The sequence below is a fragment of the Dermacentor andersoni genome, chromosome 7, assembly GCF_023375885.2.
Source record: "Dermacentor andersoni chromosome 7, qqDerAnde1_hic_scaffold, whole genome shotgun sequence".
Lineage (NCBI taxonomy): Eukaryota > Metazoa > Arthropoda > Arachnida > Ixodida > Ixodidae > Dermacentor > Dermacentor andersoni.
Window position 1 is genome coordinate 65,995,980 of NC_092820.1, and position 72,089 is coordinate 66,068,068.

The 72,089-nt window shown below is 47.4% G+C and overlaps 1 long non-coding RNA gene across 1 annotated transcript; it reads left to right on the forward strand.

Moving 5' to 3' along the window:
- Positions 1-9,444: 9,444 nt before the first annotated feature.
- On the forward strand, positions 9,445-30,895 carry LOC129385492 (uncharacterized). The gene is made up of 4 exons (XR_008613000.1): positions 9,445-9,593; positions 15,503-15,585; positions 25,957-26,034; positions 30,692-30,895. It is a non-coding gene; the product is annotated as an uncharacterized lncRNA (long non-coding RNA).
- Positions 30,896-72,089: the final 41,194 nt, after the last annotated feature.

The window sequence follows — 72,089 nt, forward strand, 5'->3', positions numbered from 1 at the left end:
CCACCGAAACTATCAGCCAGATGGTCGCAAATGGCTGGTAGTCACCCTTCGCCATTTGCGTTCCCACGTACGCACGTGTTTCCACGCCGACCCAAAAAAAGTTCATGCTGGCGTCTTCAAAACCTTGAGCAAACTGCGCCAGCGCTACTACTGGCGCAGTATTTATTCTTATGTCCGCAAATAGATTTGGTCATTTGCAGCCTCTCTGCGACGCAAGACATCTCCTCATACGACAGGCCCTCTGCAACCTTTACTGTGTCCTGCACGTCCTTTTGATCGGTTTGGCATTAACCTTTATGGGCATCTTCCATGGACTTCTAACGGAAATCATTGTATAATTATCTGAGCAGACCACCTCAAAAGTTACGCCGAAACTGCTGCACTTGCTTCGGCTGCTGCTTGCCACGTTGCCGCATTCACCCTACGGCATTTCATCTTACGGCACCGCGCACCGCGAGAACTGCTCAGCGACCGAGGCCGTGTCTTCTTGTCCGAAGTTGTTAATGAGCTATTCGCCGCGCGCCGCACTATTCACCGCACCACTACGGCCTATAACCCACAGACTATTGGTCTAGCGGAACGATTCAACCGCACTCTTGGTGACATGCTCACCATGTATGTTGCGTCTGATCATTGCAGTCAGGACGATGTCCTCCCTTTTGTGACGTACGCATACAATACCGCCGCTCAGGCTACCACAGGCTTCTCACCATTTTTCCTTCTTTATGGACGTGAACCACCCACTACCCTCGACACCGCACTACGATATCATCCGGATGCCTCTGAATTCACCCCTCTTTCCGAAGTTGCTTGCCATGCTGAAGAGTGCGGCCAACTGGCTCGCTCATTCACGTCGGATACCCAAGGAATCCACAAAGATCGCCACGACAACAATCAGTCCACAACGTCCTTCGCCGTGGACTCTAACGTCTTGCTTCGGCTGCTCTTCCTAGCTGCAGGCCTTAGCCCAAAGCTTGCTCCGAAATATCAGGGTCCGTACCACATCAATGCGTGTACATCGCCTGTGAATTATGTAATCCAGCCGGAGACGCCATCTTTGGACAAACGGCGCCGTGGCCGCGAGATGGTTGACGTCAGCCGCCTGAAGCCGTACCATGACCCCCTTGTTGTATCATCACTTTAGGTCGCCGGAATGGCTCCTATCCGCCGCGGGGGCAACTGTAGTGGGTAATATGCATTTGGCAGCGTCCGGACTGCCACCGCTGCGGCGCGAGACCCCAACTCGGGCTGCTGATGCGAAGCGCTAGGACTCGTGATCAAGAGCTACCTGCGATCCCACGAACGAGCTGCAATAAACCCCATTTCATATATATATTGGGTTATTGCGGCGATGCATGGCTGGTGTCTGCAAGTATTATTCTCAACCTAGTAGCGTCCCCTTGTTGGGCTCGGTGGTGAGTGGCTACCATTGCCGCCCAAATTTCTGTTGTTTATAAGGCAAACGCTTCCCCCCTTCAATATCGCTCTCATAAACGACGGCGCACTGAAGCAATATTCCAGTTCCTATTGAATCCCAATCATGGCGCCTTCCCAAAGTTTCATATCCTTCACAGTGAAGCAGCAAAACCATCAGGAAGCTATCGCCTTCATTAGTATCAAAATGCCTATCAAACACGACTGGTTCAGTCTACAAAGCATCAAAGATGGAAAGCACAGACCTCCTCCTCGAAGTGACAAGGAAAGACCAAGTCGAAAAAATCACGGAACACATAAGTATTGGTGACATCGGTGACACAATCTCTCCACATCGCTCGCTCAACACAAGCAGAGGAGTAACATCAGAAGAGGATTTCTTTGACCTCAGTGACGAAGAGCTCCTTGAGGGTGTCCAGGAGCAAGACGTAATAAAGCTCCACAGAATAAATACTCCGATGAAATCACCAACGGATCGCCACAAAACACGTAATACTCACATTTGGTTCTAGTACTGTGCCCAGTTCACTCGATGCAAGTTACCTGAAAATCAAGGTACGACCATACATACATACCGTACCGGAGGCGGTGCTTCAAGTGCCAGAGATTCGCACATGCATCACAATCATACAGATGAAAGGAAACATGCGCGAAGTGTAGTGCCAACGGCCATCAAATTGAGAACTGAGTAATTCCCTGGGACACCGTGGCGAATGATGGTGTGGCACAGGAGAATCCAGGCGACGTCACGTGCTGAAGCGCTGGACAAAGGGGAAGTTTCCGCATAGCGCGTAAGATGGCAGATGGCCACAATTACCCAGCCATTGCCGGCTGATGTGGTTGGCAGAAGTGCGTAAATTTTCATACCGACTCGATCCAAACTACGTGCTGGGCAAAGAAAATGCTGCAATGGAGCGGTTGAACGGCAAGGGGGATCTTTCAGGCGTCGGAAAACGAGACAGGAGCGGACGTAATGACAATTAAAGCGATAAATCCCCCGCTAGCAGTAACGAAGGTGTAGACGCGCCTATGTCTTCAGTACACCTGCATGCGCGAACTTGGGGCTGTCATGGAACGCTGCGCAAATATCTCAACGCAGATGCCGAGGGATGACAAGCAACCATTTCGGCCGTCCGGGAGGTAGTTACGACGGCATAAGAGACCGTCACGAACGGAGAAGTGATGTGCTTGGCGACGTAATGCTCGATTTGTGGTGGGTCTCTATGGGGTGGACAAGAAAATCAGCATGAACACAATCCATGGGTCTTTATTCAGCTCCAGAAGAATGTCCGTGGCAGCAAGGTAAGAATCGGACGATAAGGCTTTCGGGGAGCTAACCTCGTCTGTCAGTGGCGAACGAGACAAAGCATCCGCATCCGAGTCTTTTCGGCCAGAACGGTGCAGCACGCGAATGTCTTACTTCTGCAGTCTAAGGGCCCATTGAGCAAGACGACCGGATTGTTAAGGACGATAGCCAGCACAGCGAATGGTGACCCGTTATCACGTCATATGGGCGGCCATAGAGATTCGGATGGAATTTGGCTGTGACCAAACATATAGCCACGCATTCATTTTCGGTTACAGAATATCTCTCTTCAGCTTTAATGAGTGCACGAATGGCGAAGGCGACGACGTACTCATCGAAGCCAGCCTTTCTCGGAGCGAGAACGGCACTAAGGCCGACACCACTGGCATCCGTGTGTATTTCAGTTGGAGCGCTGGGGTTGAAATGGCGCAGGATTGGTGGTCACGTCAAGAGACGACACAGCTTTGTGAATGCGGCATCGCAATCCGTACACCAGGTCGAAAGGTTGTGGCCATCACGAATAAGCTGCGTTAAACGTGCTAATATGGTGGCGAAATTGCCGATGAAACGGCGGAAACTACGGATATTTTCCTAAACATAGATACGGGCCCATAGACAGATTCCGTTTTCGTAGAATTCACTAAGGCTTTCGCGCGCGTTGCTCATTGCCGTCCCATAGCTAAAATTTCATGCTTAAACATCGACTCCCTAACAGTATCTTGAATAAGAAATTTCTTGTCATTCCGTAAGCAATTCACCATCGTCAATAACTTCATTTCTAGTATAAGTGATGTAACATATGGTGTACTACAAGAAAGCGTACCCGGACCATTACTTTCTCTGATCTATATTAACGATCTGCCACCTGAAATACCGTCATCCATTCGCTTGATCGCACACAATTGTGGGATCTATCGTCAAATATGCTCACCTTCAGATCACGTCGCTCTCCAACGAGATATTGACCGTATTACTAACTGGTGCTCTTCTAGGCAAATGACCCTAAACGCTGATAAAAGCAAACTAATAACGTTCACCCGCAAAAAGACATTTTCCGCTTTCGCTTACTCACTGGATAAGAACCACGTCACACGCACCAACTCATACAAGCACCTCGGCATTCTCCTTATACCTAACCTGTCGTGGTCTGCGCACATCGAAAAACTAACTGCTAAAGCCTCACGCACGCTCGGTTATCTTAAACGTAACCTGCGCGATGCTCCTGCCCTCACCAGACAAATCGCCTATCAGACATTCGTAAGGCCACAACTGCAATTCGCAGCTTCTATCTGGTCACCTCATCAAGCTTACCTAATCGCGACTTTCAAGTCAGTCCAAAACCGCGCTGCCCGCTTCATCGTCAGGGATTATCACTGCGACTCTACCGTGACTAGCATCGAGTCATCCTTACCCCTCTCATCTTTTGAATCACGGAGAACCATAGCATTGCTTTGTCTGTTTCACAATATAGTCCACAGCACGCGCCCGTCCACCCTGTTGCTCACTCGTCCATCTCGTGCATCTCAGCGCCTGTATAATTATCAGAGTTTTCAGCGTATCTTTGGCCGAACCAATGCTTTTCATTCTTCCGCGTTACCACGTGCCATTCAGCATTGGATTAACCTGCCCAACGACATAATTGGCATTCTTGACCCTGCATCCTTCAAAGCATGCTTATGCATAATATTTCCATAATTCATCACAACTAAACCATACAGCGCACCTAAGTAAATACTTTTAGCGAAGTTGTAGTGTTCTTATGGTTTTGTTTGAATGTTTGCTTTGTATTGCGCTAACATTGTTAGAGACTTGTTCTTTCATTTTCAACTGCTACCATTTGTATAATTTCTTGGTACACCATTTTGCTACTTCACACAGTCGTTTTGTTTCATTTATCGCGTTATTTATATTGTTAGATATTTGTTCTTTCATGTTTACTCGCTAACAATGTATAATTTCTTAGTACTCCTTTCTTGTTGCTAATTCCCTGTATCCGCCCCTCACGCAATACTCCTTTGGGAGCCTGTGAGGTAACTAAATAAATAAATTATTATGATGCTAACCCAATATAGCTGCGCAGATCTTTCAAGGTCCTTGGTCGCGGAAACTGGGCAATAGATTGTAGTTGCGCTGGATCAGGGAATACACCTTCTATCGACACTACATGGCCGAGGGGGACGAGCTGCCGAGCAGTGAAGCTACACTTCTTAAAGTTAAGGTGGAGGCCAGCATCGGCGATGCACTTGAGGACGCGTTCAAGTCGAAGAAAGTGGGAAGGAAAGTCCGGTGAAAAGATAACGATGTCGTCCAGATAACACAGGCATATCTGCCATTTGAGGCCGCGCAAGATGTTGTTCATCATTCTTTCAAATGTGGCAGGCGCGTTACGAAGGCCAAATGGCATTACGGTGAATTCAAGTAAACTGTAAGGTGTGATGAAGGCCGTTTTTAGACGGTCCGACTCAGCCACTGGCACTTTCCAGTACTCCTCAGTTCTCACTGGTCCTGGAAGCCAGTAACGGAGAGCCACATTACGTTATTGACCGGCAATGGCTCCCCAGTTTCGTGGGTGGACACTATCAAGGTCCTAGGAATGTTTATCGAGTCAGATGGTGCCAATGGAGCCGCCCTCAAACGCATTTGTTCCAAGACCGAAAGCGCCCTTGGTCCGATCTGAAGAATTGCCAAGAGGTAACGCGGAATCTGGGGGGACAATCTGATACAGATTATCCACGCATTCGTGCTATGCCACCTAACTAATTCGGCGCCATGCACAACTGACTCGTGTAGGAGCGCAACAGGCTCAGTGCCCTACTCAGAAGAGTCTTCAAGCTTGCCCTCGGCTTTCGCATCGTAACGCGCAGAGAAGACCTCCTCAGTTTGGGAATCCACAACGCACTCGAAAAAATTTTTGAAGCCCAAGAGCTTTCTCAATTTGTCAGACTCTCTGGTACCCAAATGGGCCCAGTCATACTTGGCATACTGGAACATTACCCCATGCTCGCCGGTCTCGAGAGTGTAAAGCTGGCCAATGACGTAAGATCCAAGAGTCTCATACACTGGATGCCACGCAATATGCATTCGACCTACAATGAAGGACGAAGATGAACCAGGGGCAAAGCTCTCCTCGCGAGCGCCGGTTGGTCAAGGATCAAACATGTTTCGTAGACTCTTTTTTGGAAGCGCAAAAATGCTTTTCCTGTGTGGTTCTCGACTGTGATTAAAAAGTGCTCAGCTGCGGTACCATCCGCACTTCTAGTTCCAGCGTTGCAGAGCAGGCTGTAATTTCTCCTGCATTGACGAGCGGTGTCCACAACACGAGTTATTCAGACTCCAAGGCCGCTATCAGGGCCTTTCAGATGGTAATGGTGGCTCCCCAGGATGTACGTATCATTCAAAATGCTAAAGACCTGAAACATTACTCATTGGCCTGCTTCCCTGCGCACCTTGGAACTATTCAGGGTGCCTCGCGCGACCCCAACGAGCAGGCGCACTCGCCTGCAAGAGGTTTGACTGACCGTGCGGCGGGTAACGAGTTCACTCCCGGCCGACCCGAACCTCTCTGCTCGTACAATGAGATCTGCAAGCATAATTATCTCTCAAGAAGACTCCTGCATTTGCCGCACTCTTCGCTGTGCAGGGTCTATGCAGTCACTGTCTGACGTTTACAAACAAGCACATACCGCAGCCCCGCAGCACTGCACACAATATACCTCGAACAGTTCCCAAGCCCGGACTGCCTCCTGTGTGCTAGTTATGTGGACTTTGATCATGTCCTGTGAGGCTGCTTACGTGAAGGACATGGCCAAGGGACGGGACCTATTAAATGGTACCCTGGACCACAACTGTGCCCTCATCATGGACCCCGCTAATCCCACCCGCATCGGCAACTCTGTAGCACGCGACACCATACCAGACCTTACATTCACCAAAAATGACCACAGGGCAAAGCAACATGGCACAATGCCGGGGCAGCGACTACTACATGCTCGCAATTACGATACCCAACCTATTCCGGGCCAATATCATTATACGCAAGTGGACGGACTGGGACGGTTTCCGTAAGGGACGCCCCACCACAGCAGAAGACATTACAGCCATCAAAACATGGACGGATGAGCTCCGTGATGCGGTGCACGCGGCCACCAAGAACATCGAAACGGACGAGGACGTCGTCGCTATGGACAGCCGCCTGGCCCATCTGAGGAAGGCCAAACGTTCGATACAGGGGCGCTGGAAGCGTGAACGGCTGAATCGCAAATTCTGAAAGAAGATGGCGACTTAAACAGGGCGATTTAACATCACTGCAAGGTCCCGTGCCCTCAGCAGTGGAACGAAATGTGCGACCGAGCTGAAAGGGAACAGTATCGCGATCGCACCTAGAATCTATTCGGGCACCTCCTAAACGAAAGTAAGATCAAGGTACACCAGCGCTACCCCCTGGAACGCCTCACGCTCACCATCACACAACAAGAGCCAAACGAGGCTGTTATCAAGAGCCTGGAAGCCAAGTATCTGCACGACATGCCAACGGAAGCCTACCTGCTGTACGAGGCGCTGCCGAACACGTTGCTCGACCGAGACATTGCCATGTCAGAGGAACCGGCAGCGATGCACGAGCTCAACACCCGCTCAGCAGCCGGCCCCGATCTCCTTACCAACAAGATGCTACGCAACCTCGACGATGCATCGATCGAGGCCCTAACCAATTACTTCAACGAATGCTTGCATTCGCGTAAGCTCTCCCGATAGTGGAAAATGGCAAGAACTATCCTGATCTCGAAACGGGGTAAACCGCCATCTCACTCACGTCTTGCGTGGGGAAGGTGCTGGAGCACGTGGTAGTCAACCGGTGGCAGGAATACCTGAAGAAGGAAGGCCTCTACCCGGACACGATTATTGGCTTCCGACAGAGACTCAGCACACAAGACGCCATGCTACAACTGAAACAAGAAACCACCGACAACAAGACAGCAAAGTAATTCTGGAGCTTGATGTACAAAGCGCATTCGACAAAGCCAAATACTCAGCCATATTGACAAGTATCAAGACTCAACACAGAGGTAACGAGGTCCAATTACATCCAAGACTTCTTGACCAACCGCATGGTGGGACTGTACGCCGGAGACCTCAAGCGCTCCGAGCGCAAGCTCGGCAGCACGGGTATTCCGCAGGGTTCGGTCATCTCGCCGTCGCTCTTCAACCTCGTCATGATCGGGTAGTGAGGGCAGTAGCGGGGACCAGTATCCGCCATGTGATCTGCACCAACGACATTACCCTGTGGGCGGCAGGCGGCACCAACCCCAGCGTCGAGCAACAGATGCCAACGGGGGTTACCACCATCGAGCAAGTACCTTGACGGCACCGGCCTAAAGTGCTCGCCCGCCAAATCCGAGCTGTTCGTCCTCACACCCCTACGACCGGGACGGAAGCGCGCTCCCCTTCTGGAGTGTGACCACATCAAGACTGTTACTGCATAGGGGCAACGCATCTGCGAAGTTCTCAAGATCAGGGTCCTCGGGCTGCTGCTAAACAGGAGCGGCCGCAACGACGAGGCAATCGACAAGCTTACCTTAAAGGCAATGGACGCCATCCGGCTCATGCACCGACTCTCGACACGACGGGCGGGCATGCGTGAAGGCAGCCTTGTGTGCCTTGTCCAGTCGTTCGTGATCAGTCACGTCGCCTACGTTGCAGCCTACCTCAACTAGCAGGTTACTGACAGGACCAAGATCAATACGCTGATCAGACGAGCTTACAAGATGGCGCTGGGCTAAATGGAGACCACAAGTACGGCTCCGCTACTGCAGCTCGGCGTCCATAACACCCTAGAAGAAACAGCCGAGGTCCAGCTCACCGCGCAAATGGAGCGCCTCTCTGTCAACAAGAGGGACCGCAGTATACAGACTTCCCTGGGTTGCCAGACCCAATGTCCCAGCAGGCAACCGTGCAAGGTCAATGAGGACGCGCGGGCCCACAGACACGTGGACACCATCCCGAAGAACATGAACCCTGAGTACAACCAATAATGGTGGCAGGCGCGAGCCAAGGCCCTGACCGAACAACATGCCCAAGACCAGCACGCTCGGTACCTGGACGCAGTCGAATACAAGCAGTGAATACAAGTTGTCGCGGTGCCACTCCTGCAGACACATCTTGCAGGAGTTCACCCAACTTTTGCAACACGTGTCTGGCTTTTCCACCTGATCCTTAGCTTGCGACTTGGCGTTTACAACATTGCACTGTCTGCTGACATCGCTGCCCACACAATACAATTTCGACCCTCTGACTGCCATAGACTGTGTTAACCACTATCGTTGTCCTTTGAGAGTAGCCTGTTTTTTCGGGCATAGATTCGCCAAGTAAAGAGTGTTTCGCCCCCCCCCCCCTTCATAGTTTCGCTACTGTATTCTTGACAGTCGCTAGCACGTGACAATATAATGCGATTATAGTCTGTTCTAGACTATGCTAACACCGCTTAATTCGAAACCCGTAGGCGTTATTTTTTGGTTCAGGTTCCTCTGTTAGGGAATGTTCAAATTTTATCTGTACGGGATCGGATTCAGTTCTGAAGAAAAATTAAATGCAGATATGGTTTTATCACAGTTCGGTTCTACACTTCGGTTGTGAGGAGCGCTGCTGAAACCGTTTGGATGGTTACGGCTGATAAGTAAACACGCGTTTTTGCTACCTTTCAGGCATTAGATACGCATGGTAAAAAACTATGGACTCGTTATCGTTCATTTAAACACAGTATTAAGGGACACGAGTACAAATGCATATATGCTGACGTACGAAGCATAGGGAAGGACGACTACGTATATATACGACATTACGAGATAGGCAGAACTTGGTAAGTACAGAAATGGCGCATGCTGCGCGAGCTGTTTCTTCTTTTGCTAGTGTTAGTGGCTCTCTAAGAACTGTTGATCTTGTGCAAAAACTTATTAAGTGTGATAATGTCAGGGGGATTAGCTAGGGCGTGTCTGAATGTAGAGATGTGCTCTGAGTTTCAATGGCGTTAGACAATTATGGGAATATGTGCGTAGAATAGTATGAATGCGTGCAGCTAAAGCATTAGGAGATAGCCGTAACTTGGATGCTGTTCCTAAATATAGAACTGGCGCATGATCCACGATTGCTTTCTTTTCTTGGGAGTGTGAGTGCTTTTGGGGACTGCTCAACTTCTTTGAAAAAAGCTAAACGAGTGCTGAATTACCGTGTGTACGCCTGTAGTTTATTGCAGCACTCAGTAGAGCCCGTCCAATGACATATTTTTTTCCGCACCCACTTTCTCAATTTCTGAAAGAATTATGAGTCCAGTGTTGAAGAGTACTCTCTCTAGGAGTACTGTATCTAATGCATCTAAGCGTGGAAATGTAGTGTAAGATTTATTTGTTTTTCGCGCTTTATTTCATTGATACTCTATAGCGGTGTGTCATTTGATGATCCTCCATTGAAGCTGGTTTTGTTGCAGTCTAGGATTTTTTTTACAATTGGCATGTTTTCATTGCATTTCACCCTGTATATGGTAATTGTTCTATAAAATATTACAGACATAGGGTGACGTAGCACAAAGTTATTCCAATCTGTTTCGTTTCAATTTCTGGCATTAACCTTCCCCCAACAGTCAAAAAAGTGTAGGGTCGCGTTCATTTGAGTTGTCCGTCAGACAGTGTCACGAACACTACGGAAAGTTTCTAACAGATATGATGTGCACACATTAATGATGTATGATTAGGCCAACAAAAAAGGTTATTTGCAATTCTACACCTTTATGCCATTATCGCTACATTATTGAAAAAATAAATCATGCGGACGGCACCCACTTCTCTTTTTTGTCACGCGAGCTCCCCGTTCCGCATGCATTACTATGCATGCGGACCGTAAACATGAATTATTATGCCTTAGAAATGACTTTTTTTCGTACCTGACCGAGACAAGCAGCTCTAAAATGAATGAAAGACAACTGTGTGGCGAATGCTCTTGCACTGGGTAGTGGAAGCTACGTGCGAGAACATATTTATTTTGATATAATGAACAAATCGTGCAGCACAAAATTGTTGTGGTGCCTTTTTGATAAGAACAAGGTATTTCATCTTCTGTCAACTTTGCTTGCTAAGGACTGGTTCTAGGTAGGACTCTTACACCCCGTTCCATGTCATACATCAATATTCGACCAAACCCCGCTGCTCAGCAGGAAGAAATGCGGCAATCGCAGGCAGCGGCACCAGTTCCTTCTCTCTTTTTTGAATTTTGATTAGAATATCTCGATTCCAACGAAACCCTCTCCAGTCCTTTGCGCTCTCCGCCGCTCGTCAGCCAATTAGTTGAAGAAAATTCGCTGAACCGATGACACGCTGACTGTCGGTGGTGAAGCTTTTATCATTGCATCTATATTGCCACCCAAGCTAGTGCCACCATCAAAATGAGCTATGAATGAGGTGTTCTCTACAGCGAGCTTCCTTTTTAACGCTTTTCTAAGAACTTGGCGTCATCTAGCGCCGCCGCCGCGAAGCCTGTGCGTGCCCTCGAAAATGCATGGCTCGCCAGCTCATGAGAACGCCGAGAAACGCGTCATGCGACAACAGGGTTCCTGTTTCGCGCTTCCTTCTGCACATGCTACGCCATCCAGTGGTACTGTCCAGAAGTCCGCGAAAAAATAAACTCAGGAGGCGGTGCCTGCGAGCACTGACTGGTTTCCTCATTTGCCGCTAACTACGTGGGACAACCTCTGTAACACTAGTTGGCGAGAGATTCGCTGAAGAGCGGCGCATGCCCAGTGTATTCATCGAAATGCTCGCTAGCGCGTTGGCTTGAAAGTCGTTCATTCAAATCGGCCTAAGCCCGGTTCATTCGTGGTGTGGCCTCCTAATCCGCCGGGCTATTCTCATTGAAGAAGCCTTGTGAGACATTGGTTCGATTTCGCTGAGCGCCACAGAAAGTTAGCGGATCTTTTTTGTCATTGTAAGGCGGAACATTTCCAACGGCACATACCTAGTAACCAATGATGACGTGGCGTCAAAGACGTTTATCTAAGCGTGGCGCACCTATACCGGCGCATACCCGGTGATGTAAGTTCGCTTCAAAGAGGTTAATTGAACACCATTCAGTCCGATTGGCACATACCAAGTACTCGTCGTCAGCGTCGAAAAATTTTTCGAACAGTGGTACCTACCAATCCCTCCTCTACAGTGACCCACAGTTCGTGAAAAAGCGTCGTTGAAGAGAGGCACCTTTGCTCACAATACCACGTACTCAGTGACGCAAGTTAGTCCGATGGCGGTTTTCTAAGCCACTTAACGCAGCACAGCGGCCCCACGCGCTGCCCATTCGGCCACGTACTACTCAGTCACCTAGGCAGGCGGGGAACACAGACAGAAACACAGATGCACACACTATTGAATATTTCCTTTTCTTCAAAGAGCTCGATGAGAACAAAAAACGAACTGCGCGCACGTGAGAGTGCGGACTCCGGGAGAAGGCTACGAGGGAAAAAACGAGAGACAGCGTTTGCCATGGACGGCATTCGAAATAATTACTGTAAATAATCTAAATACAGTTCCGTTTCGTCCGGCATCATGACTGTTTATTCTATAATCCGGCCGCCGAAATGGCTGGACACTACACGCCTGGAGGGCTAGACGGGAACCTTGAAGGGGAAGACAACACGGCGTAGGGACAGCCTAAACTTCCAGCGAAAGCCAGGTGGGAGGGACTGACTACACCATCCATCGTTACCCTTCGCGGTGATAAGACACCTAATCAGCGTTCATCTCAGAAGGTGCGCGATGTCATATTACTGAAGAACAAGGTGAACCGCCTCAAAGTCATCAAAAGGAAAGCAGGGCGAACAATGCGACACCATATGGATAAGCGTCTCATCATTGAACCGAAAGCCGTGATAGGAAGCACTGGCAGACAAAAGATTTCAACTTTGATTGAACGACTACACACAAATACGTCAGACTTAGACAAGCTTAGCGCCCAGATACAGGACGCTATATCTGAGGACGAATTCGCGGACAGAATTTGAAACTGTACTCACTTATCAAGAGGCTGCGCGAAAAATGGTGGTGAAGCTAAAGGGCGCGTGACTACCTCGTCAAAATCAGTGTTCTACGATTGCCCCATCCACAGCTGCACATTCAGCACTGACACTAGCTGATAGCGCCCCGTACAAATCAATCAAGCTTCTGACTCTCCAGTTGCAGACATCCGATGGACAGCTTTTTCACTGGCGTGCTTTTTGGGACCAATTCAAGACGCCTTAGCATGAAAATGAAAAGCTGAGGAAAGGAGAATTATTTTGAACGTTTGAAGACTTTCCTGGGCGGTGCAGAAGCGGCTTGAATTTCTGGCGAGCGCTTCCACGGCACCACCGAAATTCTAGAGTCCTTTGGGTGATACGCATCACATTGTGCAAGAGAATCTATGCAGTCTCTTGCGTGCTTGCAGCAGTTGCTTCCTCAAAAAGGTTTACGCTTTTCGAAGGCTATTGGATTATGCGCAGATCCATATCAGAGGTCTCAAAAGGACCAAACGTTAATCGTGACAGTTACGCAACTATGATGACGCACATTCTGTCGAAGGCATTCCCAGCAGACAGTCATTGGCTATTACCGAAAAGAAGTCAGTTCAACGTCCACCGTCTGCTATCGACAGTTCAGGCTCTGGACAACCGTAAGAGATCAACGGCAGCGACGGCTGATGAGCAGTTGCAAGAGCTCTTGACTCATCTTGTTGCGGAACTTGAAAGCTGAGAAACAAATGGAGTTCATTGTTTGAAACGAAAGCAATGCGCTAGGTTTGTTGAGGAGAAAAGAAACTTGCACTCCACCACATCAACAGCAGCTGTCCTGCAGTCTTTCTCGAAAGTTAGAGATAAGGACAGTCTCTTTTGAGGATCTTCAATGCACTCAACTCCACTTTGTGTCAACGCCAAGCCTGAAGTCCAACAATTGGCTACAGAGAAGACTGTTATTGAAAATTGTAGGGTGTAACATGCACACGAAGACACGTCTTCTCAATGTGCAATCCCAACTGGAAAACCTAAATAAACCTAAAACGGGACAAGGAAGTCCCGTAACCGCGAACATTCTTGACACGAGCTGTCCTTTCTATCTAGATGCTGAGGTTTTGTAGCGCCAAACCGAGGGTCGAGAAAATTGAGGGTGCATACTGCACTTTCGTGCACGTGCGTGCGCGCGTGCCGGACACGTGTACATAATGTATTTCTTCGGAATGTGTGGGCGCTGTGCCCATTCCATCTGTCGCACTGTATGCTGCGACTTTAATCGACGTTACGTAAACGCTACGCGCAACAAGTCACCCAAGTTGTCTATTAGATTGTGTCATTAGGTATGCCGTCGTGGTGGCGGTATCGTTGAGGTCATAGCACTGTCGTCATTCAAACTTTGTGATACGATGGTAGTCATGCCATCGACTTCACGGTATCCTCGTCGTACTGTCATCAGGCACTACTTCTGCCGTTGTATTGATGCCTACGTTGTCGCTCTATTAGCATTACTCCAGTTTCACCACCAGACTCTCGTCATGCCGTCCTCGTCATGCCATCGTCTTGATCACTTGCCATCATGCAAAGTTCATCCTACTACCGCTCTCATGCCATCGTCATTATTGCATTTTTGTCATAGGTATGCGTCACGCATTGGCTCCTCTGTTGCAAAAGGACCATTCACATTCAGTCGTGGTGGTTTGATCCGTGTCATTCCTACTTATTCAGTTGATTGTAGTTAAGCTGTCGTCTTCACGCCATTGTCATATCACTGTCGTCCAACTGTTGTCGTCATACGGCCTTCATCGTGCCATCTGCTTCGTTCTTTCTTCGTCACTCTATTGTAATCATGTTCCCGTCATTCAAACGAGATTGCCATGCCATCCGTTGCTATGCCATCCTCTTTGACTTTTCTTCACAATCGCTGTTCTCCATCTGTTTGATTACAATAATCGTATTTCCAGCCTCGTCATCTGGTTGTCGACGCACATTTATCTTCAGGCTGTCATCGTTAGAGATTGCCGTGACTCAATCCAGCATCGTCATTCTAGCGTTGTCATGCCGTAGTAGTTATAGTACATTCGTCATTTTATCGACTTAATTGCGTCTTCATCAATATATTTTAACTAACTTTCTTCAATTCGTGAGTATGCCGCCGTAATCATGCCATCGTCGCCATTGCGTCCTCCTCAAACCATCTCTCTTATGCCGTCGTTGTCATAACCTTGTCGTCCCGCTTTCATGGTCATGGCATCGCTCGATCTTCGTCACCTGCCTGCCGTCCTCCGGTTGTAGTTAAATCATCATAGGGATTTCTGAAGTGCCATATCATCGTCTTTGTGCTGTCGTCGTCATGCGATCTCTTTTGTTCCATTGACGTCTTTACTTGGTCGTTCTATTGTCACTGCGTTATTGTATACTGTCGTCACGCAGTCTACTCATGGGCGACCCTGGCAGACCAGTTCTACAGGAAAGTGTGATGATTGCGGAGACAGTGTATACCGCATATACACGAAGCACATAAAGTCTCTAAATGACCACTACAGATTTGAAATAACTTGCACTTGAAGGAATGTTGCTTAAAGCTAGATTGCATAAATTCGAATGGCATTACTCTTGGTAGTCATTGCGAGATAGGTTCTGGACAATTTTTCTACCGAAGGTTGCCACCTGCTCTCACAAAGATGTTCAGTTTTAGACAATTCACTTTGCGCACGTTACTGCATTATGATTGTATCTTTCAGGCACAGCTATAGGTATTATGCGAAAGCATTGGAAGGGCGAAGACAAGGGCCAGGGCCAGTAATGCGAGTCAGCATGCAGCGAGGTAAGCTACACTTTTATGCTGAAACATTTAATTATACAGGGGACAAATTTACACGAAGGATATTTGTATGCACAAATTTTCCAACTCATGAATTTCGAAGAACAATTATTGGCACCTCAGCATTAATTGAACAGAAAAAATGTGAGTGAAAAAGTCTCCAATTGTCAGCTTTGACATATAAGTGGTAGTGTGAACGCTTCTTTCGGTATGATCGAGGCAGGCAATGGTCGACAATTTCCAGGCCATTCAGAATATGTTTTAATTGTAATATATATGTAAACGATTTTTTGCTGGTAGCACCAATCTCGTTCACCTTTCTTCCTCAATTAAACGTAATGGATGGTGTTCCACCTAACATTAACCAGCTTGCTAAAAAAAAAAAACTGCTACATTATACGAGTAGAAGACCTGAACTTTTCGGTCATTAGTCCTCCTATGCCACGAAGATAATATTGTGTGCTAATTAGGTAGGTAAATAGAGAGTAATACCTATTCAAAGGAGATAAAAAACACACCTTATCTAAAGCACTAGCCAGCACCTTCAATCAACCTGGTCATATTGGCACGTGAGCTTGTGTATCTTTATCGCGCGACCACGTTTCACCCCCTAACAAATGTTGTCGCACAGCGCAGGACACGCCTGCACATATCGGAAATTTCTGGAATGTTGCAGAGGGTTCCATTCGCTGTCAGTAGCCGCATCTTGTGCAATTTGATTGCACGTATGTGTGACGCGAATAGCGTAGAACTTTGTGGAAGACGCGCGGGTCCCAGCGATTACTCTGGAACATGCAACGACTGATGTGTAGAAGGCGATGCGTTTGATTGGCTGATCAAATTTTGACGCTCACCGTCTGTGTTCGCCGCTGTCGCCATTCTTTCAATTTAGCCTGTCTTTGTGGGCATAGGTTCGCCCAATATATGTTAGTTTCGTCTTTCACACTATTGCTAATGTGTTCTGTATACTTCACTACCACGTGACAATGTAATCGAGAAAGCTAGGCTCTGTACACTAGAACCAAATTTATCTTCACCTCGCGGGAGGAAGAATACGGAATCATACATCATACACAAGTTTAAATGCCTACATCCGACGGAAATTATTATGGTACGTGGCAACTTAGAATAACTGAAAGCTGTAACTTAAGCCTGAAATTTTCATAATGAACAAAGGTATAAAACACATAATGCCACCAGCTAACCTTACTCCTTAACCTCACCTGTTACTCCATTTTCAAATTGTCCGTGCCTCTGCCCTACCACTCCACTTATTATGCTCTTCCACGTTATAACGCATATATACTGTTCGACCAATTTTACCTTATACAACGGTCCCATCCCGCTTTTACTCACGCCACCTTCCTATTTGTTATTGCGATTAAAGTCCGCAGATATTTTCGTCTTATTTCATTTCTTTTAAACACCTTCACCAACACATTCCAAAGCCCCAGACGCCAGAATTCTTTTTTCGGTTCCTCAGCCACACACTGCAGTGTTACTTCTGTATACCGCCGTGACGACGCGTACGATGAGCTACTGGGGCTAATGTCCCTTGAAAGACCGAGTGACTGCCTTCCAGCTACCCCATGCATAGCACACTAAACTACTTGTCGCCATCTTAGCTCCTTAAAAATTACCCGAGGCATTGCTGATACACTACTCAAGTCATTCTTTCAAGTGATGTCTTTTTGGGTCTCTTTTGCTACTCGCGCACTGACCGGTTTGCCGGCTCTTCTAAAGCCATAAATGCATGCCTCCAACGACACACCTGAAGGTTCTGATGCCTTAATACAAAAGGTACGCTACCTCAAAACATTTCTAGCAACACTCAATGTCACGGCCCTGTACACCAACGTTTTAATCCCTGATGGTTCATCTTCAATAAAAGAAACGCTGTCTAAGCGCAACGCACTACACCGTATGAAAGTCTACTTATTTCTCCTTTAATTAGTTCTAACACATGATGACTAGTTTGAATTTTAGGAGAATTACTATGTACAAATACATGGGACAAGTATAGGTACGCATTTTGCACCGACCTACGAGAACACATTTATGGGGATTCTAGAAACAGATTGCCTATCGCGCTGTGCAGACAAGCCCCACACATACCTACGGTACATAGACGACATATTCATAATATTATTTATGGGGACATGGTGAAGACAGTCTAGATAAATATGTAGCATTTATAAATTCTTTTCACGCAACAATGAAATTCACATCACATTCTTCAACGGATCGAATGAAATTTTTGGACATCAATATATATTGACAACAGGACGCTAAAGTCCACGCTGTATAGCAAAGCTTTTGACAAACTAGATTATCTAGATGTAGACCTGCCCCCATCCTAAGAATTACAAACAAGGCATCTTTAAAGGCCAAGCCACACCACTACGTCGCATTTGCGTTCAAAACCAAGGCGACATAGATAAACTCGATAACCTTACAAAAACCCTTTCAAACAGGAACCATCCAAACAATGCACTTCAAAAAGCCTACACCGATGCAACCAAACTTGATCTAGCCGAGGCCCTCAAGCCCCGCCCTAGGATCACAACACGAACAACGCCTCTTCTTACTAATAAATTCTCAAACACAGTCCCAAACATGAACAACATCCTAAGTAAATACTTCCCAACACTCACGAGGAACCGGAAACAAGCTTTTTTCCGATCCACCCAGGGTAGCCTACAGACGCAATGCTAATTTTACGCATTATCTGTGCTTGCCAAACTAAGGACAAAGACGAGTTAGCATCCGGTACTAGTGACCGCCCCAGGTGGTCTACATTCAATTATATTGAATCTACTACTAGAGTTTCTTTTATTTGCAACTTCGAATTACTCACACAAGGTAACTTCGAGTATTGCTTGCACATCAAGCAACGTAGTACTAGAATGTGCCACTTGTTGCAAACAATACGTACGTGAGGCTGGACAACAAATTCATACAAAACTCAGTGCTTATCGCGCAGTAGCAAAACACAAGTTACTAAACTAGTACCGAACCACTTCAATCAACATGCTCACATATTCGACAAAGCAAGGCTATATATACCACAAACAAGTTACCGTTCACCTCGCGAGAGGAAGTATACGGAATCATACCTCGTACACAATTTTAAATGCGTGCACCCGACGGCAACTAATTTGGCAAGTGGCAAGTTGGAATCGCGAAAAGCTGCAACTTAAACCTGAAATTCTCATGTCATCAACCAAGTCCCCAAACACATTTGCCACCAGCTGACCTTATTTCTTAATTTCACATGTTCCTTCATTTACAAATTTTCCCTGCCTTTCTCCTACCACTCCATTTATTATACTCTTCCGCGTTTTTACGGATATATTAACTGTACGATCCCTTTTCACATTAGACCTGCCCCCTCCCGCTCTTACTCATGTCCTCATCCTATTTTTATTCCAATTTAACCCTGCGTCCTCTTTTCGTCTTTTTTTTTTCAAAAAGTTTATTTTCGAAAGTACAATACAACAATTCGAAAGTACAAGACGCCAGGATACCTTTTTAAGCGCTAGCACCACGGGGCGTCGCCACTTCTGTATACTAATGTGACGACGCCTACGTTGAGCTACTGCGGCTGATGTCCCTTGAAAGACCAAGCCGCTGCCTTCCAGCTACCCCATGCTTTGCACCCCGGACTCCTTGTTGTCATCTTAACTAATTCAAAAAAAAAAAAACCCGGCGCATTGCTGCTACGCTAGTGAAGTAATTGTTTCAACTGATGCTTTTTGGGTCTTTTTAGTTACTCGCATCCTGACTGGTTGACCGGCTCTTCTAAAGAAATAAAAGCATGCCGCCTACGACACCCCTGAAGGTTCGCTTACCTCTCGCTCCCCCAACACCTTTCTTTTCTTTTTCTTTTCTTGTTTTTTTTTTATTTTTATTTCTCCCACATTCCCCCTTTCCCAATCTTGTCCCCTGCTCTTAGAAAGCACACTTACAGAAGTCAGCCGATAGCGCTCATTTTCTTTGCAGTCTCCCCCTTTACAGCCAGCTGCCACCGACAATAACCACACGTGACCTCACTCTACCAACGCGCTAAATCTAACATGGCGACGATGACGAGGCCGCCTTCGAGGAAGATAGGTAATCCTATCGAAATGTTGGGCGGCCTTTCTGAGGCACCTTGTTCCTGTTTATAACCTCTGTGCCAGAAGGAGCGGAAAAACAGTGTTGCTTGGTTTACTGGTACTAGTGTATTTACCTGGCTTATTTGTTTCACAAAAACCGCCGTTACCTGTTTAACGTTTTTTTCTGAGACATTGACCGCGATATTAAAGCAGGCTCTAGTGTTACATGGTATCCGAATACCGAGTTTTAAACACTTAGGGCAGTAAAATGCCCTACCATAAGCTTTCCGTTTGCTCTCTCTTAGGGTAATAATAATACTGCGCTATGAAAACACCCCAGCATACCTAATACGTTGGGCATTACATGCCCCACATGTCTAAGAACACAACTTTGCTCTGAGTATGATGTTCGAAATTTGCCTTCAGGTTATGAACGAAGTTTTCAAAATCTACAAGTATGTGTCATGAGAGAATGACCTGAAAGTGTGTGTACACTCTAAAGAAAGTTTGCACCTGTTGAAGCTTATCTTGTCCTACAATGATAATCATCCTCTGCCTTGCTTAGGTTTCATTTTTTGAAAAGTGTTCTTACTGCTTTCCTGTCGAGAGCGCTATGTCGCTCTGATAAGGCGAATGCCGTTTATGACCTGGAAGTACCGGGCTCACAACATTAAAGCAAGACAGATGCCGATTATTGTTGTAGGACAAGACACATCCCATAGGGTGTAAACTTTTTTTACGAGTGGAGTTGCAAATGACTATATGCAACTATGTGTCGCGAGATAATACCCTGGCGAAACGCACAAGACTGGTCAAAAACCGTTTTCTTTCGCATATTTTATAATTCTAGACCCTGTGTCATTTTTCGTGACATAAAAAATGCTTGAACACGGGATCACCATTATTGCGATAGCAATTATGTGGACTCTCCAGGCGCATTTCTGCTCTCGCCGTCGCCGTGAGTTTCCGTATCAAGTCAAAGGGCGACAAAACAGTCCCCGCGCGCCGTATGCTGTACGTGCGAGTGAAAGCATGCGAGGGTGAGCCGGTGAAACCGGTTAAATGTCATTTGTGCGTACGGGGATCTCGGCGAAAAGCGTGCCCTCTCTTGTAGCGCTCGAGGCAGGGGTTTCAGGAAAGGAGGAAGGGCGTTCTTTTCCGGCGGGTGCTAGTGTATCTCAATATCCTCCTCACTCGCCGCTCCATACAGACTGGAGACAACCACAGCATCCTCTGCGGTGTTGCGAATGGCGGACTCCGTAGTAGACGCCTTTGGCGGACGCTGTAAGGGCGCGTTGCCGCCGCTCGTGTATCTTTAAAGCATGGAGAAAGGAAAACAAGGAGAGGCCCTACTAGTGCTTGCAAATATACGTCAAACCGGCTATCCGGTTTAACCGGAGGGAAGTGAATCCCCTCTCGAAAACCAGCCATCCGGTTATCCAGATTTTAAGAAACGGATATTGAGGATATTCGATTTTAATAACCGGCTAGCCGGATATTCGAATCTGCTTGATTTCCCCGCTCAAGTTAATTCAAGCGCCAGCTATTTTAGTCCCAGCGCCAGTGAATTTAATTGAGCTGCCACACATTTATTCTCGGCGCCAAATATTTTAATCCAAAGATGCATTTGCGGAGGTGTTCCAGGGTGTTGAAAATAATGATGAAATGTCATAATTTTCCGCCGACAAAACATAAGTGAATAGCTTTATTGAAGAGCATTGTCACGGAACTGCAGAAATGCCTTTTCCGCGCAATATAACATGCAAGTTGTGCACTGATATGGACATTATAATACTGCCGTTCACAGTTCATGCAAAAGGTAGCTATTTGATGCTTTGCTGACATGCATTGTAACAAAGGGGCATCCAGGAACAAACTGTTGATTCGAAAGCCCGTCATGTGACCTCTCATCATTTTGTTTTCTACAAAACCCGTTGTCATGGATATCAAATGAACGAGCTTTGAAAAATCTTTGCGAGAATAACCACGTAACGCATCTGAGATCACATGGAAGAAGGTGTTAAGAGATCTCACGTAACATTCGCCAGCATATTCCTGATTCTCATCCATATTGACATGGATATGAAACAATCGGGCTTCGAAGGAGGTCTTTGATGGTACCCACGACGGGTAGGCTAGACCACGTGGGGAAGGTTGCCACGTGACCTTGCGTAACTTTTGGAAGCCCACATATGATTCACAAACAAAGTGTGATAGGCGTCAAAGGAACGGGAATCGCAGGAGCTGTGCGATGGAAGACACGTGACACGTAGGGAACGTCAAATCACGTGGGAGGCGCTGTCCCGTGATCTCACGTATAAATCGCTGGCCCACGCGTCATTCTCAATCCTACTGACGTGGATATAAAACGATTGGGCTTCCAAGAAGGTCTGCGATGGTACGCACCTCGCGTACGTAATACCATGTGAAAATGAGTCTCGTGACATCACGTAACCTTAGCCAGACCTTGGGTAAGCACCAACTATACCGACACGGATATCAAGCGAATGGCGATTGCCAAAGCTATGAAATGGTACGCACGTAGCGAAAGTCAAATCACATGGGAAATGGTGTCACGTGATGTCACGTATCTTTCGCTAGCCGATGCATGATTCCCAACCATACTTACATGTATATCAAACGATCGAGCTTCGAAAAAGGTCAGCGATGGTACGCACATCGGCTACTTCAGAGCACATGGAAAATAATCATGTGACATCAGGTAACTTTAACCAGACCATGGGTGATTACCAACCATGCCAACATGAATATGAAACGATTGGTAAAATCGAAACCTATGCGATGGTACACACGTAGTGAACGTCAAACCACGCTGGAAAGGGTGTCACGTGACCTTACGTATAGTTCGCCAGGCCCATTCGTCATTCCTAACTATAGTGATATGGATATCAAACGATAGGGCGTCGAACAAGGTCGGCGATGGTACGCACTTCGCGCACTTCGGATCACGTGCAAAAGATTCAAATGACATCACGTAACATTAGCCAGACCATGGGTAATCACCAACCATACCGACATGGCTATCAAACGAATGGGAAAATCAAAAGCTATGCGATGGTACACACGTGGTGAACGTCTAACCACGTGGGAAAGGGTGTCACGTGACCTTACGGATCTTTCGCCAGGTTCATTTGTCAGTCGCAAATATAGCGATAGAAATATCAAACGATCGGGTGTCGAACAAGATCTGCGATGGTTCGCACTTCGCGTTCTTCAGACCACGTGGAAAAGAGTCAAGTGACATCACGTAACTTTAGCCAAACCATGGGTAATCACCAACCGTGCCAACATGGATATCAAACGATTGGGCAAATGAAAAGCTATGCGATGGTACACACGTGGTGAACGTCAAACCACGTGGGAAAGAGTGTCACGTGACCTTACGTAGCTTTCGCTAGGCTCATGAGGTATTCTCAAATATAGCGATATGGATATCAAAACGATCAGATTTCGATAAACGTCTGCGATGGTACGGACGTAGCGTACTTCAGACCACGTCGTAAAGAGTCACGTAACTTCGTCATGTAACAGAATCACGTGACCAGATTGTTTAAACTCCTGCGATGATTATCACGCAGCCTTCGCTTCTCAGCTGCCATTACTCCTACACACTGAAACTAAACGACGGAAACACAAGGTAATTAAAACGATATGGCTTAAGTGACTTCTTTCTCATTCCGCTTCACCTTCGACTACTGTGGACGGTGCCGAAATGCTGGGGTTCTGCCATCGCAACGCAGCGCTCCTGCTTCTGTTCGCCCATTGTGACGCAGCTACCCTTGAAAGGGCACTTTGGGGACAATTTGAGTGTTCCCGTTCAGCCAACGCAATGCGCTACAAGTATACGGCGGTGCGCCAAAATCTCTGGCAGCTTTAAAGGTGATAACAAGCCATCCAAGGCATGTACTGAGCACGCACTGGCGTCACTGAGCTGCTTGCAAACTGCGGCACTGGTGAAATTACATCGCGGTCAAATTGCCTAACTTTTCATGGTTCATGGTCGCGCATGTTTTTTTTTTTTATTCCGAGGAAGAACTTAGTAAAGAAAATCAGACCTTGTCTGATCAATTTTGCTGGCTCAATAGTATGTCACCTGTACTGCATGTGCGGTATAGGGAAACATATAGAATACATCTGCATATATATGTACGCGGCACATTACGTATCGCTGCTGACACAAAAAAATTTGTTTGAAATGTCCATACAAATACTTTCGCAAAAGCTCAAAATTATGCTATACCGCGGGACATATAACATGGGTTCGTACCAGACAGACGCTTACAGGAATGCATTTTTGCCCTAAGTACACATAAAATTCAACAGCTTAAAAATAACTAATATATATAGCATTTCTACATAGTAAGGGAGCTTGCGACAACCTAGACGAGTATTCTTAAGCACGAGGGTATAGATGACTATTTCGTGGAACAACGTAGTAAAAGGTGTGTGGGAAGGCAAGAAATTATGCTGGCCGGATTCACTGAGGACTCAAACAAGCATTCCCTCTGTCTACACGGTTATTCGCTGTTTATGTTAAGCGAATAGAAGGACGGTTTAAAAGCCATGAAATATGTTTATTTTTTGTTATAAGTACAATCAGCAAACGGGGCAAAAGTGTGTAGAGGCTGATATGTACGGATGAGAAAGTGCTACTGCCGCACCGTGCAAGCTATTTAGAGTAACCTGCGAATGTGTGTGACAATTCAGCGACATATATGGGCCTTAAGCTTAGGACAGAGAAATTGGGAACTATCTTTATTGATAAGGCACGTAAACAGGTGGTATCAATTTAGAAGCACGTCATATACATAGTGAAACAATAGAAATAATTGGGTGAATACATAAAAGAATTTAATACCTTCTCTAGCATCCACTCAGATGATCTAAGGATGAAGGGGATGTGGAATGCAGTAGCAACAGCACATATAGCAATTTAAGGCTCCAATAAACATTCGCTGATGTCAGGAGTCTGTAATGGATTAATGGCAGCAGCTATAACGCTCGAAAATACCATTATGTGCTTAAAATTGTACATCCTGTTCGTCATTTGAAGTCAAGTCCAGTAGGCAAGCTGGCAGTGGAGGCCCACGGTAAAATAACAAATGAGGCATTGCAAGGTGGAATCACTTGAGCCACCTAGAAAGCTAGAGAAGCGCCGAGAAGAGTTAGTTTTGAAGAAAGACTTTGGAATGTGAATGAAAATATGTGATTGGCTAAAATACATGAATATTTGCGCATCAATAATAGGGAAACAGAATGCAGGAAGATTTAAAGTTTAAATGGAAAACATGGAGTCATAAACAGCGAGTGACCTAGAGAGAGTAAACTGGATAGAAAGGGTGCAAATAAAGAAAGTATGGAGATGATCATGAATAGAAAGCAATTTTAAAGAAAATATATACAGTAACACAATGGACAGTGCCTTGGCAGTCGGGGCCAGACCGACTTGCCGAAGGACGAAAATATACCGGACAGAACATTCGAAACCGTACGATGTATGTGTTTGCTGCAGCAAAATCAAAAGGCATCTCAGCACATGTGATTTGGCAATTTGTCACACGGGTATTCAAACAGCGAGACACGTTGGAAACGCCCACATTTACGCAGGGTTAGGGTTTAAAGCGAATGGAAGCATTAACTTTTTTAAAAACGGGTTCAGGCACAAAAAGTAAGACACTGACAACAAAATAAAAGACACGAGCAGGCGCACACTCGCTTCCGTGTCTTTTATTATGTAGTTCGTGTCTTATTTTTTGTACCTAAGGCCATTTCTAAAGCGCCACGTACCAACTAGCCCGATAGCAGACGCTACTAAGCATTAATTCGTTAGCTTTCAAGTTAAGCAAGAGACGGCTAGTGTATTGGCGGAAAAACGCAGAGAAGTCATTTGAAGGATGCGTTCCTTTACAGGTACAGGCAACGGCACAAGGCAGATTTAGTTGTTTCAAAAAGCGAGAAAAGATTAGGACCATGTGCGAAGGGCTAGAGCGATAAGCATGCAAAGCACCTGAGCAGCTCAAATAGGGTAGATAGCTATTTGTTAGGTCGCTTCTTCAAAGTACATACAAATGCGGTATAATCATAAGAATATGATTCATTGGGACGAACGCTCTCAAACATCTACGCCATCTTTTCTAGCTCACTGTTTGGTAGGCGCAGTTGAATGCATTTTTATGATCTGCAGCATTACGTAGTTCTGGTGCTCGTGAATGATCGTATTCCTGATTTCAACGTGATGTTTTCTGTTTTGCCTTAGGAGGACAAGGAACAGATTATACCCTATATTATTGGGACGCGCATGAGCGTTGCGCCGTATTTTTGTTGCCACAGAACGGTAAGAAATTTGCAATGTGTATATATCGCAGGGTTGAAACAAAGCCAGGATGACTATTTTTCTCTGGGAGGCGGCGCAATGACGTCGCCGCAGTGGCCACCTTTTAGGCCAGCCAGCCAAGGTACCGCAATATCTCGGGAGCAGCCAATACCGCCGCCACCCATCTACCGCGCATCAGCGTGTTTTACTCTCACGCTATGTGCATTTGAGTCGACTTCTTGACGGGCTCTGTAGGTTGTGGGATCGTTGCGGTACCTCAGTCAACGCCGTCAGGCTCCAGTACTGGCAGGTCATGGCGAAGAGCGCCGAGCAGAGCCCCGAACCACTGCTCACGCTCGCGAATCACTTTTGTCCTCCACGTCTTCGAGTGCCGGCTCAGATGCCGGAGTTCCCAACTGCCCCTCCCTCTGCGAAGGTGATGATGGCACGGGTCCACGGCGGCTTGCAGCGACGACACCCCCCAGTGGTGGACAAACCTTGCTTACTGCTGCACCAAACGAGGAGCGTTAGAGCAGGCAGCGTCGGAGTGACCATGTTTTGGAGGAGCCTGAAAGACCAAAGCCTGGATGGCTTCCCCAACGTACGCGTCGCGAAGACGTGGCAGACCAGGTGGTGGAGCCTCCAAGTTGTAGAGGTCTTGCAGGAATCATAAGGCCCTCACCCATACCCAGAGGCACACCTGGCCCCGTCTTCCTCCTCGAGCTCATTCTGGCGAGCGCTCGCAGCAGGTCGCCCGAAATAGCAGCAGCCCGCTAGCTGTCAGTCTACCGCACAGATACCACACGTCCCCACACCACGCAGTTAACAGGAGAGGAAGATCGCAGATGATGATGGTCGTCACTTGAACGGTGCAACTTCCTCTACCGTTGGCATGTGACCTCAAGCGCCAATGACGTTCTCGCCGTAGCCTTCATTGCACTCCTTCGAAATTATCGGCATCGTTCTCTTCGCTGCCGTTGATGCTCGCAGGCGACGAGGAACCAGCGCCAGAGTGGAGACTTCGCAGTGCTTGTCCCTCCGTGGGCTCGGACAAGGACTGCGCGTCGACGTTCTTCTCGCCTTCGCTACTCGGCGAGCAGTGCTTCCGAGCCGCTTCCTTCGACAGCTTGCCTCTGCGTGTCTTGGCGGCGCCCTTTACCGTCCACGGTCCAGTCGTAGCTTTTCGACGGCTCCGAATCTCTGGAAGCGGCCGCGCACATGCGTTTGTAACCACGCGTAGTCTCTGTCCTTCGAGAACTTGTCGCGTTGGTGCAGGAACTGCCCCAACTGTGGTGCTGGGAGCTTCAGCAGCGTGTAAGAGACCGCTTGACCTTCATGCCTGATGGTGGACCCGATGACGTGGACAGAGGAGGGTGCCGGCGTAAACGCTCCTCAGTCAACGCCAGAGCTGCAGCTTGCACCGCGGAGATGGCCACGCACTAGGTTAGGCAGGCGTCACCAGTGCCAGTGGGACTGGCACCACGCGCCTTTTCCACAATCATGGTCCGTCCCGGAACGCATCCGGGGTCCCACGTTACGGGTGCCAATGTAGTAACGGCGTGGTGCATCACTCCACGCCAGCTCGCCCAAGTCCAGGCGGGCACGCGCCCAGGAGCGCCTAGCCGAGCTTCGAACCACCGCTGGCGCTCGCGAGTCACTTTTGTCCTCCACTTCTTCCACCGCTGCCTCCGACGGCGGAGTTCACCTAAGATGATAGTCGCGCCGCTGCAGGGCCTCCCTCCTAGTGCGAAGGGCGTTTGAAATATGTGCGAAAGGCGCGCGTATAGAAATAAGACTTCAAGCCCACATACTTGAGGGGCAATTCGTAGCATTCATTAAGAAGTCCACGTAAAGTCAGTGCTGCGGTGAAGCGTACGGATAGCTGTCTCGTGGTTGTGGCTGAGATTGACGCAGGGGACAACATTGTACGGGAAAGTGTCACTACGATTGAGAAGGAGACAGCCGCCTCTGTCGCAGGTTAGATGTATAGCGTTGCACGACACAGGGCTGCATCGAGATATTGCAGTGGATGTACAAATAGCGCACACGTGCGCGCGTCAAGTGCGCGCCTGTGTGATGACAGTGCCGCAGGAACACCGCGAACTGTCTTGTGCATTGAGGACTTCTTGCGTTGTGGACGTCAGCTCGCCAATTGCGGTGCAACCCGGGAAGCAGACTTGAGGCGTAATGGCCAGTTCTTGATGCGTTCGAAGATTTCAGGCCGTTGATATTGTCGTAGATGCATGGGCCTGTTAGTAGTCGGCTCTCCGAAAGAACACCATCTGGCAGCTGGCAACTTGTGTGGAGACAGCACAAGTGTTGGTAACTCACGTTGTTGTCGTAGAAGCGAATCTCGAGCTGAAGAAATGAGATGGCACAGTTCTGTAAAATTTCAGTAAGCCATGCATACGCGGTAGGTGTGAGCACAGAAGACCGGAAGGCTTACCTGCTGCTGCTTCCCGCGAAATCTCGACTGCCGGTAGCATCAGGGTTGTTTTGGTTGCTGAAGTCATCGCGAAGGTTGTAACGCTTGTGGCGTCACCGTCGCTTCGATGAGCGAAATTTGTACCTAGTGCAGCTTGTGGGAGAGGGCCTGAATCAGTGACGAGTCAGGTGTTCCTGAACGTAACACGGATTGCTTGCGGGAACGTCCAAGAAAGGAGATTGGCGAGCCATAGGATAGCTGAAAGCGCTTGCATTTGGCCCTGTGAATTCTTTGGAGAGAGTGGTGGTGCCCCTGCCTTTGAGATGGGGAGGAGGCTCACTCACCGAGTAGAGGTTTGACGCTGGGACCAGCGCGTACTGACCATGGATACGGGTGGACGCTGGCGATCTAGGACGACAAGTCGCGTAATAATTCGACGGTTTCAATGGCGAAAGCTGTTCTGACTGAGCGCTCGAGGTGGCGCAGGTGGGCTCGATGTGGGCTGCCCGCAAGGCCTTGTAGAAGATGGGGCCAGTGGTGCGGGGTGGAACCTGGAGCCTGGATGCCTGTTGATATGGAAGTGGCTGGCCAGCGGCATGAAGCAGATGACGATGTGGAATTCGCCAACACCCTACTACCGCGAGACGTCTGCCGGACCGCGTGAGGTCACGTCACTCTCGCGTTGGTAGATTCGCTGCACTGACGTTGGCATGGCTGGGCTCGGTTGTCTCGGGCCGAAAGCTTGCACGCGTTCGCAAAGCCGATTTTCGGTTTCTCCTCATGCGATTGGCCTAAATTGCGCTTGACAATCGCGGGAGGCGAAACCGAGCTTCGGGTTGTTGAACGCATACAAGAAAGCAGCCCCGAATATTAATTTGTGGGAGGCAGCCTGAAGAGGTAGTCGCGGTGGCCACAGTTTATTTAGGCCAGCCAGCCATGGTGCCGCGGGGTTTCGGCAGCGGCCGATTCCACGGCCGTCCAGGTTTAGCGCCTCAGCGTTTTCTATTATTGCGCCACATGTACGTGAGCCGTCTTCTTCTTCACTGGCTTTGGAGGCAGTAGTCGTGCCTCTAAATTACGAGACCGGCAGTGCAGTCACAAACCCCAGTGCAATTATCAACATGACGATGCCACGCAATACATACGGATCATACGGAAAGCGGGACCACCCACGTTGCTTGCTCCATATTGCATTCATTGCCTACACAGTGACCCAGGCTCCGCTGTGTGTAATCAGCGCAGAGCCCACAAGTGCAATATTCTCCGACTCTCGGAGATGCCCCATAGCCTACACTTCCGAAAACACTGTATCGCTGACGTAACAATTCAACCTGCACCCCTGCTGCTGGCAGGACTTGACCGCTTCCCTAGGAGCGTTTAGAAAACGTTATTAATAATTAACTGAGCCAGCATCCAGTTAATAATCCAGTTATTGTTTCAGTTAATAATTAACTGAAACAACATCCACACAATGTGGACTGCGATGTGGTTTATCGGCGCATTAGCACTTCAGTTATTTTTTTTACGTACTGCACCATACATTTCGTTCTTCTTCAATGAATAACGGTACATCGACCTGGCACTGTGGTAGGACAATACACGGGCTATTTTCTTCAAAGCGAAATTGAAGTCATAATGTCGGCAATATAAACGTTACACATAACCAAGAGGTTAATATCACAAGATTCGTAAGTCAATATGTACGCTGAGGTTTTCAATGGAGCGTTTTTCACAGCACTCCAAATAGCTTACTGTTTGAATCAGCCTGAATGAGTGGAAAGGTAGACGCCCAAGGCTTTCATGTTGTCAGTCAGGTAAACTTGAACAATGTTTATAACTTTTTATAAATTTATTCTCAAGTAATTAAGCGGATGAAAGGCTTATTTTTCAAACTATTTTTTACCTGATAATAGATTCACACTGTTTTCGATCGAATAAAGGTAGTTGCAGTATGTCACTTTCTCACTGACCAAGAACTGGTATATTAAATTATCTCAGTGGTCCACCAGCCAGAAAGTGCCATTCAAAAGAAATTATATATAATTTGCCGATCTAGGTCCTAACTGTAGCTTACGACATTTTCGTCGAACTATTATGGTTAATAGATAGCAGCACATAGGTCATTATGACGAGTGAGAAGTGCGTAATATTAGATGTAAACCACATCTAAGGCTACTTGTAGTTCCATCATAAAATAATTTTTTGGTGACATTAAGCAAGCAAATTTCAAGAGCTGACATTCTTTTTTTTCAGCTAGGACTGATTGCGAGATGCACGTGTTAGGTGACCACGTTCGGGTACACGTACCTTGGTGCCAAATGGCATATAAAAGAATGTGTAATCATCAATGGCCTGTTTATACTGACCAATGCGGACCACCTTGATTTCTTCAAAATATTTGGTTTTTGTTAAGGGCGATATGAGCTAATTGTGTACTGAATAAAGGTTTGGAATCATTGCAATATGACAGCAATATGGTGAGAGAATGGTCCTTATTTGCGTTTTGTCTTTTTTCTATTGTATTTCATTCACCATTCAACTTCCTCGGATCTACGTCATCATCATCATCGCCAACGTAGGCTTCCTTGGCGTGCGGCCTTTCCGAATAACGTGTCCTATTTACAGCTGTCTTTCAAGCGGCGGACTTGCAGTTTTATCTATATGTTCTGCAGCCGCGCAATTTGCGGCGATTAGCGGTCGCGTGCTTGATGCTTACGAAGTCTGCTCACTTTTTTAGGCAGCGACAACCTTCAGCAAGCATCAACGGCACACTGATACTGACTCGTCTAAACGGCTTTCAAGTGACGAGTCCACATGGGCTACTGACCTGGGGCTACATTCCGATCGCCTTTCCTACGCAGATGGTCAGCACCACTCATCGCCACGACATCAGCGGTGCTTCTATTGCCTACTGCTGTACCTTTAAACGAGTCACCTATAAGGAGCCACAAACACTAATACGCAGTTGGATTTGCTGCGGCGCAATTGATGCTTACGAAAGCCATTTCATTTTTTGAACAACGGACATCGTTGAGGAATGATCAGCGTCCTGTTGGCACTGGCACGTCCACAAGATTTCGGAGTGACCAGTGCACACGTGCAATAATAGCTCATGGCAATGTGAGGATCGCCTTCCTTGCACAGACGGCCAGAAACGCCATAACTTAAGCGGTACTTGATGTTGATATCATTTCATATATTCTGTCATCTTTTCCTTTGGAATTTCCACACACCTTCTCGATTCGCAGCACTAATGAAAACTGGCTTCTTGTACAACAGCCGCTCACTGAACTAAAAGTACATCGATAAAATTAAAATAACCTCGGCAAAGAAGTACTTCCTTGTACCGTGCTGTTTTTCAAGTTCCCAAGTTTTGGTTTTACAATGTGAAGCATATTCATTACTTGTGTATCCCACTCGCCTTGCCAATGATTCTTCAATTTACGGCGCAGAAAAGGCTTTAGGTCTGTGGCATGGATGTGATTATTTCCATCTTTCTCACTAAAACGAACTGACGTGGACAGTTCGTCAGCAGCCACATTGCCTTGTATACCACTCTGGCCAGGTACCCAGCATAAGACGATCACTTGATTGCACATATTTGCAGAGCACAACCAGGTATATAGTTCATTCAAAACTTATGTTTTATTATGTTTTCGTAGGCTAATTAGGGCTCTCATTACACTTTATGAGTCTTATGTGCTTAATAGCCGAGAGTATATCGTATGCTTCCGCTGTAAACATGCTTGTGTGTGGGTTTATTGCCCCAGATGTGGAAAATGAGGGTCCGATAGCTGCGTAAGCAACACCGCCAGCAGACTTCGAAGCAACTGTGTAAAATTCAGCACAGGAATACTTCTCTTTAAGTTCAAGAAAATGTGATTGTATGTGAGCCTCAGGCGCTCGTTTGGATATCTTTTAGAACGAGATGTCACATTGGATAGTTTGCCACTCCCAAGACGGTGGAAGCCTAGTAGGAACCATTAGGACATTCTCTCAACCAGGGATGCCTGTTTCTTGTGACAGGGCTTCCAATCGGATGGATAGAGAGGCCTGGTGGCTAGGCCATTACGGAATAGCCAGCAGTGGACAAGTCGCTAATTGTAAAATGACATGGATGCTGAATACCTGATTGAACTTTTAGGGCGTAAGAGAAAGTTAAATATGCCCTTTGTAGATACAGAGACCATTCGTTGGATTCAACGTACAGGCTCTCTACAGGACTAGTCCTGAAAGCACCTGTAGTAAGACAGATACCCAAGTGGTGAATCGAATCTAGCATCTTCGAGGCACTAGGCGTAGCAGAGTTACACACTATAGCCCCGTAATTAAGGCGTGACCTTATCAAACTTTTATACATGCTCAAAAGGCACTTTCTGTCACTTTCTCAGGATGACGGGACAAGAACTTCAGAAGATTCATTGTCTTCATGCACTTCGCTTTCAGATATTTCAAGCGGGGGATAAATGTTAATTTAGAGTCTAAAATGAGGCCCAAAATTTATGTTCATGGCTCACAGGGAGCTGTTGTCGATTAAGGTAAATAGCGGGTTCAGGTACTATACATCTCTTGTTCGAGAAGAGAACACACGTGCTTTCTTGCGGGTTTAACTGAAACCCATTCTCGTCAGCCCAATTTGACAATTTGTTTAGCGCAAGCTGTACATGTCGCTCACATGTGGAAAGACTACAGGATTTAAAACCTATTTGTACGTCATCCACGTACCCTGAATAAAACATTGTACGTGGTATGATGGTATAAAGCGAGTTCATTTTTAGAACGAATAGAGTGCAGCTCAGCACGCCACCTTGTGGTACACCCGTTTCCTGTGTAAATAGACGAGATAGCGCATTACCAACTCTGACGCGGAGCGTGCGGTTAGATAAGTAACTCTGGATGACATTCAGCAAATTGCCTCGCACTCTCATTTCAGCCAGGTTACGCAGAATTCCGAAACGCCACGTGGTGTCATACGTCTTCTCCATGTCAATAAATACTGACAAAAAGAACTGCTTATGCACAAAAGTATCGCGAATATTTGGCTCAATGCGCACAAGGTGATCGGTTGTGGATCCACCTTCCCTGAAGCCACACCGTAGGGGATCTAATAGTTTGTTACTTTCAAGAAAATGAAGCAGACGCCGGTTAACCATTTTCTGAAACAGTTTACATAGGCAACTTGTCCACGCTATAGGCCTATAGCTGTTGACCGAAGTTGGATCCTTGCCGTCTTTTAGTATTGGAATGATTATCGCTTCCTTCCAGGCGGATGGAATGCAGCCGGCAGAAAACACAGAGTTGAAAAATGACAATAGTGTTTTGTGGGTTTCAGGGTGTAGGTGTTTGATCATTTCGTACAATATTCTGTCACTTCCTGGAGCGGACGTGTTACAGCCATTTAGTGCAGCTTGGAATTCCGCCATGTCAAATGTGTTGTGGTTAAATGTTTTGGCTGAGCTGAGCACAGACCCTAGGTCAGCACAACCTAGGGTCTGTGCTGACAACCTAGGGTCAGCACAGACCCAAGGTTGTGATGACTACAGCTCAGTCATCAGCTGAGCTGTAGACAGCACAACCGCAACCAAAGCGGATGCGACGTTGCTGGCGATGTTGACGTTGGAGGCGGCAACGACGTTAATCCGCGTGCACACCATCATTCATGGTGGGGATGGTGATGCACGGTCATGCGGCGTCCACTGCGGAGCCCCGTTTTCAGCAGTGGTATCCCGCACCTCCCACCAATATGTGACGGGGATGTTGGAAGTATAGACAGAAATTATTTATAATCTATATACAAGCAGAGTCAATGGCGTTAAGATGGCGGACAACCAACAACACGCAGCAGCCAGCATGTCACGATCTCCGTCTTCCTCTCTCTTCTCTTATCCCGTCGTAACAATATTAGACCAGGAGGCGCCTCATGTGTGCAGTTCCATACGTACTGGTAGAAGGCATATAGGAAGTCTTGACGAAGAAAAAGAGGATTATGGAGATCTATAAATATTGATGAAATGAACAACATGTATCACATACATGAATAATTAAAGCAGGTTGGGTGATTGCTTTTCACCACTCTGTTTCATAGGGAATGCCAATAAAACATCATCATCATCATCATTAGCATCGTATGATGTCATTTGACACGCGATGGGACATAGGCGCCGCATAGCTTTGGTAAGTACAAACTTAGTATTGCAGTTACGTTATATTCAACCAGGTGTTCCGACATGTAGCAATTGCATATAGCAGTTGCATGCTCCACGTACCTTGACCTGGTTAACAGAAGCAGGCGAGTGTCTATTTGTCACCACCCTATTTCGAAGGGCGTGCCAATAATCCATCATTATTAACGTCATCAACAGCAACGTACCGTACCACGAGTCAAGGGATGCGACATGTGCGCCACTTAGTCTGGGTACCTGTGTTTACTCTTCAGTTCACGGTATGGCGCCCCCTCGCAAGGTAGTACGAACCGCTGCTGAAGAAGCGAATCATAGAGTTATGCGCGCGGCTGCAAGCAGTTAAAATCGGGCTCCACAGACCACGGTGTAAAAAAAAGGACAGACCTAGGGGCAAGTCGGAGCTTGCCGTAGACTCCGGCCGGACAGCTCAGATCACTCTCGTTAAAACGACGCGAAGGGACTTCGCCGCGAAGACCCTGCAGTGCATGTTGCAGAAAATAGAGCTCCTGTGGAACCGCTGCTCGAGCTTTCGCTGTGACTGTGCTGCGTGTACAGTGCAGGCCGGTGACTGTCTTGCTTCCCACAATACTAAATCTTTTGTTTATGTCAATGCATCATTACGAGCGTAAAGATAACGAATCTCGGTGATTTAAACATCTGAAAGTGTTGTACTAATCGGACACGCACATTGAAATGTTGGCGTGTGAACTAGTTATAAATAAAGGCGTAGTTCTATTTCGGTTTCATCAAATTTATTATTGTTGGCCTTGTTTTTGCTTACGTAGTCAGGTGACCTTTCGTTGAAATGTCATCCGCGGATTTTCATAAACGCTTCCGTTTTATCACGCCGCTAGCGTGTTGCCTTCTAATCATGAAATCTTATCCCCTTCATGGACTTTGCGAAATGATTTCATGCATTTCTCAGTTGCAGTTTGGCTCAGCCCGGTTTTATTTTGAAGAATTTCGTGGTGTGTTACGCAATTTCGACTCTGTTATGTGGGGGCCTGTGTGAGTTTCTGGCTTTCCTGTTCAATACGTCGAGTTCACTGGAATTGAAAGCCCAATTTAGCTGGAAGCTTGCTTTACGCGAAAATAATCATTTAACTCCGACGACACAACAGCACCGAAGTGTCGGTCTGCGTTAGAAGCAGAATTTTACACAATATCTCTTTGAGAGGAGCAGTACTCTCGTTACCTTTAGAACGGAAAATTTCCATGCAGTTGGGAAAATTTGAACGGCGTGATATGTGAAGTCCAGCTAGCACTTTTAAGAATTACTGCAAACTGAAAAATCTGTGGATTTCAGCACTAGCGTTCTTTCATAAGCAGCGCTGCATAACTAAATTTAAAAAGAACAAATAAAAACACCTAACGTTGGACATTTTGATTTTATGTAACTATTGCTATGTAGTTTTGATTTTCAGCTATGAGGTACCCACTAGCCCCCAAATAGGCCCTAATAAAGCCTGTCTTGTCAGACATTTTTGGGAACCTAAACTGCGCTAGGGACCACACACCCAGGTAGAAGAAAACAGGACGAACGCGGACTAACAACTGTATTATTGAAACCACACAATGATTCCTCTTCGAACCACGCGCATATGCAATCTCAATCATAAACGCGTTACTGTGAAATACCTCCTAGTAAAGCCCCTATCTACACGAAAAAATTACGCACTTTCTTGAAAGGCTACACTGACGGTTCGCTGACGCACCTATCTGGTCCATGTCTTGCTATCAAGCAAGCTTCCAAGATTTCACGTGCACTTTGGTTCTTTGCTAGCCCTAACACCTCCAACTTGTAAAAAATCGGCTTCAATTTATTCACACATGACCCACAATAACCCGGCAAGCGCTTTCCGCTGCCATATTAGAGTGCTCCGTTAAATGATTGTTAATACATCTTCTGGTTTGCCCCACATGGAACATTCCACAGGTCAGCGGAAACTTGTATACCATCTCTGTTCTATATGGTACATACGTGCTCCTCTGGTTTATGTGACATCCATCACTCTTGGGTTTACTTACGTTAGAGCGGACGCATATACGCGACAACTTGTTTATACGTTGATGCACTGTAATTAATTGTGTCCCCAGTTTTGTTTTTCTATTGTGTTTACCTTTACGCACTGTTTGCCTCACCGATGTAACCTTTAACCTATGTAATACCCTCACTAGAGGGCCTTTAGGTTATTGTCAGGTGTGTATAGGAGGCTTCCTCATCTAGAGCTGTGTAGTGATTTTAGGCAATTTAGTGAGAAGAGTTGCATACATTGAGACAGGCGGTTTGACGAAAGTAGGATTTAGAGCCATAGCGATCTATAGACATTGACGCTGAGGGAAGTTATGCGCTCAACCAGGTTACAGTGCTTCACGTCGCCGAGCAGGGGATAATGCCTAAATAAGCTGGCTCTTATGATTGCATACCAGGCATCTCCTATGCAGAATAGCCGTTGAAACCATCCTTTCTGTTGGTGTCCTTGTTGAAAAACAAGCAGTGCACTTTCTCTTTGCTAAGAGCGCACATTCTTTTACCTGGCACTGTAGCCTTGGTTGGCATCTCTTCAAGACCTCTCGCCAAGTTTATTAAACATTTTGGTTGCAATTGTTGATCTGCTGTTTCAGTCAGTGCATCAATGTTCAGGTACGAGCGCTCCCTCAAATCAATACTGATTTTCCCATCACATTTTCGCATAAACAGCTCCGAGACCATTTAGTCCTGTAGCAAATTGTAAATTTTTGTGGTTTTTGGCCATTTCCTGTCAGTGGTCATACTAGCCCAGTAGGCGAACTGTAAATTATCTCGCCACCTACGCATTTTTGCGTCTCGCATCGCAGAACTTGCAGCGATACCTCAATGCGTTGCATTCCAAGTTCTGGAGTAATCCCTGCTGCAACTTTTCTAATCCTGTTTCATGCGTGCAACGATCCTAAAGGCTTCACCCACAAGACATAGACTAAGGAGATAGCCCACTTCACATTTTGGACACGCTTGGCTCGCTGCAACGCGCTTGAAGCGCTGAATCTACGGCCTAGTTCGTCTCGCCCTCCATTGAAGGCTAGGATCAAGTCATGGATACTGTGTGACGCTTCACTGTAATGGTTGCTCGTGCTCAGTGACGCTTCCCTGTGCTCATGGCACCAGTTGTAGGCGTAACAAAAGTCCAACTACCTCTTTATCAGCCACTCTGCGCTTGAGCACCCCTTGACGGGCATCCTCCGGTGCCTCGTGCTCGATTTGAGACGCATGCTCTTGCGACTCGCCTTCATCCATTGTTGCGTCGAGTTCGAACGCTCGTTCCTTTCCGTACTTATTATGCTATTCTTCAAATCAGTTCTTTGACACCTGCCCCATCAGTCCTAACTCTTTGCCGATAGCTGCGAACTTCTCGAGACACATCTCTCAACCACTGTACGGGAAAACGATGAGGCTCTGATAGCAAGTCATAAGCCAGTTATTGTCGTGGGGTTGTTTTGTGGGGGAATCGCACACTTGCAGACGTGCAGTACGCTGAAAAATGGATGCCAGATACAGGAGACCCATGAAAGAGCGCGCGCGCACACACACACACACACACACACACACCCACACACACACACACACACACACACACGCGCGCGCACGCGCGCACACAAACAAGTACACGAATACACACAAGAACAACTACAAGTACTTTGCGAAATTCTAAAGTTCTGGCACAAGCCGCTACCATTAACACTGTCACGGTTACCGGCGCACGAGACAAGAATCCGGACAGACGCACAAAACACATTTATAATGTATCACACCGGTAAGTCCCCGTCAAATCTACATACAGCCACAAAATTCGTTACACTGAGCTTGATCTCTCCCCTTTGGCAAGGTTGGCAAGAAGACGGCAAGGTTGAGGTTAGCTTTGGCTTGTGGAATCTGAGACGGCGTCTGAAGGCGTGGTTGACAGAGACAGGGAAATGCCACATACTGAGTAACAGGAAACGGCTGTATAGCGGGTCGCCCGATAATCCATGCATGTCTCAATCAGGCGTTTAGCAGCCATTCACCCGGTTTTCCTCGATATGAGCAGCAGATCCCCGGTACTGCTCGAATACCAAATGGCCTATACCTCGCTCCTGCTCGCGGTGGCCGGTTGACTGCGGAGTTTACGGGCAAACCGAGGAAACCGAGGAACGTCAGTCGTGTCAGATCTCCATGGATGACTCGCTTCTGTCTTCCTGTTGACACCTCGAGCACCACAGCAATTCTAGTATCGTGTCCTCCTTACAGACGTGCCAGTCATGACATACCACTCTTTCTATCACGCCTACGCCAATGTTAACTGGTCAACGTCACACGAGCGCGCGGCCGTTTCAGGGTACAACTCGTCAGCTACTTCGCTGTACATTGCGCAACACACATGCGACCCTACCTTTCACGAGTAACAGCTGCAGCACTTCGTCTTTCAGGCGCTACATGTGCATTCTATGTCGGTCTGGTTATACGTGCGCTACAGATATAGCAGATAACCTGTAGAGCCCCCTTTATAGCTAGCCTAATCGGCCATACATGTTCAGAATATTTATTGTATTATGACTGCTGCCTGGAAATAAGTTTTAGGAACATCAAGTGAAAGTTTCGAGCAGTGGCTGTGGAAAAGCAAGAAACGCTACCGGCCAAGGTCGAAGCCTGCCTACCTGGACAATAGGATTGACGCCTCCCAACATAGGCATTAAGCAGAACCTGGCGACCTGCCTTGATGTACCGACATTTTGGAGAAGGTCATGGTGCCTGGTGCCAATCCCACGGGAAGATCAGCCACTAGGTCAACCGGCCGACAGCACCAGAATTCTCAAGTGCCGCGAGAGGAGGGGTGTCATCCTGCTGTCTACATGAGCAGCGACATATGTGCGCACAACGACATGCGTCTATACAATCTCCGCTGTCATGACAGCTAGGCACAGAACTGCTAGAAGCCGCTCCCATCTTTCGCACCGCATTGTCGGTACCGCCGTTGGGAGCTGCCACTCGCGGCCTGCTTCGTTCGATCTGACATCCCGTGCACAAATGCTCTCCGGTGGCGACAGCATCATCACCGAAGTTCATCGTATCGAATGTGACAGGACCCGTCATGTAATGAGAACACCGCAAATTCTACCCTCGAGAAGCGACAGCTTAGCATCCTCGAATGGTGGCTGGTTGGTTGCTTTGCGAAAGCAATGTGAATCAGCTGGGTGCACTAACAGCTGTCTTATTGCAATGTGCACTTAGCGGGGGCAATTCCCGGTGGTGGCTAGGAATCCCATAAAGCAGCCAGCCATATGTTGGGTCAACGCGAACGATAGAGATTATTGCCTAATTTGACGCATGCACCATGTACGAAACATCAGTGATGACGTTTGGTACACCGTGAAGCAAGATGGCGTTCCGCGGGGATCCAGTTTGCCGCGGATATATCCGTTATCTCTTTGTAGCGGGCGTCAAGACAGCTCTAAATAAGTGCCAGGAGCCATAAGATAAAGCAACTACTGCACCAGCGTGGAGACAGTTGACTACTAAGAATAATCTAGGTGACTGTGGGGGCCTGTTGAATGGGACTTGGAGTCACGATATTCTTTGAAATTGGAAAAACTTGATACTGGCAGCGCTTTTACTTTCATTTTAACAAGTGATTTTGTATTTGCTTCCGCATGAAGGTATACAATGCAACCATTTTCTTCATTTATTAACCATAAAGTCGTGTATATTGACACGTGTACTTATCTTTATCAGGCGACCACGTTTCGCCGCCTAACAAATGTTATCGCACCGCGTGGGACGCGCCTGCATGTATCCGAAGTTTCTGGAAAGTTATCGATGCTTCTATACGCTGTGTGTTGTTGCCGAACCTTGTGCTATCTGATTTCATCGCCTGACGCGAATGGTGTAGAACTTTGTGGAAGGCACGCGGGTGCTAACGGTTAGTCTGGAACATTCGACGACTGCTGTATAAATGCCGACGCGCTTGACCCCTGATCAGATTTTCGACGATCGCCGACTGTGTTCGCCGCTATCGTTGTGCTTTAAGTGTTGCCTGTCTTTGTGGGCACAGGTTCGCCCAATAAAAGCAAGTTTTGTCTTTCACAGTAATGCTACTGTGTTCTTTAACGTCACTACCACATGACAATATTTACTGATTGTAAAACCGTTTACTTGCATTTGCATCCTATTACTTTAGGTAGAATTCAGTATCAGTAAAACAAGAAGCTTCAGAATTGAGGTAGAATTCAGTATGACGAAAACAAGAAGCTTCAGAAAAAAAGAACAGTAAATAACAACTATTTTAAATGTCAAAGAATGAAATAATGGACTCTGCTCATATCACCAACAGTAGTTTAAATGTTACTTCCTTCTTCAATATATGGTAGTTACTGAAGCGCTCACAGCTAAAAATTCCTCATGCCCGTGGCGCGTAATATTAGAGTGAGAGAGAATAAATGGCCTCTCTTTGCAGTTGTGAACATTTTTGCCTAACAAACCAATTACTTGTCATTTTACGAACAGACCATCCGAAAGCAAAACAGCCATTCTCACGTCCTACATAACTGGGAAATCGCCATTAGCGACCATACGCCTACACCGCTTTTACCGCTAGCACACACGCGTCACGTTTACTGTCTCAGACACAATCGAATGGATACGTGGCGCGACAGAAAACGAGTGTAGCTCTTGCAGCTTATGCCAAAACATGTTTACAGGACACGACACCTGCTGCTGTACGGTGAACTTTAATAGCACGACAAGGTCACTTTGAGCAACGGTAACAATGTTTGAATCACTACCACTGAAGGCCATAAACTTGACTGTTTTGCCTACTGCTCACCGAATTGCAGAAAAAATACTGTGCCAAAGGAAACATACAGTTCTCTTACAGAACAGGAAACGAATTTGCACAGAAAAGGAGAAATTTTTTTCACACACAAGCACTATATTTTGCATTTGTGCTGTTCTCCGCCTCCATTGTGCTGTTCTCCACCTCCAAGCTTAATCATCTGGCATGGATATCACATGATAATATAACCCAGGAAGCTGCTGCACTAGAAATGAACAGGTGACACCGTCGTTCTGCGTCCAATGCTGTACGGTACCGCTTTAGGAGTCCATACTCTACATTCTTTGTCGATACCATGCACCTTCTAAACCTGACTGTACTACTAGGCCTGATTGTCGCAGCTAACAGCGTTACTATTCAAGAGCTGAGGAATGTAAGCAAATTTCATTGTGTTGTTTACTCATCATATCGCTGGAATTTGATAGCATCATCACACCTTTGTATTACTTGTCGATTACCGACTTCAATAAGTTTAGCGTGAGAACGGTGCAATTTAATGTTTTCTACGGGTTGATGGTCAGTAATAAGGTGAGTGTTTCCATTGAAATGTTATTGAGAAAACATCTGTATTTCATTATGTACTATGCCTATGCACTATGCCTTGCCCAAAGTGCTTGAAATTAAACCGACGTTCTGCGAGAAAGGGACACCGGGATAGCAAAATCCCCGCGATTCTCCTTGAGGCATTTAAACACGACTGCATATATTTAGTGCACAAGCATGAATTTCTAAACTCTGTTCTTGAATTTCAACCATTCCCTGTTTCAATTAGCTCTTAAGACTATGAAGTTATAGATAAACAATTTGATTTTTATAGCCAGTAGAATTTCGCCATCTCTATTCAGGGGAAGCTTTAGCTAGCGGGCTCTCATCTAAATAGTAGGAAAAGTAAACACTGTTTTTCGCGGCAACCACTCCACTAAATTTGCAGAAGTTTCTTGCATTAAAGAAGGTGTCACTCTAGTGACTACTACAACAAAATATCGGTCTAGGCGTTTGCTGTGTTTCTAAAAATAGCTCAATATCGCAGATTGGCACAAAGCCCCACTCTAAAGTTTACACCTCTGTAACTAAAGAATGAAATTTGAAATCGCAATTTTATAACTTGCACCTAATGATGTATATACAACAGACATAAGCGATTTATGATGCATGGCTTTTAAATGCACCACAAGCAGCATTACTGCGAAACCCTTGTATATATAGTGAGATTTTAGTAATGTGTACAATATATGATAAATTTGTCCTCTGCTCATTTAATAACGGAAGCAAGTAATATAACTTTGATATCCGTTCTTGGTGCCGAGTAACCAACTTGTAAAATTCATTTTTCTACTTTTTTCGAACTTACAGATTTAAAAAAAATGTTTTAATAACCTTGGAGCCCTAAATCAACATTAGCTTAATATTCACTAGGATTTACCTTTTTTTCTCAAATGCATCAAATTTCATTCAAATCGGCCCAGGAGATATGCCAGAAAAGCATTTGTGCGCCTTACATGTATTTGAATAGGCAACATCGGCGTACGTTAGAAGTAAACTAAAGCTTCCTCGTAAACGCAACCGGGTTCATTGAAATCGTCCATCGGTTACGTAATGAAAGGATGTCCACGATTCTGGCGTGTTTAAATCGAGGAAGGGGAGTTGGTCCTTAGATACGGCATTCCCTTAAGGCACGTATCTCTGCATAAATTGCACTCTTCACCGAAATGTAGGCAGGTTGTAATTTAAGATTCGATCACTTTAAGGTATTACAATATTTCTAAATAACGGCCTTTTGCAGTTCACGTAATTTGAGTCCCGGAGCTAGAGTATTCAGAGAAACGCACACTACTTGCAAGGGAAATGAGCACACATTACATGATTGAAAAACATCCCCAATTACCTTATCGCTTAGCTTACGTCACATATTGTATTTTAAGCATTGAAGCCCATGCGTTTACGCGGCGAATTCACTTGGAATAAATTTCCATAATGACGCCTGTTCAGAAATATACGTAATCAAACTTATGATAAAAATGCACTGCAGTTCTATTCATATTTTTACAAAGCGCTATATTATGCATATAAGCCCTAAAGGAACTTCATTTATTCACCATTTATTTGGTGCCATACATTGGAAAATAATGCCCTGAAACTGACGCCCCCCTGGAGGTTCAACCAAAGTGGATACGTCTTGCAAACTCACCGGCTAGAATTCGTAATATGTGCCTGAAGGCTAATAGTTACGAAGTTAATTACTAAGTTTCGTTAATTAATGAATATACGCTTCGATTTCTGGCGCGAATGATGCCCGCCACTTTTAATAATTCAGCGAATAAAATATGGGGCAGAAACCTGGAGTTTGACAAAGGAGCTCGAGAACAAGTTAAGAACTGCGCAAAGAACGATGGAGCAAAGAATGTTAGGCGTAACATTACGAGACAGAAAGAGAGCGGTATGGATCAGAAGGCAAAAGGGGATAGCCGATATTCTAACTGGCATTAAGGGAAAAAAATGAAGCGGGGTAGGCCACGTAATGCATAGGTTAGATAGCCGCTGGAACATAAGGGTTACAAAATGGGTGCCAATCGAAGGAAAGCGCAATCGAGGATGGCAGAAGACTAGGTAGGGTGATGAAATAAAGAAAATGTCAAGCCCTAGTTGGTATGAGTTGGCGCACGAGAAGGGTAATTGGAGATCGCAGCGAGAGACTTTCGTCCTACAGTGGACAGAGAATAGGCTAATGATGATGATCATATATTTTTATTTCTCGACAGCATCGCGTTTCTGCTCGGTATTGAAAGGTATCAGCAGCGGTTCCTTTTTTTACAGGGAATAAACACAGTGCTCCATGATGACCTGTTGGCGACAGTCCTATTCCTCAGTTAGGAAAGTGCGTTGGATACGCTTGATTATTTTAGGTTGTTGCAGTGTCTATTTAATGTGTACTTTAGTGTCTAGTCTTTACATAAACTATAAAGTATTTTATGCGAAAGCTTGCGTTTTGTTTTACGCTTACTAATTGTCGTCAGGCTAAACTATTCTTGGAGTATTTGTCATCTCCAGTTTAATTTCATTGCGAAAGAGTAAGACAAAGGTTCTCAATTTTTGTTTCGTTACTTACGTGACGGGAATGACCTTCACTGTGGTATTAAGAGAAAGGGGTACCGAAGCACGCTCATACCACAACCGTGGTAATAATCTATGACAAAGCTAGCCAACTGGGCAGGAAAACTATTTATTAACTGTATAAAGCGCTGAGAAATTGTGTAATATCAATAAATTGTAAAGAATAGTGCTCCGCCCAAATATTTACTGTAGATGCAGCACTGCAGAGTATACCACAATTCAGTCACGCAGGTAGCACCTACACGATAATTTATTCGCAATATAGCTATGTGCTTCAATACGCAACTATGTTTAGGTCCGTCGTTGTAACTCTAGACTGCCATGTTGATGAGTGCGTTCCAATTACCGGCATATGGGCAAATTTGGCACAATGCAGACGCATTGTGCTTGACAAGTCTGTATGGTATGGCCCTTTACAGTGTCGAAATTACTTCGACATCATTCTATTGCTCATTTTGTATTTTGCGTTCGGTCATATGGTTTTGTTATACAGCACTGAATTTTAGCTGTGGCCGTATTAACAAATTGAAAAGCGAGCCGTTATAATAATCGCCAAGTCGAAACATTACCCCCTCAGAAAAATGGCCTTCGATAGTTTAAAGAGAAATAAAGTTCACCTTTAATGCACATCAAAAGGTTCTCATCATGCTTTCATTTAACACGACAAGAACCCATCCCATGCATCAACCTGATCTCTTCGTGTCGTATTACCAAAAAGGCAATTTTCACACTAAATTACACTAACCAACACGCTGAATAAACAACACATATTGTATCCCTTTCGCGCAAACAATAGCAATGAGCTTCCCAAGGACATTAATAAAAAAACATTTGCCTTCAGCATATAAAAGTAACTTTTCTAAACAACACAACAATTTTTTTTTACGTATGAACCATTTCTAGACAAGTTAAAGCCTACGTAGCACATCATACTTGCCAAGAGTTTGCGGTTATTGATTTTATTGGCATGCTTTTTTTCGGTACTTTGGACCTGAAATCTAGGTTAGTTTATTTTCGTGAAAAGTGATTGAGGCGATAGCCAGTTTTGCTTCTTTTTTTATCTTCTCGTAATAACAAAAATACTGCAACTATTTAGAGGAGTATATCATGCTTATTCCTGCTCTTTGCAGAGTTACTTGTTCCTTGTAAACAGACTGGCGCATTCTCCAATCTAGCCATTGGTGATTGGTCTAGATATTTCGTGAGCATTTCTTCTTGCATAAAGAGGGTGTTTGAATGTACGAAGCTCCTAGGTTATCCCACCACGAAGACCACCACCTGATATTCCAACCATCAAGGACAGACATTGCTAAGAGACTGAATATTTAGGTGTTCATACAACACACATGAATAAATGAAGCCAAGCACACTTCAGACACGACCTAGCTTTATACCAGCATCCTTAGACACGGCCCTGTGTTTAGGCTATAGTTGTGCGTGGCATTTGCCAATGCCCACGCTTTCCTTATAGGTTTGGCCGACACCTCAGCTTGTGACCACTGCACTGGCAAGGAAAAAATCAAATATTATATGTGAGTGCCCTTATTTCGGTGCGCAAAAACTATCCCTGCTGATTTTGCTCAACCACTTTCACGAGCAGCTCTATCAAAACAAAGAATTCTACAGGACCGATGTAATTTATTATTATCGCAGGACGCTAGTGCAAGTGTTACTGCCTTTCTTGCGATCTACCGTCTATGTCCATACCTGTAGTTGGAAGGCTCTTAGAATTTGCCTTCTAACACGACAGCGATAAGACGCTCGTGTCGCAGAAAAGCCAGTCGCGTCGGCGGCGTTGGCCATGAGCGCAAAATGGCGGAAGGCAATTCATAAATATAAACAATTTGCAAGATGGGCTGGGTGGGAATCGAACCAGTATCTCCGGACTGTGAGACGGAGAAGCTACCACATGACCCGGATGGTTGAAAGTGGGACAAAATCGCCTCTAGTGAATACGGTGTTGCCTTAGAAACGAGCCGTAGAACGTTATACTGCGGTGTATATCGGTAATTATGAGCATGTAAATTACAGAAGTCGCAGGTAAATGCGTAGCGAAGTACGTTTTCGATACATTTATTCTGCGCTTCGCGCACACGCAGAGCCATCTTGCGGCAAACACAAAAGACCCCCTCCTCGCAATGTACTGCGCTGCCCCGACAGTTGGCATGCCACTCGCCCGCTTCTCCCCCTCGTCTCGTTTGAGCGCATTGGGGCCGTGTGGGGACCTGTGCGAGGATGCCCGAATACCCTTGCGTTAAATAAATTTTCTCGCTCTCTCCCCTTCCAACATCCAGCGTGCGTCACTCGAACCCTCGTGTTTAGGCGACGCGGCTCCTCTTTCCGCTCACAACGTGATTCCTAGGTGCAGCGTCCGATGCGGGACGCCTCTGACGTGATCGCTGCGCCGTAGCACGTCTGGCGGGGAAGCGTCCCCTGCGATGTGTGCCGTGCGGCTTGCGAGGAGTCATGCGTCTGCGTGGTGCTCCCAAGCGAGAGACAGGACGATCCCATCAAGGCGTCAGCCTCATGATCGCGTCCGCCTTCAAAGCGCGTCGCGGCCCGGCTGTTCGTGCCGATCACGACGTTTGGCTCGCGTAGATCGTTTCTCCCTCCGAGACACCGAGTTCTTTGGTTCATTCTGCTTGCTCAGGCGCACGTTTCGTCTTTGTGTGAATCAAGAGCATGCCATAGCGAATGAGTGGGCGGTGCGAACGGGGTGCGATAACGTTATCGCGTTCCACTCTTGCATCGTTCCCCTCAGCGCATCGTTCTCTGAGCCGGTGATTTTATCCTTGACGCACCTAAATTTACACCGCGCTTCACCATGATAACATGTACTCCAGCAATGTCGTCTCATCTGCATTTTATCCCGACACCCAATCACCGCGCATCGGGATGATCCTGGGAGTGGAGGGTGTTTCACAGTACACTGTACTAATATGGTTATGCTCAGAAACGGCGAGCAATAAGTTTGGGCGATCTTGGCGCCGGCATGAAAGAAGGAAAGCACGGGTAGATGGCACGCTCCTTTTCCAACCCCTTTTCCAACTGCCGTTCGACGTCTTAGTAGGGGGGCGATGGTTGGGCTAGTTCGTTTTCCATGAGACTGTGTGGTGCAGCGCGAAGCGGGACAGGGGACTGTGGAAAAAAACGAGGACAAGCGGTTACAGCCAAGTAGGAGCGGCGTGCCCCGCTCAGTTCCAATGCAACACCATCCAGATGGCCCTCGCCTCCGTGGCAGCGGCGGCGCCTGCCATGCGATTCAAATGAAAAAAAAAGAACCAGAAAGCTCGCCTTCGTGCATATTGTTCGCCTCCAGTGTTTGCAGGTAAACATTATGGTAGCATACGCTGCAGTTGCCGGGAAGCGTGAGAAGCAGTCAGGGATCTTTGAGTGCTGTTACGTTCCACTCTTAAATGTGAATATTAAAGAGCTGAGAACCAATTTTCAAGGCACCTATTTTTTGATGCAATGGAAAGTTTACCGGTCAGAGTGTGTAATCGAGAACTGGTAACGCCGAAAACGCCATGGAACATTTTTTATCAGAATTTTTTTATCTGCAGTGAGGATGTAGTTTTTCACTGGCAGCTTGCTGAAAGCGGTGATAGGTGAGTACAATAGTGATTATAGAACGAAATTAGTGGGAGGTAGACGACAAGTGCGGCCGTAATTGTGACAAGGTATCTTGTCTAGCAATTCGACGTTCCTGCGATTCATGTTCTCCGAAGTGTTAAGTACTTCTGCCCTAATTGCTACGTGTTTTCATTGTTTCCTGTCCAACAGCTTTGGTATTTAAACAGTCAAAACGAAACCAATTGGATTGAAAACTACGTGATAATTTTGCACGTGCTACACAGTTCAGAGTGTTGCCGTAGATTTCATTGCGAGGCTTCGCCACATGGCCTTTGAGATTTTCTTTGTCAATTAAAATTAATATCCCTACTTCAATCTCGAACAGCGTGCCTATTTATATCCACATCAATCATGATCAGTTCGTTTCCATCAACGTCTCACAACATTTTCTGGCCAGTTGTCTTCCAAGCCTCCTCCAAGTTTTTTGTTCGTGCGTACATTGGAGATTCATTTCGATAGGTTCTACCTCAGCAGCGATTCGCTGGAACTTGAGTTTCTGGGGCCAGCAAAAAAGTATTTTGTGTGCAAGCGTTATGTAGCTGTTGTAGATGTCAAGGGTCGACTGTCACGGCATCACAGACAATTTTTTTACGACGTGTTGTACAAAACGGGATTAAAGCAGTCCAATGTGAAAATGCATATAGATATAAAACTGAACAAACCAATGTCTACATTTGGCTACAAATTTGTTTTGCTCGTTTTTGTCTTTTGCTACATTTGGGCTACAGGTTCTCGAACTTTGGGCTACGCCCCGTTGTCGTACCTGGCAACACTGGGTACGCCTTTCCCATCTCTCTTTTCGCACCACTTTGATTGCCTCTTGCACTGCGCGTGTTTGGGCACGTTTCGTACCGCACGCGGTATGTGCCTACGTGTGTGTGCGTGGACGTTTTATTCGAAGGACGATGTACAGGCTGTTTCACACTAAGGGGAAAACTCGGAGCGCATTGCATCGCGACGCGGCGAGCGCTTGAGTCAGGCGGCGGCAGCAACTCGCGCAGGCGCAGGTGTTCGAGGGGCGAGGTCTTGAACGGCGTCGTCTCCTACGGCGGCGCGCGCTAGCTGCATTGTCGGGAGCGTTCTATTGTCAATTGCGGTGTGCCGGTCTCATCGTTACTGCGTGAAATGACCCGGTATTTTTTTATTAAGCGTTCTGCGGCACTCACTGATACGCCTCGAAGGTAAATTCAACGCTGAAAGGTGCAGACGACCTACTGATTCCATAAATTCTTGATGGCCCGTTCCTGGAAGGCGACTATATATTCTAACACGATAGGCCGCCGATCAACACTACTCGTGTAGTGCAAGAACTGATGGAAGATTGCGCCGTCACTCTCTTGGAGTGGCCGCCTCAATCCCCGGGCGCCAATATCATTTAAATTGTCTGGGAATCGTTGAAAGTATCGCTGCCGCACCATGCCTTCCATCAGTCACCCGAGGATAGGCTTCGATCCACCATCGTCAGCGACTGATACGTGCTGCGAATGAACACATCCCTGATCAAGTCACTCTACACTTCACTGCCTTCCAGGATGAGCGCTGTCATCGCTGCCGCTGGGAAATGACAAGATATCCCCGCCGGCGGGCAGGGTCTGTCTGGTGTAGTGAATGATTGTCGAAAAAAATCACTTCCAGCTCATTGTCTTAACCTAAAACATTCCTTTAATCGTATCCGTTTGTTTCATCCTGTTCGACCCCCACAGTTATCATTGTTGAGTGATTTGTTTTCCTTTCGAGTCACATAAAGACTGAGCACGTTGCGCGCACATCTTGGTGCGTCTTGTCGCTGCTTATTACTGTAGCACACACAGTGAAGCAATATACGTGCACGCGCTCAGTACCCCGGCCTTTCGAAAGAACAAATGAAGCATGCTTTCAAAAGAAGTTTGTGGAACTCCATTATCGCCAATGAAGGGTCAGAGTTTGGCGCCGCACAACGTTTAGTAAAGAATATCAGCTCAGTTCCCGTAGTACCGATGAAAGCCGTGCACTGCACCTGACAGTAGCACGCTTCCCCACATCGCTGCCAGCGTGCACCGCCGTAGCAGACGACGCAGATCACAACTCTGCCCCTCGAGCGTCTGCGCCTGCTCGAGCTGCTGCCGCCACACGACTCCATTGCCAGCCGCATCGTGATGCAATACGTTGCGAGTTTTCCCCTAAGTGTGAAACAGACTGTACACGTTTCTATTTGCGTTCAAGGAGATCGGTACGCTTGACGTTTATTTTTATGGCGGCAATGCGGCGAAAGGGCAGCGTCTGCTTAATCATGTAAGTGACGCTAAGCAGGTAATTGGAAACGACATCGTATGTGCTCCCGTAAAAATCGTCGGCACATATAATGCGGCACATACATACGGCACATACCAGCTAAAGTCATTTTCGCAGTTTCTCACAAAATGTTTGCTACAAATCTTTGTTGTCTCTGATGGTGACAACGGACTTCCATCGACACTGTGCAGAAATAAAAAAATATCGCTGCATAGCAAAAGTACGACATGCGCACACAACTTTTAACTAGTACGTTCCCTACAATATAGAATAAAGGCAGCAATGTAAATAGCTTGGCCATTTTTTAACATTGCTCAAGAGGCGGAAGTTGAAGGTATTAGTAATCATTTCGGCTTCAGCAATGCCGGCACGACCAAGATGCGGGCGTGTATCGTCCAGTAACTCGATCGATCGGTGCAGTGGGGATGCAAGAATGAACTCCGGTCATATTCATGCATCGTGCACAAATTCAATTTCTCGGCACGCGTGAACTTCGGCCACTGCTAGCGCATACGACAGAAGTGGTTTCCATTCTTAGGCAGCGCACACACAAACGAAACACGAGAAAGAATACAGGACAAGCGCTGGTCAAACAACTGAAAGCTTTTGTATGAAAAATAGGATTATATACCGAGTAATTATTAGATTCATGTGGGTTACATATAAAAAACGTCATACACTCAGGAGTGATCAATGAACCAGTTTGCTTCGTTTGCAGTTGTTTACTTCGTTTGCAGTTGTTTACTTCGTTCGGCGCACCGCACTAATCCATGCCTCATGTAATCCATGTACCATTTCCTTGTGAATCGGCAGAATTTCACTGGTGGCATCAACCATTTCGTGCTTACATTGCTGTCGTGACAGTTAACACAATAATAATTTCCGGTCATCCGAAGAGGCGCTGTCGCAAACAAGATACGTTTCGCGCGCAGAGCGAACTGAACGCGGGCGCGATCGTGAAGGGAAGCGGCGGCGGAAACCTACACCCATTGGAGATGAAATCGTGCCGCCAGGGGAGAAACGCGCGCTGGCGTCTAGGATGAAACTTGACGTGCGGACGTCCATATCTATGTTTCAGTACACCTTGCGGAGCCTGCGCATTCTATGAATGGTATCATGACCGCGGGCAGAGAGGAACAACGTATTTGTTGGGAACAGTTTGGTACGTAGACCTTCAGTGGAAAACACGGCAGAAAGTGTTGTTTCCCTAGGCTGAATGGCTACACGGAGATATTTGAGGATGGTTTGTTTTCTTGCATCTAATAACGACAATCTGTTTTTTTTAATCTTTTTAGGCACTGCATACTGGACAAAAAGTTTGGACAAGCTTTCGTTCTTTCCAAATAACCACTCACAACCAGACCCATAAATGTATATACGCTGAGGTACGAGGTGTAAAAACTGATGAATACGTGTATTTACAACATTATGAGGTAGGCAATACTTGGTAAGTATTTCGGAATATCAGCGTTGGATGACCAGATGAGCAAATTGTTTTCTTCTAATTTACCGCTTGCGACTGCACTTAGCGGCTGTTCATCGTCACAAACAGCAGCCGATGCCTGACGAGCCACGTGAAGACTTAGATAACTTTTTATCTGCAGTGAATTGCACAGGGCTATAAATGAAGTTCATGTCGTATTTACTGGTACGGGCAGGGAAGAAATGACAATAACATGAACAAATAGATTCATCAGGCTGTTGACACTCAAGAAACCTTGTTTCACACCACGTGGCAAATTGTCAGGCATCAAAAAGTGCATCTCATTTCTGAGGTAATACACGACGGAAAATAAGCAACATTATGAAGGCTCAACTCAAATGTTGAAATCTGAGCATTATGACGCATTTGTAAAGCGGTAAATGAGAGAGATAGAGAGAGAGAGAGAAAATTTATTTCCGATGAGGTGGGAAAATTTCCTCGTAGGGTGGAGCCCTTAGTCCAGGGCCCCATTGGCTCACACCCCTCCGCGTGCCCAGCGGATCACTGCTCTTGCGGGACTAAGCTGGTCAGCGCCGTCTCCCTGGAGGAAGGTGAATGCGAAGGAATAGGGGAGCAACCTGGAGGGTGTGGGCACTCCCAGGTGCGATGATACACTGTGGGCTTTGCTCCACAGTAGGGAGAGTATGAGGGGTATTGTGTGAGGTTGAAGTGATGAAGGTAAAAGAGACAGGGAGGAGGAGGAATGAACGTTTATTGTAAGAAACAGCGAGAAAGTGTCCTTTCTTCGCCCTAGGTGGGCGGCTCTCTTAGTCCAGAAAGCCGTTGGCTAATGCTGCAGCCCGGGCCCGGTCCACCAGACTTCGCTGATCTTCCAGGCTCTGTGCCTTTAACATTGCCTCCCACGTTTCTTCGATCGCTTGTAGCGGTTCTGAGGCATCATCTTCACTGTTTTTCTCGCGGTGCGGGCACACCAACACCATGTGTGGGAGCGTGTCTGGTACGTCACAATACCGGCATAGGTATGAGAATTTGGTGGGGTGCACTCGGTGCATGATAATTCCATGTACATACGTATTTGCTTGTAGTCTGCGGAGGGCGGTGGCTTCTTCCTTGCTTAATTTTGGATGAGGTGGAGGATATTATCTTCTTTCCAGTCGGTAATGTTGCAATATTACGGCCAGGCACGTACCCAGGGGGGGGCCCGGGGGGGCCCGGCCCCCCCCCCCCCCGAAATCAAGTGGCATACCCCCTCCCCACCCACGCCACCACTCCTCACACTTTCCTAACGCGCCGCCAGATCAATGTTGAGACTTGGCAGCTGTTCATCGGTCAGCATTATGCTGCCTTTTTCACTCCTTTTAGATGGCGGTATAGTTGTCGGCATCTCTTGTAATGTGAAGGACAGTTTTCTCATAGATTCCGCACCCGCGCGATTAACTCGAGATGCGTTCATTTGTCACCATCTATTCAACCGTCACGCGCATAGCTGTTGCTTTTGTTAGTTAAACCTTCTCTGTTTAGGCTGATCCTGGGACCAGGAGAGGGATGCGACTGTTACTCAGCTGGTCTGTACTCTCATGGAACGAGTTGCGGCCGGAGAAAACGCCAATTGCGTTTAACTTTTGCCTTTGCTTCGTTATTTCCTTGAATTACGGCTCGCCGCGACGGTGGGAGATTCCCGGAACCATATACACGTGATATGGGTTAGATAAGGTGGGAAATAAAATAATGTGAAAGAGCGTCCATCATGAAACCCTGCAATAACCCTTAAACCCATAAGCAAGATGACTGTCGCCCGTTACCTCGTCTGTTTTTCCCTAATTGTATAGCACTTTTCGTGCAAAATTGGCAACTGGAAACAAAAATCGCAAGGAGTTGAGAAATTAAGCGATCTACTAAGGGAGAGAGCCAAGGCAACAACCAAAGTGCAAGCAAAAGCGAGTAATAAAAAAGTTAACCATTGTTTATGAAAATATTTATGGATCAACACCTTTTCACTTAAAAAGGAAGTAGAGAAAACGCCGCCGGAAGTGGAGAGGAATTACTTGTTTTGAATGACGCTTCTACAGTTATCGGTCGAACCGCCTCACGTAGCCACTTCTGTGCTGTGCTTATGTGGGTGTCTTTCTAACCTTTCGCGGTGAGCGCAGTACGTCTAGAATCGCAGAGTCCTGCGTTCTATGCGGTTGTATGAGCCTGGCGGCCGCACAGCGTTACGCAATTCGCGGAACTGTCAAAACTGATCCGAAAATAACTGATATTCGAAACTACAACGTGAGAAAGACTGAAGAAGCCGTAAAAAATGAACGCAGCCTGAAATCAGTAAAAAATAAACCTGGCATAGGACAAACCATGATGTATGCACTAAAAGATAAAAAGGATAATATCATAAGCAATCTCGAAGATATAGTAAAAGCAGCGAAAAAATTCTAAGCTGACCTGTACACAGTACCCAGAGGAGTCACGATACCTCACTTAGAAACAGTAATGAACAGGATACAGAAACTATCCTATAACTAGCGATGAGGTCAGAAGGGCCCTGCAAGACATGAAACGATGAAGAGCGGGAGGAGAAGGTGGAATAACAGTCGATTTAATCAAAGATGGAGGAGACATAATGCTTGGAAAACTGGCGGCTCCTTATACGAAGTGTCTATCGACTGCAAGGGTCCCAGAAAACTGGAAGAATGCAGACATTATACTAATCCCCCAAAAAGGAGACGTTAAAGAATTGAAAAATTATAGGACCATTAGCTTGTTCCCAGTATTATATAAAATATTTATCAAAATAATCTCCAATAGAGTAAGGGCAACACTGGATTTTGTCAACCAAGGGAACAGGCTGGCTTCAGGAAGAGATAGCTTACAATGGATCACATCCATGTCATCAATCAGGTTATCGCGAAATCTGCAGAGTACAATATGCCTCTCTATGTGACTTATATAGATTACGAAAATGCATTTGATTCACTAGAGATACCAGCAGTCATAGAGGCACTACGCAATGAAGGACTACAGAACGCTTACGTAAAAAGCTTGAAAAATATTGCTACATGCGTGTGGTATTTGTTTGTTTGAACGAGGTGCGTGGGCGCCATCACTCCAGAAAAGAGGAGGAAGAACGAACTGGGCTCGCGCTGTGAATCTAACCGGTCAGCGCTGCAACCGTTGTTGTAAATATAATGTGTAAATAGTTTCTCGTCTTACTGACTCGTCCTTCGCTTAAGAATATCTACAGAGGTTCTACAGCTACCTTAATTCTACACAAGAAAAGCAGGGAGATACTTATAGAGAAAGGGGTCAGACAGGGAGGCACAATTTCTCCAAAGCTATTCACTGCGTGCTTAGAATTGAATTAGACTGTGAAGAAGTACGTTTACCTAGGTCAATTAATCACAGGGAACCCTGATTATGAGAAGGAAATTCACAGAAGAATAAAAATAGGTTGGATCGCATACGGCATACATTGCCAGCTCCTGACTGGAAGCTTACCATTATTATTGAAAAATAAGGTGTACAATCAGTGCATTTTGCCAGTGCTGACATATGGGGCAGAGACTTGAGAACAAGTTAAGGACCGGGCAAAGAGCGATCGGACGAAGATTGCTAGACATAACGTTAAGAGAGAGAAAGAGAGCGGTTTGGATCAGAGAGCGAACGGGTATAGACGATATTCTAATTGACATCAAGAGGAAAAAATGTAGCTGGGCAGGTCACGTAATGCGCCGGTTAGATAACCGTTGGACCATTAGGGTTATAGAATGGGTACCAAGAGAAGGAAAACGTAATCGAGGACGACAAAACACTAAGTGGAGCGATGAAATTAGGAAATTCGCGGGCGCTAGTTGGAATCGGTTGGCGCAGGACAGGGGTAAATGTAGATCGCAGGGAGAGGCCGTCGTCCTGCAGTGGACATAAAACAGGATGATGATGATTATGGTGATGATGATGATGGAGGTGGTGGGCCCCCCCCGAAAAAAAATCCTGGGTACGTGCCTGATTACGGCGTAGCTGATGGGAATGTCCTCCACCCTCGTCGCTTTCCGGAGACCGTGCGGCAGGAAATCCCGGCTGGTATGCTCTCGGGCGACAGCATGTGCTGCATCGTTTCCTGCCAGGTGTTCGTGGCCTGGGGTCCATGCGACGTATGTGTCGGGTAGTTCTTGGCGTCTTGTTATTTCTTTGAGAATCTTCACTGCAGCGGCAGAAATTCGGCCTTTTCGTAAGTTTCTACATGCCGTTTGCGAGTCGCTCAAGATGATTGCTGTGTCTTTGCATGTCGTGATGCCGAGGACGATGGCCACTTCCTCCGCCGCTTCTGGATTTCTGGCCGGTATGGTGGCAGCGATTAGCTCCTTCCCTTGGTTGTTGGTCATGGTAATTGCGTATGCTCTTCTACCTGGGTATTTTGCCGCATCTGTATATCTCGTGTTGGGGTTCTTTGAGTATTTCTTGCTAAGCGCTCTAACTCTTGCTTTTCTTCTGTCTTTGTGGTATGTTGTATGCATGTTGCGAGGTATTGGAGCGACTGAGATAGAGTCACGAAGAAGTGGCGGCAATCGGGCTTTCGCGTCTGAGTCTGCTATGAAGTTTTCGCAGTATGCGAGCTTGCGAAGTACTGCTCTGCCTGTTTGAGTCAGCTTAAGGCGTTCCAGCTGGTTGGCTCTGTGCGCTTCGCTCATTTCTTCCCAGGTGTTATGGAGGCCAAGTTTGAGGAGTGTCGTAGTTGAGGTCGTACTGGGGAGTCCTAGTGCGCTCTTGATTGCTTTTCTGATGATGATGTTGAGTTTTTCAATTTCAGCTTTCTTGAGGAGTAGATACGGGGTGCCATATGTGATCCGGCTTATAAGGAGTGCTTGGATTAATTGGGCGGTTTCTTGCTCTTTCAGTCCTCTTCTTTGGGTGGTTATACGCCGAATGAGATGGGTTACTTGTGTTAGGGTCTTCTGAAGCTTCGGAAGTGTAGCTGCCCCAGAACCGTCTTTATGTATTGTGAGGCCAAGGACGCGGAGGGAGCCAACTTGAGGGATATCGATTCCATTGAGTCTGACGTTGGGATCTGGAGCGACGTAGGCTGGTGGTCTTCCCCGGGTCCTTGCCTTGAGTATAAGTAGCTCTGATGTTTCGGGGGCGCACTGGAGACCGCATTTTGAGAGGTACTGTTCTATCTGGTCGATTGCCTCTTGGAGAGTAGTTTGCTGTTGGCCGGTTGTGGACGCGTTTGTCCATAACGTTATATCGTCGGCGTATATTGCATGGCTTAAATCTTCGATGCCATCGAGTCGTTGTGGGAGCTTAATCATTGCGAGATTGAACAGCAAAGGTGAAATGACTGACCCTTGCGGAGTTCCTTTGCTGGGCATTTCGAACTTGCCGCTTCGTATGTTGCCTATACCCACCGTAGCCATGCGATCTTTGAGAAAGTCGTGTACGTAATGGTAGGTCCGGATTCCGCAGTTTGTATCTTGGAGATTTTGGAGGATTGCTTCATGCTTAAAGGGACACTAAAGTGAAAAATGATTTCTTCTGCATCAGTAAATTACCGTTTTACAACACCAAAAACACCACTCTTACAACGATAAGACGTTTAGTAAGCTAGAAAAAGCGCAAGAACGAAATACGGGTGGCGACGCCTACTTAAGTTCCCGCACCGGGGGGCTGTGACGTCTTGGATTTTGATGGCATCTTCTAGGGCCTACCAATTATGTATAGCGGTACAGATTGACTACATTGTGTTCTAAAGAAACCAAATATTAAACATGGCAAGCTTCGGGAACCTTTATTCAGCCAACGCGGCCCAAATGCGAAAACATACTTTGGAATCCCTGACGTCACGCTGACGTACCGGCTCTGGGGTTTCGGCGCGAAATTCAAATACTGATACTTGGACCTTCATTTTCTCATCTAATAATCAAACTATTTTTTTAAATGACTGCCTGCAGGGTTCTCAAACAATGCTTCATTAGTCTAAACTGATTTATTGTTTCGCTTTAGTGTCCCTTTAACATTATCGAAGGCTCCTTTTACATCTACTGTTAAAATAGAGAACTTCTTGTGGCGTTCTAGGTGGTCCAAGAGGTCTTCCTTGAGCTGTAGTAGTATATCTTGTGCTGAGAGGAGCTGTCGGAAGCCAAACATTGTGTCGGGCATGAGTCCTGAGTCTTCGAGGCATGTGGTGAGGCGATCGTAAACCATGTGTTCGAGCAGCTTTCCAGCGCAGGAAGTAAGGGAGATTGGCCGTAGGTTGCTGATTTGTAGTGGCTTGTTGTGTTTTGGGATCATAATTACTTTTGCGTGCTTCCCTTCTGCTGGGAGCACACCTTTTTCCCGGCAGTTATTCATATAGTCGAGGAGTCCATTTAGGGCCTTCTCTGGGAGGTTTCGTAGGATCTTGTTGGTCACCTTGTCATTTCCTGGCGATGTGTTACGGGTCAATTTGGCAAGGGCGGCATGGAGTTCAGGAAGTGTGAAAGGGCTATCGAGGGTGAGATTTGGTTCGCCTTTGTACGGTCGGGGATCCGTAACCTTGGGGGCATTGTCTCCGACAAGCTTACGCTTGATTTCTTCCAGAATTTGTTTGTCTGTTCCTGGATGGGAGTTAATGATTTTCTTGAGGTCATGTCTTTGCTGGGTCTTGGTTCTGGTGGTAGCTAGAAGGGCTCGCAGTATATGCCAGGTCTCCTTCGTGCTGAGTGTGCCTTGAAGTTGGTCGCACAGTTTATGCCAATTCTGCCTGCTGAGCTGATCTCCGTATTCTTCTGCTTGCTTTGTTATGTGAGCGATCCGTCTCTGCAGTTTGCGGTTAAGTTTCATCTTTTTCCACCGCCTCAGTAGTCCTCTTCTGGCATCCCAAAGATGTAGGAGGTGAGAGTCTACGGCTGGCGTGTCCATCGTGAGTTGGATGACTTTAGTGTGCTTCTCCGCCGTCTTGACCACTTCGGTGAGCCACTCTTCAATGTTTTCGATGTTTTCTTCTATGTCATGTTCTCGGAAAACCTTCCAATCCGCCAGCTTTGCCGTTCCTGTTCTACTCGGCTTCTTATGGTGCAGGATTTCAAGCTGAAGGATGTGGTGGTCGCTGCCGAGATTTTCTTCCAGTCGGGTCCATTCCGCCTTGGATATTCCTACTGTAAAGGTGAGGTCGGGATTTCTATCCCTGGACACACTGTTGCCTATTCGGGTCGGTAATTTAGGATCATTCCAGAGGGTGAGGTGATTTTGTTGTGCCGAATCGTGCACTCGCGCTCCTTTCTTGGTCGTGTGCTGGTAACCCCATGCTGTGTGGGGGGCATTAAAATCCCCCATTTTACGAGTTTATGTCCTTTAGATAGTTTTCTGGCTTGCGTGATGAAGTTTACAAAGTCGGATAACGGATCGTTGGGTGGGCTATATAAGCATAGTACGTATAGTCCTTCGTGTGTCTTCTTCTCAGGTAGCACTTCCACTAGGGTGTGTTCCACGGTTGTTCCCTGAATTGTGGATCCTGCGTGGTGAGATTTTTCTTCGTCTGGATGGCTGTTCTGTGAGATCCGCTGTGTGTATCATATCCCTGTATGCGCAGATTGGTGTAATAAGTTTCTTGGATAGCGATGATATCTGGTTGTTCCAGTTTGGTCAGTTCTTGGAGGTTTGTTCTTTTGGTTCGGATAGAGCGACAGTTCCCTTGCCACAGCTTCATTGGGAGTTATGGTAATCTCTTCTTGGTATTACTCGCCATCTTGTTCGATATCGTTCTCTTCGCCCCGGGCCATGGATTCCGGTCTGACTGCATTGTGGAGGTCCTTACGTGCTTTCTTGGGAGCCGTGCCGGTGTTGTTGAGTAGCTTTTCTACTGTCGGACCAAGCGACAGCGTGTTTTCGGTTAAGGGAATTATGTGGTTGGGGGAAGTTTCTAATCCTACCTCTATAAGGTTGTAGAGTTTCAGTGCAGTTCAGTGACTCTGTCGGTGCGTCGTCTGGGTTGGACAGATCTTCCGATGATGCCCGCTTAGCGAGCTGTCGGGCTACGGCATTAGTACATTCATTATCGGGGATACAGGCGTGTCCAGGTGCCCAGGTGATGCGCATCTAATGTGAAGCTGCGGGGTGTAATGAAGCATAGATGCGGCCTGTGGAGCGTGTCACTATCCCTTGTGCCAAACAAAGTCCTGCAGGCGGTTTGTGAATCAGTGACCGCTGTGATGGGTTCACCGGTGCCGGTATGATTGAAGCGTGTACGATGGCTATGGCGATAGCGGCCTCTTCCGCCGTGCCATTGTCCACAGCGTCGAGCATGGCTCATGTCCTTAGAATGGCTCTACTATCTAGTACGACTAGACATAGGGCACGTATTTGTGGGTACCGGGCCACGTCGGTGTACAGCACCGGTGTGTCCAATGCGTCATCGCAAGTGTCGAGCCAGGGCTTGCACTCTTGCTTGTCTTCCGCCTTTGAGACGGTCAAAGTGCCTATCGGGCAATTCGCTCACTCTTAGTTTTGTTTCAAATGCTAAGCGCAAGAATGGTCTTCTTTTTGTTTTCTTTGTGTCTGGTATCATATCCGGGATATAATGAGGGACCCCAGCTTTGTTCATTGTTGAGGTTGCAATTGTCTGCTAATTTGACATCCAACTAGTTCTCGGATGGTGTTGTGTACCCCAAGTCATAGTAGGAGCTGCGTGGACGCATATCGGGTAGTCCCAGCACTGCCTTTTGTGCCATACGGAGGACGGTGTCCATCTGGTGCGTCTCGGTTTGAGTGAGGCTATGATAGGGGAAGTGACAGGTTAATCTGCTAATTATGAGTGCTTGCGCAATTCGGAGTAGATAATTTTCTTGGAGTCCTTATCGGTGGTTTCTAATGCGTTTTAGGATGTGCGTTACTTGGCTAATTTGTTGGCGGAGTATGAGTTGGCTATCTGTGGCCTTCTTGTTGTGTTGTATGAGAAAGCCTAATACACGTAGTCTGTATCCTTCGATTAAGGTTACCGTTGAGATGCAATGCTATGGCTGGTGGAATATTGGACTTATTGAGTTTTTTTTTTTAATACAACAAGAGCCCCAATTTCTCAGCTGCGCAGATAGGTCATACAGCCCACTCTTGTGCTATATTTACTTCTTCCGGTAGTGCATCTTCAGTGGCACCGTCCGGCCCTGTAGTCACACAGATTGTTACATCATCGATGTACAGGGCGTGCTGCACGTTCGGAAGTTTGTCAAGGAGTGGTGGTAGCTTTGCCATCATCACGTTCATCAGGGTGGGTAAGAGAAACGAACCCCAGGGAGTCCCTCTGCTGAAAAGTTTGTCATTTGGCCAAATTTCACCTGGGCGGATGGTGGTCATGCGGTAATAGGTTAGGACATAAGCATAGATGCGTTTTTCCCATCGGGAGGATGCAATATTGTTTAGGATAAAGTCATGCGAGACGTTGTAGAATGCATCTTTAAGATCCAACGCCAGAATTGCTCTTGTTTGAGCTGTATTGGGACCAGCCACAGCATACTGCTTCAGTTGTAGGAGTCTTTCCTGCGCCGACAGACTGTGTCGATAGCCGAATAAGGTATTGGGGAAGAACTGGTGCGCTTCGATGTAAGGCTTAAGATGCATAAGAACTACGTGCCTCGAAGGTTTTGCTGATACACGAAGTCAGAGGCATGGGTCAGATTTCGGAGGGACATTGGTTTCCGTGGTTTCCGAATTAAGGCAGTATCGACGTATTCCCATTCCTACGGAAGCGTTCCCAACACCATAGCCACTGAGCAACCACGGTGGGTGAACAGACCAAGCCCTCTCCCTTCTCCGACTAATGTTGTTGATGTATATGTGGACGACGTCGCTGCACTCGCCCTCGTTGACACTGGTGCCGCAGTTTCAGTTATTAGTGCCAAACTTTGCCCTTCGCTCAGAACAGTTATGATGCCACTGTCAAACGTGTCACTTCGTACTGTCAGCGCAGACCACATCACGCCTGCAGCTGCGTGTGCTGCTCGCGTTGGGATGAACGGCCTTCTCAACATTGTCGAATTCTTTGGTGCTGTGTTGTTCTCACGATCGTATGTTGGGCTGGGACTTCCTTTCCGCTAATAAGGCCGTCATCGAGTGTTCTCGTGCTGAAGTGGAATTTCAAACGCTGTGTCATGCCCCTCTGCTTGACGCTCGTGAACCTGAAGGTAAAGTATTTGTTGGCGAAGAACTTACAATTCGACGCACTCAATTGCCCTTGCCACAGTGTCATGCAACATTGTTGCTGGTGCCAGCGCACTTCTTGCGCCATCTGCAATTTTCGCTTGTCGCAAATGGGCCCCGCTGCCTTTCGCTTTTTTGGACGTTCATGCCGGCGTCCGCAGGCTGCTCGTCGCCAACCGATTGTCCTGTCCTCTCAATTTGCTTCGTGCAGAGTGCGTTGGCCGTGCCCCGTGTGTTGACCCTGCTGCCATCATTGACATGCCAACCGGCTCCATCGCCACTCATGAGGTCGCCGGAGTCACCTGTAACCCCGCGCAGGAGCCGACTTAACCCGATCGTTTACATAGCTCCATCGCCGACACGTTGAGTGCCTCTCAATGCGCCCAGCTTCTACGACCTCTCGACAAGTTCCGTGTGTCTTTCCACTGCCAGCATGTTCCCTTGGGCCGCACGCCAACTGTTTGTCATCGCATCGACACAGGTACCAGTGCGCCACTGCGACAAGGACGATATCGTGTATCCTCGACAGAGCGCCGTGTTATCGACGACCAAGTAGCTGACTTGCTCAAGCGCGGCGTCATTCAGCCTTCGAATACCCCCTGGTCATCTCCCGTTGTTCTTGTTAAGAAGAAGGATGGATTGATTCGATTCTCTGTCGATTATTTTCGGCTAAACAGAACAACTCGTAAAGCTGTTTACACTCTTCCGAGAATTGACGACGCCCTTGACTTGAAGGCGCGGAGTTCTTCTCTTCTATCGACTTACGCAGCGGCTATTGGAACGTCCCCATGACACCCGAAGACTAACCTAAAGCGGCCTTTGTAACACTAGATGCCCTATATGAATTTCGTGTCATGCCTTTCGGGCTTTGCAACGCCCCCGCAACATTTGAGCGTATAATGGCCAACCTTTTGCGAGGTCTCAAGTGGAAAGCGCGCCTGTGGTACTTAGATGTTGTGGTTATTTTTTCGCCCGATTTTCCTACCCATATCTGTAGGCTCGAGGAAGTGTTACAGTGCCTAACTGCCGCCGGCCTTCAGTTCAACCCGAAGAAATGCCACTTTGGCGCAAGTCAGCTCACCATCCTTGGCCATGTAGTATCTAAACACGGTATTCTTCCTTACGCCGCCAAGCTCCGTGCAGTTGCTGATTTTCCCAAACCTTCCTCCGGAAGAAAACTTCGCAGCTTCCTTGGCCTGTGTTCTTATTTACACCACTTCATTCGGAATATTGCGTCCATCACCGCTCCCTTCAATCCGCTTCTAATGAGCGACTCGAACGATTACGCCTGGTCGTCAGCTTGTGACGATGCCTTCCAAGAGTTGCGTCGTCCACTGACCTCTCTGCTTATACTGCGTCACTTCGACCCGATAGCTCCGACCGAAGTACACACCGACGTCCACGGTGTTGGACTCAGCGCTATGCTCGCGCAGCGCAAATCTGGATTCGACGAGTATGTCGTTGCATACGCCAGCCGCACCCTCACGAAAGCCAAGAAGAATTATTCCGTTACGGAGAAGGAATTTTTGGCCATAATCTGGGCACTTGGTGAATTTCGGCCCCACCCCTATCGCCACCCCTTCGACGTGATTACAGACCACCATGCACTTTGTTGGCTGTCCACGTTGAAGGACCTCTCAGGTCGATTAGCTCGCTGGGCTTTGTGGTTGCAAGATTTCAACAAGCGCGTTGTCTACAGGTCTGGCCGCCACCGCACAGATGCCGACGCGCTTTCCCGTTCGTCCGTATCAGCCGAAAGCGATGCCTGCCTCTCTGCCGTTGGCCAAGTACTTTCGTTCCCAGCAGGCTTCGACATGGCTTGGAGCAATACAAGGATGCCTGGATCAGTACTCTTGTAGCCTTCCTTTATAACCCGTCGACTGTTCCTCTACCTTCTCGAGCGCGCGCCTCCCGGACGACTGGCGATGCTGCTGGAGCGCTGGGCATTCCTCTTCAGTACAGTTTAAGTAGTTAATTTAAATACTCTCAATGCTATTGCGGCATTACAGAGAGGAGTAGTGCTACAAATTCAAAAGGGTCGTCTTGAATGATGCACGCTCAGGGTTGCTGACTATGGCGCCGAGGAGGTGATTCCTTTCGGATGATGACTTCGGCACGTAGGAGTGAAAGTACATGTTAGCCTGGCTGAACGCCACTTGAACTTTGATTTATGGTCAACGCGAGATGAAAGATAACAAAGCGGCGAGAGTCATGTTTCAGTTCAAGATTCGCAAGGAATATTTTGTGAAAGAGAAATAGAGAGGCGCGCTTCCTTCAGATAGAAATCGTATGAAGCCCTAGAATTTTGTTTCTTGAAGTTAATACTGGCGGGTCAAAATAATTAGCAACACTGAACCGAGATGAAGAATTTCTAACGGCTTCTTGTGCGTTTACAAGAGTAGAAGAATCAGAATCGCATTTTTAAGAAGCGTACTTGAGTTTTGACAAGACTACAGCTTTATAAAGAATTTTTAAAGAAACAGAAGCCAAAGCAAAGCTACGAGGCCAAAAACGAAGAGTGCGATTCGCGTTGTTTATCGCGTAGTTTTATGTGAGTATTCCATGGTGAAATGTTATCTGCGTGGACACCTAGATATCTATGAGTATTGACAGGTAACAAAAGAAAATTGCAACTGGAATAAGCAGAGTAGCACAAACAGCAGTTCTTAGAGAACTTGTCATTTTCTGCATCTGTTAACATTCGATTTCTTGTAACATAGTGGACACCAAGATGTATTGCTCTCAAGATCCGTTTGAAGTTGAAAAGAATCATAAGGATAATTATTATGCGGTAGAGGATACAGTCATCAGCAGCTAGCCCGATCGTTCGTCCAATCTGAGTGGAGAGGTTGTGAATGTAAATTAGAAGCAATATGGGTCCCAGCGCACAGCCTTGCGGCACACCGTCTGTGACAGGAGAATTGCGCGAGTTATGAGCCTTTGTAGTTACATGCTGGGTTCTGTTACATCAGGAGCATTTATTCTACTGTAATAAATTCAATGTGTCAATATTTAGTCAATATTTAGCATGCTTAGCTTTAGTAAAAAGCAAACGGTGAGACAGGGTATTGTAGGCTTTTTGGAAATAAAGGGAAATGCAGTGAATGATAGAAACAGTGTCAGATGCTCAAAATAGGACATTAGTAAAAAAGTAGTTGAGTTTTGCAGAGTAGTGTTCCCTAAAACCATCCTGACCATTGTAAAAGAAGGCATTTATTCGAGAAAAAGCGATTCGATTAGAATAAACAACTTGTTCGGAAAGCTTACGTGGAACTAGATGAGTCACATGGTTTATGCACAGGAATCACCTTCCCCCCTTCCAATCGCTGGCCATTGAAGCATGCTGCAATCACTCTGAAAAGGGCTGCGAAAAAGATGAACGAGCGATAAATGGCAGTCTGTTTCAAGAATTCAGGATCGATTCCATCCATGCTAGGTGCTGATGTTTTCATTTTTAGTATGAGAATAAAAAGCCCTAATTTATGGTGAATTGAGCCTGAAGGACCACCAGGCTACTCGCTTTTTACTTACGTTGTTCTCATGCAATCATGCATGTCGTCTCTTATATGCGGCTGCAGGAAGGCGAGGTGGGTGCGCGGCTTCCACGAAATGAACAATTTTGCATTTAGCAATTTAGCAAATTCTGGAATGGTCTTTTTTCTAATGCAGTAGGTGCGTTTCTTCACTTGAAAAGAACCAAATCTAAACGATGCAGTAAGTTTCTCTTCACACACTCCTTCTTCTCATCACATATTTGTCGAAGCAGATGTTTACGGTCTGCGCGAGTCGTTCAGCGCTTTCGTTGGGTACCGCATTGTAGGGTGGCGTTTAAGAACGGTGCACGCCGTCGTAGCGAAGGTAGTTACTGAATGCAGCATAGCCGTGAACTATGGACCATTATCCGTTACAACTTCCTACGGAAGTCTATATTGTCACGTGGTAGTGACGTTAAAGAACACAGTAGCAGTACTGTGAAAGAAAAAACTAGCTTTTATTGGGCGAACCTGTGCCCACAAAACAGGCTACACTTAAAGCACAACGATAGCGGCGAACACACTCGGCGATCGTGGAAAATCTGATCAGCGGGTCAAGCGCGTCGGCTTTCATACAGTAGTCGTCGAATGTTCCAGACTAACCATTCGGACCCGCGTGCCTTCCACAAAGTTCTACACCATTCGCGTCACGCGATGAAGTCAGATAACACAAGGTTCGGCGACAACAGACAGCCGGGTAGAAGCATCGATAACTTTCCAGAAAGTTCGGATACACGCAGGCGCGTCCCGCGCTGTGCGATTACATTAGTTAGGCGGCGAAACGTGGTCGCCCGATAAAGATAAGTACACGTGTCAATACCCCCCTCTTAGAAAGCATCGACCCGATGCTGCATACAAACGAAAGTAATAAAGAAAAACACTCGTAGCAAAGAAAACAACACAATAAGACAGATCGTCAGCGTCCGTAAAAGGGTTTCAGACGTACCACGTGGACCACTTCGGATCGTGCGCGGCGCCGCTGTGAATGCGAAATTCCGTCTGGCACGGCCTCATAGTCCAGTGCGCCAATACGTCGAATGACCTTGTAGGGTCCGAAATAGCGGTGCAATAGTTTCTCACTCAGTCCTCGTCGGCGTATCGGTGTCCAAACCCAAACACGGTCGCCGGGCTGGTACTCGACGAAGCGTCGTCGGAGGTTGTAGTGCCGGCTGTCGGTCCTCTGTTGGTTCTTGATCCGTAGGCGGGCGAGCTGTCGGGCTTCTTCGGCGCGCTGGAGATAGCTAGCGACGTCAACATTCTCTTCGTCAGTGACGTGGGGCAGCATGGCGTCGAGCGTCGTCGTCGGGTTCCTGCCGTAAACCAGCTTAAACGGCGTGATCTGTGTTGTTTCTTGCACCGCCGTGTTGTAAGCGAAGGTTACATACGGCAGGACCGCGTCCCACGTCTTGTGCTCGACGTCGACGTACATTGCTAGCATGTCGGCGAGAGCCTTGTTCAGGCGCTCCGTGAGACCATTCGTCTGCGGATGGTACGCAGTTGTCCTCCTGTGGCTTGTCTGGCTGTAATGCAGAATGGCTTGGGTGAGACCTGCTGTAAAAGCCGTCCCTCTGTCGGTGATGAGGACTTCTGGGGCACCATGTCGCAGCAGGATGTTCTCGACGAAAAATTTCGCCACTTCGGCTGCGCTGCCTTTTGGTAGAGCTTTAGTTTCAGCAAAGCGGGTGAGATAGTCCGTCGCCACGACGATCCACTTATTCCCGGATGTTGACATCGAAAACGGCCCCAACAAATCCATCCCAATCTCCTGGAATGGTCGGCGAGGAGGTTCGATCGGCTGTAATAATCCTGCTGGCCTTGTCGGTGGTGTCTTGCGTCGTTGACAGTCTCGGCATGTCTTGACGTAACGGGCGACGTCGGCGGTCAGACCCGGCCAGTAATACCTTTCCTGTATTCTCGACAGCGTCCGGGAGAATCCGAGGTGCCCAGCGGTTGGATCGTCGTGTAGGGCGTGCAGTATTTCTGGACGCAGCGCTGACGGTAGAACAAGAAGGTAGCTGGCGCGGACTGGTGAGAAGTTTTTCTTCACGAGCAGGTTGTTTTGTAGTGTGAACGAAGACAACCCGCGCTTAAATGCCCTAAGGACAACGTCGGTGTTCCCTTCCAAATACTCGACGAGGCCTTTTAGTTCCGGGTCTGCTCGTTGCTGTTTAGTGAAGTCTTCCGCGCTTATTATCCCAAGGAAGGCGTCGTCGTCCTCGTCGTCTTGCGGCGGGGGATCGATGGGGGCGCGTGATAAGCAGTCGGCGTCGGAGTGTTTTCTTCCGGACTTGTATATTACCGTGACGTCATATTCTTGTAGTCTGAGGCTCCACCGCGCCAGCCGTCCTGAAGGGTCCTTTAAGTTAGCTAGCCAACACAACGCGTGGTGGTCACTGACGACTTTGAATGGCCCGCCAAAGAGGTAAGGGCGGAATTTAGCTGTAGCCCAAATGATGGCGAGGCATTCCCTTTCAGTCGTAGAATAATTGCTTTCCGCTTTTGACAGCGACCGGCTAGCATACGATATCACCCGTTCAAGTCCTTCTTTCCTCTGGACTAGCACGGCACCGAGTCCTAGGCTACTGGCGTCAGTGTGGATTTCGGTATCGGCGTCCTCGTCGAAGTGTGCAAGTACCGGCGGCGAGTGCATGCGTCGTTTGAGTTCTTGAAATACCTTGGCCTGCGGCGTTTCCCACTTGAACTCGACATCACATTTGGTTAGATGTGTTAGCGGCTCTGCGATGCGTGAAAAGTCCTTGACAAAGCGCCTATAGTAGGCACACATGCCAAGGAATCTACGCACTGCCTTCTTGTCGGTTGGCTGCGGGAACTTTGCGATGGCAGCTGTCTTCTGTGGGTCGGGGCGTACTCCTGATTTGCTGATGACGTGGCCTAGGAACATAAGCTCATCGTAAGCGAAGCGGCACTTTTCCGGCTTCAGAGTGAGCCCTGATGACTTGATGGCTTCTAACACTGTCGCAAGCCGCCTAAGGTGATCGTCGAAATTTCCGGCGAAGACAACGACGTCATCCTGCTAACACCGTGTCCATGACGCGCTGAAACGTTGCAGGCGCCGAGCACATTCCAAATGGCATGACCTTGAACTCGTAGAGGCGGTCCGGCGTGATGAAGGCGGTCTTTTTGCGATCTCTCTCGTCGACTTCTATTTGCCAGTAGCCAGACTTGAGGTCCATCGACGAGAAATATTTAGCGTTGCAGAGTCGATCCAATGCGTCGTCTATCCGTGGAAGGGGGTACACATCCTTCTTCGTGATCTTGTTCAGTCGACGATAATCGACGCAGAAGCGTAGGGTTCCTTCCTTTTTCTTCACCAGGACTACAGGAGAGGCCCACGTGCTTTTCGACGGCTGGATGATGTCGTCGCCCAGCATTTCGTCGACTTGTTGCCTAATAGCTTCACGTTCTCGTGTCGAAACTCGGTAAGGGCTCTGGCGGAGTGGTCGAGCGCACTCTTCGGTTATTATGCGATGCTTTGCAACTGGTGTTTGTCGAATCCTCGATGACGTCGAAAAGCAGTCTTTGTATCGTCGGAGAAGACTTCTGATCTGTTGCTGCTTACTCATAGGAAGACTTGGATTCACGTCGAAGTCTTGTTCGGGGACTATGCTCATCGGGGTAGATGCGGCTGAATCCGAGAGGACGAAGGCATTGCTGGTTTCCACAATTTCCTCGATGTATGCGATTGTCGTGCATTGTTGATGTGCTTGAGCTCTTGGCTGAAGTTAGTTAGCATAACTTCTACTTGCCCTCCGTGGAGTCGAGCGATCCCTCTTGCGACGCAAATTTCACGGTCGAGCAGTAGATGTTGGTCGCCCTCGATGACGCCTTCTACGTCAGCGGGTGTTTCGGTGCCGACGGAAATAATAATGCTGGAGCGCGGCGGGATGCTCACTTGATCTTCGAGCACACTCAAGGCGTGGTGACTACGACAGCTCTCCGGCGGTATCGCTTGATCTTGCGACAGCGTTATCGATTTCGACTTCAGGTCGATGACTGCGCCATGTTGATTAAGGAAGTCCATGCCGAGAATGATGTCTCGTGAACACTGTTGGAGGATAACAAAGGTGGCAGGGTAAGTCTGGTCATGGACGGTAATTCTTGCCGTGCAGATCCCAGTCGGCGTAATCAGGTGTCCTCCAGCGGTCCGAATTTGAGGGCCTTCCCATGCAGTCTTAACTTTCCTCAACTTGGCGGCGATGTGTCCACTCATTACGGTGTAATCGGCTCCTGTGTCTAATAAGGCGGTGACTGCGTGGCCGTCGAGAAGTACGTCGATGTCGGTGGTTCTTCGTCTTGCCTTACAGTTAGGTCTTGGCGTCGGATCACGGTTGCGTCGTGTTGAACTGAAGCTGGAACGTAGCGTCGTCAAGTCGTCTTTCGTCGGTGTAGTCTTGGCTTCCCGATTTCGTCGGGAGGGTGGCGTGTCGATATTATGTCGTCTAGATGGTCTCTTCGTCGTCTTCGTCGACGGCGGAGGATCTTCGTCAGTTCGACGAACAGCAACCGCACCTCCATCGGTTGCTGCTTTTAGTTTTCCGGATATGGGCTGACGGACCGGCCTCGGACTGCGCCAGTGTATGGTCGGCGCTGCGGCGACAGGTAGCGGCCTGGTGACGGCGAACGGGAAGGTCGTCGAGGGCTCCATTGAGTGGCGGCGAGGTAGTCGGCGATATCGCGAGGTCGTTCGCCAATCTGTGGCCACGGCGCGTTAACGGCGAAACCTCGCAGTCCCATCTCCCGGTATGGACATCGTCGCTAGACGTGACCCGCTTCTCCGCAGTGGTAGTTCAGCGGGCGGTGGTCAGGAGCGCGCCATACGTCTGTCTTCATCGGGTAGCTGCGCTGGGCGACGGGTGGGCGTGCTGGCGGCGGGGGTGGTCGACGGAATTGCGGCGTTACAAGGCCCTGGCGCGGTCGCGGAGGAGGATCTTGACGGCGTGCGACGGCCGCGTAGGTCATCGCTTCTGGCTGGGGTTGCGGTTTTGAGGTTGCACCTCCGGAACTCCAAGCGACCGCTGAACCTCATCTTTGACGATGTCAGCGATCGAGGCCACTTGAGGCTGCGACGACGGGAAGATCTTCTGAAGCTCCTCTCGTACGACTGCCCTGATAGCCTCGCGCAGGTCGTCGGTGGCCAGCGATTGAACGCCGGCATAGTTTGTAGAGTTGGTGCGGCGGTCGAATTGCCGGTTTCGCATCTCGAGTGTCTTCTCGATGCTAGTGGCCTCGCGATGAAACTCGTCGACGGTCTTCGGTGGGCTTCGTACCATACCGGCGAAAAGTTCCTCCTTTACACCACGCATCAGTAGCCGGACTTTCTTTTCCTCGGACCTTTCCGGGTTGGCGTGGCGGAATAGGCAGCTCATTTCTTCCGTAAAGATGGCAACGTTCTCGTTTGGTAGCTGCACTCGGGCGTCCAGCAAAGCTTCAGCCCTTTCCTTACGCACGACGCTTGTGAAGGTGCGCAGGAAGCCGCTACGGAACAGGTCCCACGTTGTCAAGGTCGATTCCCTGTTCTTAAACCAAGTTCTGGCGGCATCTTCTAAGGCGAAGTAGACATGCCGCAGCTTGTCGTCGGAGTCCCAGTTGTTGAACGTCGCGATGCGTTCGTAGGTCTCCAGCCATGATTCCGGGTCTTCAGTCGCTGCTCCATGGAAGGTTGGTGGGTCCCGAGGTTGTTGTAGGATAACGGGGGACGCTGGGGCAGCCATTGGGGTTGTCTTGACCACGATCTTAGTCGTCTCAGGTAGAAGTCCGTGCTCTGGGGGCAGTCCTTGTAGTCTGCGGCTAGCACGCTGGTCTTGGGCGATGTTGGTTCTGTCCTCGGGCTTCGGGCTTGGATCGCGGCTTTGTGGGGGCGTTCGGTACATGAACGCACAAGCACCTCCACCAGATGTCACGTGGTAGTGACGTTAAAGAACACAGTAGCAGTACTGCGAAAGACAAAGCTAGCTTTTATTGGGCGAACCTGTGCCCACAAAACAGGCTACACTTAAAGCACAGCGATAGCGGCGAACACAGTCGGCGATCGTCGAAAATCTGATCAGCGGGTCAAGCGCGTCGGCTTTTATACAGTAGTCGTCGAATGTTCCAGACTAATCATTCGGACCCGCGTGCCTTCCACAAAGTTCTACACCATTCGCGTCACGCGATGAAATCAGATAACACAAGGTTCGGCGACAACAGACAGCCGGGTAGAAGCATCGATAACTTTCCAGAAACTTCGGATACACGCAGGCGCGTCCCGCGCTGTGCGAGAACATTTGTTAGGCGGCGAAACGTGGTCGCCCGATAAAGATAAGTACACGTGTCAATATACTGCAAAAATACTGCGTGGTTTTTCGATAGTTCTGTTGGTTGTCGTTGATGTCTGCAGCATTGGCTACACCCTATTTGAAGGCGCATCGATTAACACCAACCACTACTGGTTCTCTGTGAAAGTGTAGT